Source organism: the organism of the source record quoted next, unplaced genomic scaffold, assembly GCF_019419815.1.
Source record: "Pyrus x bretschneideri cultivar Hongxiangsu unplaced genomic scaffold, Pyrus_bretschneideri_v1 Contig7, whole genome shotgun sequence".
NCBI classification, from domain to species: Eukaryota; Viridiplantae; Streptophyta; class Magnoliopsida; order Rosales; family Rosaceae; genus Pyrus; species Pyrus x bretschneideri.
The window spans coordinates 922,542-993,657 of NW_025999809.1; the positions used below are offsets into that span (position 1 = coordinate 922,542).

The window sequence follows — 71,116 nt, forward strand, 5'->3', positions numbered from 1 at the left end:
TTGGAGAACAAATTGACCATCACCACCTACCAGTACACTCTAACCTCTTACACCACTATCACCACTATCACCACTGTTGCCACCACACCACACCACACAATCGCGCCACAATCTCTAGCAACTTCTGGGCGAGACTCTTAGCGTTCCATTGAGGGAAGTCATCACAATCGTTTTCGTGGAGATGCTCAAAGTGCCTTCAAGATCATATCTAACAGTTCATTTGAGGGAGAATCAAGTGTAGTCACAGAAGACAATACCATTAGTTTGTCACATCGTCGACACACCAATCCATGTAGAGATAGGACCAGGATATGCTTTCACTACCCAGGGTTAGAAGACTTACTCTTATTAAGTCGAGTCTAGCCGGAATGCCTAACCATATAATGGCTTGTTTTAAATGTCCTACTAAAATTACTCAAACTATTGATAGGAAGAGTAGAAAATTTCTCTAGAATAAAATATCTAACTTCTCTCCGATAGCTTGGGAAGAGGTTTGTACCCCGTTAACAGAAGGTGGCCTTGGGATCAAAAAGGTTGATAAATTTAATCTTGCCTTTTTAGCAAAGCTTGTTTGGAGAATTATTAATGATAATGAAAGTTGGTAGGTTAGGATTGTTAAAGCAAAATATTTAAGACATGAATCAATTTGGAATGCAAAGTGTAGGCAAAAGCATTTAGCAGCTTGGAAAGGTATTTTATCAGCTAGACATATTGTAAAACTGGGAATGAGATGGATTGTGGGAAATGGTCAAAACATAGAGTTTTGGTCTCATAACTGGGTTTTTCCTTTCCCTTTATCCAATATCATTGCCATTCAAGACCAGCATCTTATTGACTGGAACCTTAAAGTTAGTAATGTTATGACAGATAAAAATTGGAATGCTGGCATTCTTAATCAATTTTTACCAATAGACGTTGTTCAGAAAATTTTAGCTATTCCCATCCCAATTTATGAGGTCGCAGATAAACTTGTTTGGGGTCCCAATCCCAATGGTGAGTTCTCGGTTAAATCGTCTCATAGAATTCAAGTGAATGATAATCAGAACCAGTTGTTCAAAGGGCTTCTAAACAAAATCTAGAAGCTAAACATCCCTCATAAAGTTAAGTTCTTTGATTGGCTGCTGGTGAGAAATAAGCTAACAACTAATGTGAAGCTTCATAAATTCAATAATACCATTTCTGCGTTATATCCTTTGTGTAATAATGGTGAGGAGGACATTGGTCACAAATTTAAAGATTGTTCTTATGCTTAGGAGATGTGGAAGATTGACAGCAGTTTACCTGCGATTTCCTTCATTCCATTAGTTAATGATTGGCTTAATAGCCTGGATTTCATTAACAAAGAAGACTTATCTGCTCTTAGTAAAGTTCTGTTTGTTTGGTGGCAAATGTGGAATGACAAAAATGATTTTGTTTTTAGGCAGATAATGCCTAATCCTATTTGTAGTTTTAAGACATTTTCTTCTATAGCTAAGAATTTCCGTCTTGTCAACTCTAATGGAAGGATGGACAATCAAAGTAAAAGAAATAATATTATCAGGTGGCATCCCCCAGATGTGGAGTATCATAAAATAAACTTTAATGGCTCTGTTATAGGTACCTCTGCTGTTGCAGGCTTCATCATTAAAGACCATAATGGGCATCCACTTGTGACTGGGGCAAGGAATTGGGGCAGAACACAGTCATTGTTGCTAAGGCTTTAGCTGCTAGGGATACTCTTCAATTGCCAAAGTCTAGAAGATCAAGATTGAAGGGGACTCTAAGATTGTCATTGAGGCTATCTTAGGGAAGTGTAGCATTACATGGCATATTAGAGCTATCATTGAAGACATCAAATAGCTGGCTTCTTCTTTCGAATCTATTTCTTGGAACTATATTTATAAGAAAGCTAATTTTGTTGCAGATGCCATTACTTCTTATGGGCATGGCTTAGAGAATCTTCATGTTTGGGTGGGTTGTACTCCCTCAGTTGCTTCTGATGCCTTGTTGTTTGACTTTAGGGGCCTTGGGTGTTCCCGGGGTTTTTCAGTCTCTTAATACTATTTTGCTTTCCTCAAAAAAAAAAATTATCTTTCTTATTAATATAAATAAAGACACAAAACATGAAAAATAACACTCACAAATTTATCAAGTAGTTGAATTGACTCATGACCTGTTGAGACATCATTTGCACTTAATTAAGAATAAATAGGATTAGCGCACCTAAACTTGCTCTCTCTGTCTCTTGGACCGGAAATTGCAGGTCTGTGTCCTCTACCTCTCCCCTCTCCCCTCTCCCTCCCTCTCTCTCTCTCTCTCTCTCTCTCTCTCTCTCTCAGCGTCACTAGTGTGTCTGTCTCAGTTCAGAGGTCACTGGCACCACCGAATTTAAGGTCTTTCCTAGAGAGAGGAACGCTAACATGGAAGATCAACGAGGTAGATATACTACTTCTTAATTAATTCAGAACCATATTCACATAGAGAGAGGATCAGAACGATGCGTCGAGAGATCTCCGTCCTGCTTCAGCCTCGATCCCTCATCGTCTGCTTCGTCCTCGCCATTTTCCTAATTTTCGTTTTCTCGTCCACCCATAAGAAGGTGAGTTTTTTATTTTTTTTATTTTTTTCCTGTCATTTTTATTGGGTTTTAACTATAGTTTATGGATCTGAATGAGATTTTGTGTTTTTTTTTTCCTGCTCAAACAATTGTTTGGCAATGTGGGTTTAATGGGTTTTGTTCAAATTTTGGTGCTTTATAACCTATTAATTAGTATTTTGGCGTTTGGAAATCAGAATTTGGGACTAATTATTCACAAATACTCTATTTAATGAATGCTTAATTGGGTGCTAATAATTTGAAATCTGCTAAATGGTGAAATGGGTTAAGACTTAAGCGTGGTTTGATGGGTGGAGCCTATATGTTGGTCAGCCTCTGTGAATTTTGTTATTGTGCTATTCACGGAGCTTGTCTATGTAGCTCATGTCTAGAATTCTAGTAATTTCGATTGTCATCGTAATACATTTCAATTTCGGCATTTGGTTTCTTGAGACTTAGTAGTTGTGGGCTCAATTCTCCAGCCCCATGTGTGATCTATGATTCTCGGATGGTATGTGCTTGAAATTGATACCGGAATGCATGCGTGGGTGGGTAGTGCGTAGGTGGGGCATTCTGAATCTTTCGATTCTGGTTTGGTGCTTGTACATCTGCCTTTATACCACTGAGGGATCCCTCACATAAGCTTGTTTGAGGAACACCTTGTTGGGATGACTAAACATGTCTGCATGTTAGGCATGACCATTTCGTGTATCAGATCCGATGAAGTCACGGAAGTCCATGGTTTTATCATTACATTTCTGCTTACGTGAGTTTAGTTTTAGTGGTTTATATTTTAAGTAATGATGCCTTCACTTTCAGTAAGAGCAAAGAATCGCTCGCGCCTAATATTACAAACAAATTGATTTAACTCTCTAATTTGATGTCTAGGAGGAAGCGCAAATAGAAGAGGTGCCTGAAATTACCCACAGAGTATTCCTTGATATTGATATTGACGGACAGCACTTAGGTATAGCTTCATGTCTATACTATTAACTATCTTCATCCTATTTTATATTGCTTTCCTATGCACTGATAACTTCTATTCACCTTTATATTTGTAGGTAGAATCGTGATTGGATTATATGGTGAGGTTGTTCCAAAAACTGTTGGTATGTGATCATCTCACTTGTTAATACATTTTAATTAGAATCTTACAATATGATCTGTAATTACTTACTAGATTAAACATCATGACATTGGAATTCAAGTTTGGTTCATTTCAATGCATGCTAATAACCAAACTATTTACACTTGTTTGAATCTTTGGAATGATCTTTTTTTAATGCCCGATTACTTGAACCTTGCTGACAAACAGGTAAACATGAAAAGACATAGTTTTACATGTACAAGTACACTCAACTCAGCCAGTAATTTTAGCAATCTTACTGATATTGACTGCTATTTTGTGGACTGCCAACTTGCTTTCTTCTTTTACACTAAAGCATGGTTATCTCTAACACCTGAATCTTTTTTTCTGCAGAAAATTTTAGGGCGTTGTGCACAGGTAGTTAGAGCTACTGAATTTTTTATCACTGCATAGGCTTCTCTTGCTATTTTTATGCTGATTCAAACTTTCTTTGAATTTAGGGGAAAAGGGAAAAGGTGTCAAGGGGAAACTACTCCACTATAAGGGAATACCATTTCATCGTATAGTATCTGGGTTCATGATTCAAGGTGGAGATATTGTTTCTCGTGATGGGAAGGGATATGAATCTATATATGGCAGCACATTTCCTGATGAGAATTTCAGAGTGAAACATTCACACGCAGGTCTTTAATTTCATAAGTTTATGGTGTCGGTTTTCTTTTCTTCACAATTTATGGATTTCTAAAGCTCCTAATTCTCTGAATTGTTACTAAGTCATTTTTATTTGTTTTCCCCTGAAACTGCATTTTATGTGCAGGTGTCGTTTCTATGGTAAATTCAGGACCTGATTCCAATGGCTCACAGTTCTTTATCACCACAATTAAAGCTAGTTGGTAAGTTATTTTTGGGGGTGGATTTCTTAATATTACAACATAATAAGAAATATGGCTCAGCACAAAGGTTCAGAGTTTATACAGCCAATACAAATGCATAGGTTACCTTACCATACAGAACTTCCAAAAACTGTATACATTTGTTCTTTGGGATAGGTCCTGCCGTCCAAGATTGTCTAGTGAGATTCTCCTTAATTTCTAACCACTATTTGAGTACTACTGACTGGCTTCTCCTATGGTGATGCAATCAGAGTATTCTGGCTTGACATTCCATGTCAAGAATTTTCTGAATGTCACATAAAGATTGATAAAACCAAAGCAATTAATATCAATAATTGAGAGAAATCTTCGGCAGACCACCAAAACAAGTGTATTTGTGTTAGTTCAGGGCCGCGAGTCCTTAAACACGCTTGTTACTAATAGGAGGTCTTGAAAACTTTCATGCATCTATATGATGCTGAGTTTTGGAATCTTTGCATTTAAGAATTACACTGAAGTTTCTGAGAATGATCAACATGCATCATTCTAGAGATATGAAATAGTTTAGAGTTGTATAACTTGCTATATAACGCAAGGCTAGTTATACAATGACGATGTCTGGTATGTGAACAGGTTGGACGGGGAGCATGTTGTCTTTGGCAAGGTTATTCAGGGAATGGACACTGGTGTACACAATCGAAGGAGGGGCTGGAACCTACAGTGGAAAACCGAGAAAGAAGGTTGTAATTGCTGAATCAGGAGAGATACCCAAGAGCCAGTGGGATGAGGAAAGTTGACACACTTCTTACAACAGATTTTTAACTTGAGTTCAGTAGATTGCTTTTTTAGATGACCGATACGAGTTTCTTCCCTTCTACGTAGTTCCATCAGTCTCGGGCTTTTCTCCTGGATATATTAGAGTCTCTCTCTCCTTTTGTAATTGGCAAGAGTTGTTAATACAAACATGTTCTGTTGTAGAGGAAGTGAGGAACCGATTAGAAATCCCCAATTTTTTTTTTATCTCGTCTGCCCCCATTTTTCTCATGCATGTATATTTGACTTTCATTCTGAAGTTGCTTTTGAAAGCATTAAAGCAGCTTCAAAGGACTAGCATTTAGTGCTCTTTTTCGTTGTTGTCAAACGAGTTTATTTACGGGAACCAATTTCCGCAGACTCATTTTCTCTCTATGCCCATCTCTTATTTATGGTTGTTGGACTCAAGAGGCAGAGATAATCAGGGTTGTGCAGAAATCATTTCCGTTTGTTGTTGCCACACATGATCTGAGATTTATGAGAATATGAGACCACGTAGGGCTCATTGTATGCGAGAGAGTTCGGATAAGGGTTGAGAAATTATTGGGGTGTTGGTAAGGTAAGATAGTTTCTTGGCGCTATAAATCGATACTAGAGATCAATCGCAAAATAGTTTGCTTCCCCCATTATATCATTTAACTAGAAGAAAATTGGGGCATTGATTCCTAACCTGGAAAAGAGTGGTGTCTCATTTAGTACTAATCTCACGAACTTTGATAAGCAGCTTCTTGCAAATTGTCTAGGTATGTGAAGAGTTGAATTTCATGACAAATACCTAGGATTGCCGGTATTAATTAGGCAATCGAAGAAAGAAACTTTCCGGTATGTGAAGGACCGATTATGGAAGAAACTACAAAGCTGGAAGGGCGATTTATTAAGTTGTGCGGGCAGGGAATTGCTTGTGAAGACTGTGGCACAAGCCTTACCCATGTATTCTATGCAGTGTTTCCTCTTCCCCAAATCCTTTTGCAAAGAGTTGAATACCATGATTGCAAAGTTCTGGTGAAGTGGCGATCCGGGTAAGCGGAAGATTCATTGGCTTAACTGGCGCCATTTGTGTAAACCGAAACATGAGGGAGGATTGGGGTTAAGAGATTTTTATGCTTTCAACTTGGCTTTGTTGGCGAAGCAAGCGTGGCATTTTATCCACCAATTTGACTCTTTGGTGTGTCGAGTCTTCAAAGCTCGTTATTTTCCTACTACCGAGTTCCTTAGTGCTCGAGTTACAGTGAACAGTTTGTATGTTTGGAGGAGCATTGCAGTGACTAAACCTGTTGTTGAAAGGGTGAAGGTGGCAAGTAGGGGATGGGAAAACCATTAGAATTTGGCAAGATAATTGGCTACCAAGGGAGTCCTTTTTTCGAGTATTGAGCCCACCCCGGCGGGAGTTGGATGTGGAGAGTATGGTTGATAAGCTGCTTGTGGCAGGTTCGTAGTATTGGAATGTGGGGCTGTTATATGATTTGTTCTCTCAAGAGGAAGTCGAACACATGTTGAGTATTCCTTTAAGTATGCGAATGGTAGCGGATCAAAGAATTTGGCATTTTGAACGTGATGGGAAGTTCTCGTGAGGAGTGCCTATCATGTGGCGAGGTCTATTGGTTCCAATGCAGCTGTTGGAGCTAGCAGGTCTGCTTCAGTCAATGATGATGGACGAACGAAGCTGTTGCGAAGGGTATGGAATGTGTGCGTCCCAGGGAAGGTTAAAATATGTGTCTGGCGTGTATGCTTAGATGCATTGCCCACGAAAAGTAATCTTTCCGAGCAGAGAGTGGAGGTGGACAATTGTTGTAGCCTTTGCGGGTGTAGTGGTGAATCAATAGAACATGCTTTGAGGGATAGTAATATGGCTAAAGCAGTTTGGTTTGGCGGTTTGAGGATTAGGGTAGAGAGTGATAATCAACAGTTCGTGTTTTGGTTATCAAATATTGTCGAGCATTCTCCTGCTTCGGTGTTCGAATTATCATTGATGGTCATTTGGATGCTATGGAAGAATAGGAACGATGGGCTTTGGAATGGGAAGCAGCTGATGCCTCAGGATTTGTTAATTAGAACGGAAGGTTGGCTACAGGAGTACCATAAGTGGCATAAGTCAGGAACGAAAAAATCCATGAAAGTTCAGCAAAAGTGGCGGAGACCTGGGGTTGATTGGGTCAAGTGTAATTTTGATGGGGCATGGATACATCAAGGCTCAAGGGGAGGTTTTGGAGCTGTGCTACGTGACCATATGGGTGATTTTGTTGCTGCAGTAGCGGGACCATTGGGGTGGACAGGATCGGCATTCCAAGCAGAACTTTGTGCTACTCGACAAGCATTACTGCTGGCCCAGTCATATTGCCCAGATGGTAAAAGGATAAGTTTTGAAGATGATTCCAGTCTGGTGATGGCTGCCATGAAGGGCAAGGAGGACGACTGTTCTCCATTGGGAAATATAATAAATGACTTGCGATTTATGCTCCAATCTTTTCCTAGTTCAAAGGTGAGTTTGGTGCAGTGAGGATGTAATTCGGCTGCTCATAGACTTGTACGTTGGGGTTGGGTAGTACCCATCAGATTGGGTGGTGTGAAAATCCCCCTAACTTGTTCAGGGATATCTTATTTGAAGAAAGTTTGTAGGGTTATGATTTTATGTATTGTCATTTGAGGATAGTTCTCTTGATTGTACGGGATGCTCTTTTCCTTTCGATCGGGTTGAAAGCCCCGCAAGGTTTTATTGAGACCCATTATGCACGCTATCCTCAGTTTGTACGCATTCTATTTCTTTGCAATAAATAACGTATTTTTCCCTCAAAAATTATTTTGAGTATTGGTCTTTAAACTTGTCAAAATATGAAGTGACGGTTCTTTAGGTAACTATGTCAGAATTTTCATCCCTTATTTGTCCTGTTAAACTTTTTATTTTGGATGAAAGTTTTAATGATGTTACCCAAAAATGATCCTTTCTATACATTGTGACAAATTTGAGGACCAATTAAGAATCAAAACTCTAATGGAACCAAAATTCAGGGACCGACAAAGATCTATGAAAATAACATAAGATTATGACAACATTGAATCTACGTAAAGGCCTATATGAGATTCTAACAACGTGGTGACATGTCTCATACCAGACCATTAGACAAAAAAGTGTGTGGAAAGTTAAAAAAATGTGTATGAATAGCCCTATCTTTTAAAAAATATGTAACTAAAAGCGCTCCTATTAGTCACTTGGTACTTGTATTCTTCTTCATTTGTAAATGAAAAGTTTTAGGTTCAATTCTCGTTAAAAGACGAATTTGAACCAAATTATGTTAGCCTATTGTGAGGCTAAACCTACCTCCTTTCCTTAAGTATAGATAATATCGTTTGTTAAAAATAAATAAAAAATTAAAAAAAAAAAAACGCTTTTATTATAATCACATAAAAGACCATTTACTAATTGCTATTTGATATTCCACTAGATCTTTATTTTATGTCCATTAAACGCATCTAGGAAATGCTTTTGGTATTTGAAAGTGGACAAATGTTTCTTCTCCTTCATCCAATTTTTCAGTTATAACGTGTTTTTATCTGTACAACTATAATAATTAAAATTATTTATTTTCTTAACCATCATTTAAAAATTATTTTGAAATAAAAAATTAATTAACTTTGTAATTGTCCAATCATGCATATGCATCAAACAAACCAACAATTCATCTTTAAAATATGAATTATGTTGTGAAACAAATAGTGGTTGTCCTTATACAATGTATGTTAGTAAACTATCATAAACATCATAATAATGTAGAGAAGCTTTTGGGTTACTATAGTGAACATTTGGGTAACCACTGATGTATTTGATGTCCATATAAAGATGGTCTAATGATAATGAAAATAGACACTTTGTTTTCTCCTCCCCATTCTTTCTCTTGTTTCTCTCTTTTTCTATACTTTATTTCCAATACGTTATCAACACGCCCTTGATTCAATTTCCTTTCATTGAATTTTTCGATTTAGCTCATATAGCATTGTTTAGAGTTTTCTTTTGTGCTCAACCATTAGACTTCACAATGCTCTTAATACCATGATGATATACACAACTTGAATGGTGTAATATGACGTTCATAAATTACCAAGTGCGCGATGTGGTTTTTCTACTCATATGATTTTTTTTTCTTTATATTCATAAATTTCACATGAACATAGATGCATATTTTTTTCTTTATATTCATAATTTTCACATGAACATAGATGCATATTTTTTTCTACTGGGGATGTCCAAGTTTTTTTATATGAACCCCACCACCGTGAGGTTTTCTTCACACAAATGGAGTCTCATATTACAATTCCATATTTGATAAATTGGGTTTGAATCAAATTGGTTTGCTATTCTCACGGTTTGTGCCATTCGTCCACTTAATAGAAGTATGAGCTTTGATTTCTCTTGGTATCATGTTTCCTGTCATTCATTTCAACTTCCACTGTTACAACTATGGCATAAATGATCCTTTTAATTGCTAATCAATTCAAATAAATAATTAATCTGGTTTTCTTCATTTAACTCCTAGGAGTATTTTTGCTCATTACCATTTAGTGTGGTGTATGCTTGAGCATATATCATACTAAATGATGATGAGCAAAAATACACTCTTTAACTTATGGTATGCAAGAATTAAATCATGATGTAATTCCTATATGTTTTTAGATATCAGTGGTCAATTAGAAGTTTATGCATTCAACGGATGGTTATAGTTCCAATTGCCAACCAATTAATCGTTGCATTCACAAATATGATTTCATTTACTACTTATTTATTATTTTATGTGTGTTATATGAAATCAAAGAGCTAATGAAGTGTTGATCCTCAATTTATGTGGATTATTTGTGATGTAGAGATTTACTGAAAGCAGGACATGTAGTTTCTCTAATCTAGGAATGAAATTGCACATTTTAGATTACAAATTATTCGATTGAATCATAACCTAGCGTTCATTGATTCAACATCTTGGAGGGCCTAAAGTTCCTCAAGTTGTCGTTGCATAACTACATTCAACGAATTTTTTTGGTGGTACTTATGATATTGAAATTAGGCATCGAGCATGACTCAGCCTTACCCCACAATATTTGGTGTATTTTTACCAAGGCTTGATTAAAAATAAAAATTAAAAAAAGGTTGAGCCAATTTTTACAATTCTCTCATGAATTTGAACTCAGGATACAACCCACTTTGAGGTATAAGACTTGCTATCCATACAATGGAAAATCCTTTTTTTTATCTCCCACCTTGAGTTTACAAGCAATTAATGGTCGAGTTATCTTCCAAATAGTTTATGTGACAAACCGTCCCTAATTTTACAATTTTATAAATTGTAAAAGAATAATTTTACGAAAATATTTTAAAGGCAATGAAGCTTTTATGAACTTACGAAATTCAAGGACATTTTGATAAATTCATTATCCTACGTAAAAACCCCTTTATTATTTTATTAATTTTTCGTTGTAGAATTTCTTTATGATGGGACCCACCCACGTGGGTCTCATATCACCCTTGTCCCCATGTCCATTCTCTCCTTCTGACTCTTTTTTTTTTTAATTTTGGGACCACTCTCTTGCTGCCATGTGTTTGCTCTCTAGCACTCTCAGGTCTCTCTCCTCTCCCGACTTCTCTTTCTTTTTCTCTCTGCAACTACCGGCGCTGAGGCCGTCCACCCACTCACCGTATTCTCTGGTGAGCCACACCACCATCACCACACTGTCACCACTCCGGCGAGACGGCCACCGTGACTGCTATGCTCGGAGACTTTCTCTAACTCTCCCAACGAGCTCACTCTCTCTCTCGAACTCCTCCCTTGCTGCAACACTGGGAGCACCACCTCCGGTCTTACTCGCCATTCCGGCGAGCCTCGTCACCAACGATCACCACCTAAAAACCTTCCTAGTCACGATTCCAAACCAGGCAGAGACCTTTTTTCCTCCTTCTCTCTCTGCACAGTGGCACCGCCACTGTTCAAGAATCTCTCTGGCGATTTCTCGCCATTTCCGGCGAGGGTAAGTTTCGAAAACTCTTTAAACCTTCTTCGATAACGTTCTAGAATACGCTTAGGGTAACTTTGAGACGTTTTGGTGACGTTTTGCTACAGAAATGGTGCGGGGGGGAAGTTCCCCAGTTTCCGGTGCGGAAACCGACCCTTTGAAGGCTTTTTCCGGCAAGATCAGGCCATGACAAGGGACCACAATGGTATAATTCAAATCCCTACCCTCTTAACTTCATTTTGGTAATTAAATGGTGAATTATGGTTGAGTTTTTGGAGCTCGAACGGAGCTCTGTTTTGCTGCCCAGAATTCGGCGAGCCGCCGGAGAAGAAAAATATATATATAACAAAAGACTTCAGCCTAAACTCGACCCAAACCATAAACCTAGACCTGGCATTTTCAACCCGACCCGTTAAAATTAGTATTCGAATGAGTGATTAACGGATCGGGTCAATCCGTTAATCACTCGTTAAATAACAGATCATTTTGGGTGAACCCGTTAACCATCCGTTATGGAGGAACACAGGCTTGGCGAAAGAAGTCGACCATGATTGCGGTGCCGCTGATGTTTTGGGTAATTTTATTTGTGACGTGAGGGAATTGGCAGAAGGAAATGGAAGGGTGTGAGTGGGAGATGCGGCGGATGTAGGCAGGGCCTAAGCTTTTTGTTTGCTTCAAAATCCTCAATTCTTTTCCTTTTTCGCTTCTGGGTTTTTGTTTTCTACATCAATTTTGCCTCAAATTTTTACATTTACCAAAAGGTAAATTGTAGTAATAGTCTCTTAACTTTAATTCAATTGAAGCAATGGTCCTTCAACTAAAAATTCATTACCATTAGTCCCTTAACTCATCAAAATATGCAGTTATGGTCCCTCAACTAAAAATCTATCACCATTGGTCCCTTAACTTTAATCCAACTTGATAAATAGTCCCTCAACTTTAACCCAATTGGAGCAATGGTCCCTCAACTCTAACCCAATTGTAGCAATAGTCTTTCCAACACAACTCATTTTGACCAAATTCTGACGAAGTTTTATGAAAAGGACCATAACTACACGTTTTGATGAGTTGAGGGACCTCAATTGTAGTAACAGTCCTTCCAACATAACTCATTTTGACGAAGTTGATAAAAAAGACAATAGCTACACATTTTGATGAGTTGAGGGACCAATGGTAATGAATTTTTAGTTGAGGGATCATTGCTACAATTTACTCATACCAGAAAAACAAACGTGCAACTCACCTGGGTTCTTAATTTTTTCCGTTGATGGTATCTTTTTTGTTCCCAAAAATTATGTGTTTTTGACTTATGAACTAAAGATGAAATTTGAAATATTTTATTTGATTGATGATTATAAATATAAAACTTGAATTTTTGTTTTGTTTTGTTTTAGCCCATTGAATGTGAAATGTGTTAATTTGTTGTTCTGATCATGTATGTATGTCAATACCATGGTGTTTTATGTTATGAGACAGTAGTTGGGCAGGCAGTCATCAACCATGACGGTGACACAGCAGATTTGGATCAATGATGGGAACCTAGTGGTTCATAGAAAGACCAATTTGACTGGAGTTCCAGATAACATCGTACTTAGGGGTGTCGAAGAAGCTGCCATAGGTGTAAAGAATGGTGATGGAGAACTTGTGGGGGCCGTAGCGGTGGATGAGCTTGCTGAGCTCCACCATGAAGATGATGTGACCCATTCCTACAGCTGCATACAACACTATTACGTCTCCCATGGCGGTTGCTACTGCTGATTTGTTTGCGTTTGGTGTTTATGTGTTGTGTTTTCTCTTGAAATTATTTGATTTGATTTGATTTGAAAGAAAAGAAAAGAAAGAAAAAAAATTGTTAACGAGTGAAACGGATGACCCGTTAGTTTAACGGATTGGGTTCGGGTGACCCATTAGATTAACGGATGGGTTAAACCCGACCCAAACCCAGTAAACTCGACCTGTTTACAGGTTTACATAAACCCAACCCTTTGGGCTTTTGTCCCAGGCCGGCTCGTTTCAAACTTGGGCTCAGAATATTCTTATTCTTTAGGTTGGCCTTTTCGGAAATTTTTTGGAAACCCTTCTAGGCTAATTTCGACGTTCCAAGTCCGCTTTGAACATCGATTTAGTGAAATTCCAAATTTTTAATGTGGTTGACAACCAGGACGTCTTGGTTGACTTTGTAGGGTTGACCATTGACTTTTTACAAAATTTATCGGGGACCCTCCTTAGCGTATTTCGACGCCCTGATTCCAAATTCGCACTTCACTTTCCCGAATTTAATTGTTTTAGTGGAGTTTTACTAATGGGTTCTAATATTATGCTTAGGTGCAATTATTATGGATGATTTCGACTATTCTAGTTTGAACGGGTTCAACTCGACGACATGATCTGTGTGTGTGTGTGTGTGTACTCCTTAGCATATTTCAACGCCTTAATTCCGATTTCGCACTCTGCTTTCCTGAATTTAATTGTTTTAGTGGAGTTTTACTAATGGGTCCTAATATTATGCTTAGGTGCAATTATTATCGGTGACTTCGACTATTCTAGTTCGAACGGGTTCGACTTGACGACATGATCTGTGAGTGGGTCATTTCCTTTATATATATATATTGTGTTTGTGTGTGTGTGTGTGTGTGTGTGATTGATAGTTTCCATTTATGCATTTGAAAAAGAATTTCTTACGTACACCTGGATGTGTGTGTGTGTGTGTGATTGATAGCTTCCATTTATGTATTTGAAAAAGAATTTCTTATTTACACATGGATTAGACTAAAGTTTATAAGAATTAACGAAATAACGGAATTTATGAAATATGCTACATTCTACGGGATGCACAAGTATGCTTATAATCTTTGATGCCATAATTATATCTACGGCTATGAATGTTAGTATGTTGATTAGAATTATCGAATTACTGTGGCATGCTTATATTTATGTAGTCTGCTCATCATTGCTACACCCCAGTGTTAATGCTCGCCCAGGGCAGGGCCAATCTTTCACGTGTATGTTCACCTCTGCACCGCACGCTTATCTTGGATCCAAATAGGTGCCAGTCCTGTCGTATAGGTTGCATTAGGAAACTCCGACTCGTACGTGATTGCGAATAGCGCCAGTCTTCACGTGATTGTAGCACTAGAGTGTATATTATGATTACACCCAGTCCTGTCGTACAGGTCGCAGTAGGTAACTTCGACTCGTATGCTAGCATAGATTGATGAGCATCAGTTTAGTTATATAGGTCACATTAGGCAACTTCTACCTGTGTGCTAGCATAGATTGATGAGCACCTGATTTTACTTATATTACTATTGAGATTTTGGATATCCTGCCCTTAGTTACAAGATATTGTCCCGTAATAAATTCTTGAGATTTTGTAGGCTACGGTAAGTATTTATATACTATACATAGTAATTATATTTTGGAAACTACACTTATTTTACGGCGAGGGTTACAATGTTTTCAAAAAGGTTTTTATAAAACTTTATTTTCAGGCTTACTCACCCTTATTTTTCGCCCATCCAGGTTTTAGTAGCTGAGCTTTCGTATCGATGAGGATTTTTGGCAAATCTCAGTATAGGTGGCTACCTATGACGGTATAATCTTTATTCTACCTTACTGTACTTTACTTATGCTCTGTCATCACGTGTGAAATGGGTTCATTCCCACTCACTAGCGTACTCGTATATTTAGGCACTTTTAGGTTTAAATTTATTCACATTTTCCACATCACTATACTTTGTGGCTTCGTCACATTCCAGGTGTCGGCTAGCACAGCTCGATTCGGAGTCATAGTAGACATTTCGGGTCAGGGTGTGTCAGCTTGGCTCTTCATTTTGTTATATCATGTTGATTTCAATTTTGTTTATTTCAATTTTCTTATGTTATTATGAATTCTTTAATTGACACACCCCGAACTGAAATATCCACCTGGACTTCGAATCGAGTTGTGAAAGCCAGCACCAGGAAGGTGACGAAGTCATAAATCAATTTTCTTATGTTATTATGAATTCATTAATTGACACACACCAACCCGAAAATGTCCACTTGGACTTGGAATTGAGTTGTGCTGGCCGACACCATGAAGGTGACGAAGCCATAAAGGGTGATGATGTGGAAAATGTGAGTAAATTTAAATCTAAAAGTGACTAAGTACAAGAGTGCGCATGTAAGCGAGATCAAACTCATTTCATACGTGATGTCAAAGCAGTAAAGTACAGTAAAATTAGAATAAGAATTATACCGTTAGAAATATTCCCCTAATCAGCATTTGCCAGAAATTCTAGTCGATATGAGCACTGCCACTAAAACCTGGAGGGGTGAAAAATAAGGATGAGTGGGCCTGAAAATAAAGTTTTGTAAAAGCCTTTTCGAAAACATATAACCCCTCGCTGTAAAACAAATATAGTTTCCAAATATATACACTACATATAGTATGAAAACACTTAGCGTAATCAATAATATTTCAAAAATACAGTAGATCGCAATATTTCACACATAAAACTTATAACATTCAGTAATTGCCATATCTCGCATAAACGAACATATAATATTGGGTGCTCATTGACATATGTTGACACACAAGTTCATGCAGAGGTATTCTAACATGAACAGGACTGGGTGTAATAATGATTTACGTTTTAGTACTACAATCACGTGAAGACTGGCGCTATGTGCGTCATATACAAGTCCTAATTGCCTATAGCAATCTAGGACAAGACTAGCACTTACCATGGACCCAAGGAGAGCGTCCAGTGCAATGTGAACATACATATGAAGACTGGCCTGGCCTGGGCAAGTACAAACACCAGTGTAGCATGCATGATGAGCAGTAATATAAATATGATCATGCTACGGAAATTTCGTAATTCACAATAATAAAATAATAATATTCGTGATCGTAAATATAATTAAAGCAACCCATAATAATAATATGCATACCTGTGCATCTCGGAGGACGTAGAATAATTTCATAAATTCCGTCAATGCACGAATTCTTATATACATTAAGCTAATTTAGGCGTAACGTAGAAAATTATTTATTAAATATATGTATGGAAACCAATTAAATATACAATATTTAAAAGCAAAGACCCACTCACAAATCACGTCTTCAGGTCGAACCCACCTCGCAGGCATCAGAGATCCTTGCGATGTGTTTCACTAAAAACAAAACCATTTACGTAAATATATAACGTTCTAACGTAAATTTGCGTATTCATACAAAGTTCAGCTAATAAATGAACTATTTTAAAACAATCGAATTTCAAAAAACGGACGACGAATTTGGATTCGGCACATCGAGAAACCTAAGGGGAGACCTCGGGCTCCTCCACACGGCGCCACACGAGCCACCATGCGCGCCCACGTGCCTTCTTCGCAAATTTCCATATTTTGCAGGTTTTTGGGCTAACTTCCAGAGCTTATTCTGAGCTCAGTTATTCACCAAACTTGTTGATTCAAAAGTCAATTTGAAGCTAGAAATGTAGGGAACAAAACCATACCAAAGTGGGGCCTAGTTATGGTCGTAGTGGCCGAAAAAATGATTTGAAAATGGCTTGGTGGTCACAGTTTTCCTCACTAGCTTTTGGAAAAAATTTCTCGAGGTTTTTTCTGCACTAATTCACCCCCAATCACATTTTTAAGGTTAAAAACATTATCAGGAGTTCAAAATCATAAAGATTTGAGGTTAATGTCCCGAGGCTCACCATGGTGGAGTTGTCGCGAGTTCACTGGAAAACATGGCACTGGTGATCATTACTAGGCTCAGGGAAGGACTTTAAGACATGGTGGTGATTTGAGTGGTTTAAGATCGATGCAGAAATGGCGGCTCCGTTGTGATAGTGCTTACATGTACAGAGGAGGGGGACAGGAGAGTGTAAGGTGAGGGAGCTTGTCCTAGCTTTTGTGATTCACAGAGAAAAAGAAAGTTTGAGAGGGAGAGAGTGCAGAGTTTGAATGAGAAAGGAAGTGTGGAGAGAGATTCCAAGAAAGTGAGGGGAAAGAGAAAAGAGGGAGAAAAGTGAGAGAGAGAACAAGAGAAGTTAGAGAGCTTGAGATAGAGTGAGGAAACCATGGAGGGGACACGAAAGAGAGGGAAATAGCGGGGTGTGGGCCCCACTGGCTCACAAAACAAGGTCACAAAAGGAAAGACAAAATATCTCCCCGCGCAACAGTAAAATTACCAAATTGCCCTCGATGTTCGATGTTTTGTAGAATCTTCGTTGTAACTCCAAATTCGGTTCTGCGAGCACCCACACATTCACATTGCCGAGTACTACAAGAATATGTATGTGTGTGTCATTGGGTCATGCCCAAATAATAATTAATTAGGCACGAGGGCTAATTAATAAAATACTAGCATAGACAGGTCGATATTACAGTTTGCAACCCACAATACCAATAACTCACTATTGTCTTGATAAACAAGTAATAAATTCTCAAGAGTGCAATTATCATTTTGCCCCTCATTGGGAAACGTGCATAAATCATCCAATTTACACCTGTTCACGCTCATGTGTTCATAAGAACACATACCACCTAGAAATATGTGCAAGGGAACGAGGAGTGATAAGGACTCGAATGTCCATGAAGGATTTCCACTATCAAGGGCATTTTCGTAATTTTCTAAGGTTAGAGAATAAAATATATTAAATTTGGGACGGGACGTCACATTAATTGAATTTATTTCTATATTGAATTATATTTTAATTTTGTTCAATTCATTGTTTTTCTTCAAAGTGGCTTCTACTTTCTTTTATGAATTGTATTGCATAATCATATAAGTAGTGTATGCTTGTCATGAACTAGAAGTTCAGTAACTAAGTAATGGCATGATTATCATGGCCGTTCATGATCCATAATGATGTGTTGGATTCTAATGAATTTGTATGGACGTTTTTAGGCCTTAACACAGTGCATTATGCATGTCTTTGCAAGGATTGCTCACACGGAAATTGGTCCTCAAACCATCTATAATTTGATCTTGGATCCTTATTTTCTTCTCGAGAATTTACAAGCATATTTATTATCTTAATCAACATCTAATTGTGGACCACTTGACCAATAACCTAGATGTATGTACAAGGTGTCATAATATTATTCACTTGCTACTACAAGCGTAATTCCCAAATTTGTGGGCTATTTCATGCATTTCGGATTACTTTTGAGCACGCAATTTCTCATGGCTTACCATAAGCTTTAAACATTCAATCATTGCTAATTTGTTCTTGGGAGATACATCTTGATCACATGCATTATCATGATCATTTCGGTCAACGTTTATTTTCCAAATGCGTGAACAAAGATGGTTCAATCCATAAAAATTGGGATTCAAGTTTATCTTTCTTTTGTTGTGCATATTTGCCTCATTTTTAGCAGCTTGTCAGTTTTGATGGGTCAATTCTTCACGCCATTAGGGAGAGAAGTGACAGTTTCAAGAACTCGTGAATCAACGTTGATACATCCGCTCTTATCTCATAAGTGATGTAGATATATACATACATACATATATATATATATATATATAGTTTATAAACTTTGAACTCTCTATAAGTGGAGATTAATAATTTCAAGCCCTGATTGAAAATAACTCTCCATTAAAGGGTATGATCCAAGTTTGTAAGTTCATCATAAGATGTTTGTCCTAGATGTGACAATGGAAGTCCTGAAGAGGCATTGTATATGTACCAAGCAATGAAATACTTATAAATTAAGCGTTGGACCATGAATTGACGATACTTGAGAGTTTTGATTATAGTAGCTACTCACATCATCAAGGACTATTCAGTTACATTTTCCCATTATATGTCGACAATTGTAAAATTGTTGTACAAATTGGAAAGAGGCAAATTCCATTTTAGAGCCATTGAAAAATGTGGAATAAGGGAACCTATAATTTGTACCCAAATGTTATTCTTGTGTGTTTTGAAATAAACTCACGAATATGGCATGGTGCTTCATAGTAGAGACATGAGTCATTTTTTGTCATCATATATGCAGCCACATTTCTATAAGTACAATGTTATTTTAAACTGAGACTTATAGCATGTGGAGACTGCATACGACTTGAGATTTTTAAGTTTTGATCTCTCTTTTGAAGCAATTTTATAAAGAATAGAGAATGCCATGAAATTCTTTCCAAAGATTTCAAATGAAGAAGATAAAGCTCAAAATATGTATTTAGTACCTAGATAAATTTGGTATAAATTGCCTCAACGAGTACTCTTGTTAGTTCGAATTAAATTATATTGTTGCAACATATTCTTAAAAGAGTTAAGAGTTTTAGTATGATTCTTGAAGAGTCTATAAGGTTATATGGTTTATATTTACCATGGAGTTTATACTGCTCCTAGTTTATTTTGAATACTAATTTTATTTTACATTTATTTGTTCTTTGCAGGAACACAAACAACTATTGTTAACTCTTGGTAAACCTCCGCACTTCCCCAAGTCAAGTTTTATTCAAGTTTAATTTCTTGGAGACCAAAGTCACATTACTTCATACTTGACGGTGACACCAGTCAAATCAAGACTTAGTATCATTAGGGGGAGAGACTTATTTAGTGAATTTATCGATCAAGGGGGGTCTTGGACAATATGCTATTATGGACATATAAGCGCGCTGTGCTCTTTTTCCTTCGATCAAGTTTTTATCTCACTGGGTTTTTCTTGGCAATGTTTTAGCAAGGCAACATTATGCGCGTCCAATGCCTTCTTAGTATTTTTAAATTGTGCTCAATTTTTCTCCTTTGCTTTGGTTTTGTCCCATTGATTTTCCCAGCAATGTTTTTATTGAGACGACTATCATTTATACAAGGACATCCCAAAGGTAGTGTTGTGATAAATAGTGGTTGTCCTTCTACAATGTATATTAGGAAACTATCATTACAATCATAATAATGCAGAGAAGCTTTTGGCTTACTATAGAGAACCCTTGTACAACAACTCATGTATTTGAGTTCCTATATAAAGCTGGTATAATGATATTGGAAATAGACACTTTGTTTTTTTCTCCCCAATCTTTCTTTTATTTCTCTCTTTTCTCTACTTTATTTCTAACAAATTACAGAATTTTCTGATCATAACAATTATGCGATTAAAATACGTCAATTACAAATAAATGAACACAGACTTCACAAAACTAATATGCTTTAATGATTTAATCATTGCCAAAAAAAGAAAAAAAATTAGAAAAAACACTGTATATAAAGCTTCCACAAGTCCACTGTCGACAAACCGACCAAAATTTGCACTGGCATGTTTCCTCATTGCTCTGTTTCTCATATGCACGTCACCATCTAGCCATATCTACTACTCCACGCACTCTCTGCTTAACAGTCAACGACCAAACCAAATGCTTCTCCGCCTTCTCTAAACCCCCAACCACTGCCCACCGCCGCCATCTCCACCTCCTTCAGCTGCAACTGAGCTCCAATGGACAGCTCCGAAGAACCCAACAAGCCCATCTTCTACGACTCATCCTCTCCCTCCACCCCCCTCCTCTCCAAACCCCCAATCGAAGACCCACCACCGCCACCGTCCCCTCCGCAATCTTACACCGACCCACCGGAATCCGATACCGACCCGACCCAGTATCTCCAGATCTCCTACAACCACGGCCCCCGCCATTTCAAAGACCTCCCCTTTCTAATCCTTCACCTCCTCTTTATCCTGGCCACCTTCGCCATTGGAATCTTCGCCGTCGTCCACCGCAACCAAAATTACACCGCCCTCTCCTCCTTCTCCTACGACTCCGACTCCGCCTCCTGCGTCAAAAACGAAACTTTGACCCGTCTCCCCAACTGGGTCGTACCCACTTTCTCCTCTTCCACCTCTCTGCTCAAAGATTTGATATGGACCCTCGTAATTACGTTGATTCTAAGCCTGCCCATTTGCTTCAGTCTGCTGATTCTCCTCAAACACTACGCCAAGCAAGTCGTCTACGTCTTCCTCCCCTTCTTCATCCTCTTCCCAATCTTCTTCAACGTCTACTGGTTCGTCGCCTGCACTCTCAGCTCCACCGTGCAGCGACGCTCTCCCTTTAGTTTACAGAATTTTGATTCTGATTTTCGTGTTTTTGGTAATTGGGGTCGTTGTGTGGATTCTTGTTGTGAATTGGCATCGGATTGAGCTCACTGTGAGCATAATCGGGGTGGCATCCCATGCGCTTTCCCGGAACTTGGGCTTGTTCGGGGTTCTGCCGTGTTTGACACTAGGATTGGTGGTTTACTATGCGCCCATTGTTGTGTTCTTGGTCTATGCCAGGTTCAATGGGAAGATTGCGCCGCGGGAATCGAATGGAGTGTATAGTTGTGTGTGGAAGCAGGATGGTTGGGTGCCTGCTTATTACGCATTGGCGATTTTGACAATGTTGTGGTCGTTTACGACGATGGTGGAAGCTCAGGTGTATGTGATTAGTGGGACTGTTGCTCAGTGGTATTTCACTAAGGAGGATTCAACTCCGAAGCGGATTATCAGGAGCTCTTTAAGGTGAATTGTTTGTTGCTACATTTGTTTTTCGATGTTTGGAGTAATTTACTTAAGTTCGTACTTCATATATTGCTGCAACTTGCAATTGAAATGTACTCTGTTCCAAACTAAATGAAACTGAATTAGTGAGAGTTGTAAAGTTGGTGATTAACTATGTTTTGTTTGAATAACGAGGAAGACTGAAAACAAAATCAATTTATGTCGAGAATTTGTAATTTATTGCAAGTCAGGCATATCAGTGTACTTTCAACCAAATTTGCTTTCTAGGTTCCACCGACCAAACTCCAGAACAACTATATCTTCTCTAATGTAAATATATGCATGAAAACTGTCGATATTTAGCATTTCTTCATGGTGTTAGATGGACAGACGGTAGCACTTCGGTATAGGTTCTTCTCCACCTGGTAATGTCAGGTCCCTGGGACCTTTATTTTCTTAGCAACAAGCTAATGTTCCTGGATGTATGTCCACATGATATCTTGAAGGATGAAGATGCAATATTTTTGCTTTATCTGGCATGCACTGAGCACTAATGTTATTCCGCAGCTTTGTTTTCTTAATGCAATTATGCCTACTTTTCAGTGACGTTCTGTATTCTTTCTTATGCCTAGTCGTCAACCCTTGTGCTTTTGAGAATTGTAATCTGGTCATAGTTTTTATTTTATCTGTTCCTGGTGAAACGGTTGACATATTAAACAAACAGAAATATAGGCATTACTATTTAGTGAGCACAATAACTTCTCCTTTCTCATGTTTCTGTTTATACTTGCAGAAATGCCTTTGGCCCCAACTTTGGCACAGTATGCCTATCTGGATTACTTTTATCTGTTGTTCGAGTTGTTCGTGCCATGGTTGATGGTGCAAGACAAGACGGTTCACCTGGGATGGTGTATTTTGTAATGCGCTGTTGTGTTAATGCCTTATTGTCAGCGATTGATTTTCTCAACAAGTTCACAATCAACTTTGCGGCAATAACTGGTGAAGCTTACTGCTCATCTGCAAAAATGACGTATGAGCTTCTAAAGCGCAATCTTCTCTCGGCGGTTTTTGTGGAAACCATCTCCACTCGTCTATTGGCTGGAATTGTTTTTGTACTCTCAGCAATATATGCAATTGTGGTATGTTGTCTTTTCGAATCTCAATCATTCAGTTTTCCATTAATTATTGTTTAAGATCGTCGTGCATCATGTTTGGTGTTAGGAACTCATCCATGTATTGAACATGTGACACTACATAGATCTATCACCTAACGCAGTTAATGATAGTGATAATAAATGTTGTATAATTATTGCCTTTTGGTCTTCTTCCGCACTTTCTGGTGTGGCCTAACTGAGAGAAGAGAGTTGGGGGGAGGACGGAAATGGAGGAAGGGTTGTTCTAGATGTCATGCACTGTCGATTGGGAACTGTACATAGAGTGTTTGCACTGTATAGGTTTGATGAGTCATTAGGAGATGCATGATAAATGTGCTTTCCTGTTCCCAGATTGCTGGACTTTTTTTCGGTTGCATCATCTTTCTTGTTTTGGAACTCCACTTCTTCCTTTTTATTCTGCCTTGGTATTTTCTGATTATATATGTGCATTGACAGGTCTGCGCTATCTTACAAGCTGCGACCAGTCTTGGGGTTGATTCGTACTTTGTGGCAGTTCTGGCGTGGGTGCTGCTGATCTTGGTACTGGGTTTCTTTGTTCATGTGCTGGACAATGTAATTGACACCGTGTACGTGTGCTACGCCATAGATAGGGACAGAGGAGAGGTTTGTAAACAGGAAGTTCACGAGGTTTACACTCACTTACCCATTAGTCGAAACCATAGACCATCTTCTATGATCTCCAGAACTCTGGGTGTATAAATTAATCTTTGATTTACAATGTTGTGGTGTTGATTTGTTCTTTGTGTCAAGTTGGAATTGCTTGCCGGTAGATTGTGCATATCGAGTGTTTCTTTGTAACGATTTCTGAGGTTTCATCAATAAAGAGAATTCTTCAAGGAGAAAGGCTTGGCTTCTCAAGATTTAGGAGTTCCTCCTTAGTTCACTCTTTTAGTGGTTGATTCACATAATTTCGTGTTTATGATATGAATGTCACCTCAACAAAAAATCAATTAAATCCGTAAAGAACAAAAAATCAATTAAAACTAAAGTAATTTAGTCAATCAATTGTAGCAAATAGATAGGTATTTTGTAATTCATTTTTCGAATCCGACTATCTATTTTTATACAGTTCAAAGACCAAATGATCTCGTATTTAATAAACCTTTTTTTTTTTTTTTTTTTTTGCAAAACTGATTTACATAGTGATTATAATATGTAAGGTTTTGATCATAAGTATGAAATTTCGTAAATCGGCTGCATGTTGAATTAAGGAGAAACACCTACTCGTTCTTGAGGTGCCAGGTTAATTCCTTAAGACAATGTACTCTCTTTACAAATTTGGAATTATAACGAATTTACATTCAAAATTCAAGATCCAAATTTGGATAAAAGTATTACTTGTGTACAAGATTTGTATCGGTTAATCTGATGACTGAAAAGTGTTGCAAACTTGGGCATAATTTTTTTTTTTTTTTTTAAGTACATTGTGGCAGCTTAATTTGATAACGAATTCGTCATTTACAAAATTCAAACTTAAACCTTTCACTTTCAAGTGTTGAAGAATATCCACCAAACCGACACTAAAGTTAAAATCTTCGTTCCGTAACTTAAAGTAAATTAGTAGAAAATATAGGAGGAGCAAAAATAAAGGGGAAAATAGCAAAAAATATACAAATACGGTTGGGGTACTTTGAGAATTACACATTTTACACACACACGGCGGAGAGTCGGAGACCCTCTTTTGAAGTTTTGAGTTGTGAAGCATAAAAAGTTGAACAATCTCTGCAACCATGGTTCTCGAGGTTAGCCCTCTTCTAATCCTCCTCCTTCGCATGTTTCAATTTTTCAGGTTTTGCATACGGTTTTTCTGATGATTATGCTTAAATGTGATGAATAATCAGGCGACTATGATCTGTGTCGACAATTCCGAGTGGATGCGAAACGGCGATTACTGTCCCTCCCGATTGCAAGCTCAAGCCGACGCCATTAATCTCATCTGTGGTGCCAAAACCCAGGTTTTCTTTCGACTTTTAATCAAGCTTTTCCCTTTACGAAATTGTAAACCACTTCAATTTTTCAACAGTGGAGTTTGTAAATTGGGCAGGCTAATCCGGAGAATACAGTTGGGGTATTGACAATGGCGGGCAAAGGGGTTCGGGTATTGGCTACTCCAACCTCTGATCTTGGAAGGATTTTAGCTTGCATGCATGGTGAAGTTCTCATTTCATTACTAATTTGCTTGTGTGATTATTTTTTAATTGAATTCGAAAACTTTACATGTTTAGCTTACTTGTAGAGTTAAATAGCTGATGAAACTGTATCAATGAAGCGGTTGGAATGGTTTTGTTGAATATGAATGATCATAGTTTAGGCGGACATTATTATCCAAAGCTGTAACTTTAGTTTTGAAGGGAAACTCGAATGAGCTTTAGTACTATATATTATCCTGCATGAATGTGAGACTGGATCTTACTATACAATGCGAGGAAGTAATTAGAGATGGTGAGGCCGTTTTAAGTGTGATTCGTGTTCTTTTGCGTGCTGGATTTTATTAAAATTTTAGTTCAATGGGTACCTTTATTATCTCTTATTTGTGGAAATCGTTCCATCATGATGTTCGTCAAATTATCCCTTTTTTCTTTTGGTTAATTTCTTTGCAGTTCTCTAATTCCTTTTATATAGGTCTTGAGATGGGAGGTGAGATGAACATAGCATCTGCAATCCAGATAGCTCAGCTGGCTCTTAAGCATCGTCAAAACAAAAATCAGCAACAACGGATTATCGTTTTTGCTGGAAGGTATATAGTGCAATCTTCTTGCTTGCACTTTCCTTTTTGCTCTTTTTTGTTGTTGAAATCTAACTCTTAACCGTGTTCAGTCCTGTCAAATTTGAAAAGAAGGTGTTGGAATCGATAGGAAAGAAACTGAAAAAGAACAGTGTTGCTCTTGACATTGTTGATTTCGGGGAAGAGGATGATGGGAAGCCAGAGAAGCTGGAGGCCCTTCTGTCTGCAGTTAATAATAATGACAGCAGTCATATAGTACATGTCCCCGCTGGTCCAAATGCTCTCTCAGATGTTCTCATAAGGTGTTTTATTTTTTGTTTTCTCCCATGTCTGTTTAGATATCATCTTGCATTGCCAATTATAAAATTATTTGTTCATGGAATTAATTGGAATATAGGTTTAGATTCATGCTATTGTGTATAAGAGCAATGCATGTTGTACGAAGAAAGAATGGAGAAGTGAGAATAGTAGGTATTAAAATGATACAGGGAGAATTTGTGCAAGAATATGTATTTGAGCTCAAGTATTTCTTACAACTTACTTTTCAGAAAATTAATAGGCATAAGTTTCTACTTTTCTTTCTGTCTCCATATGTGTTCTATGTGTCACTTGGCCGGAATTGCTTGTTGAACAACATAGTGAACACAAGAAACTTTTCTTTCTATCTTCACACATATTCTGCGTGTCACTTGGCTGGAATTGCTTGTTGAATAACATAGTGAACACGTCACAGTACATTGTATAATTAATAATTCTAACTATGTCTCCCGTGATATGAGCTTTTCCTTATTTAATGGCAGTACACCTGTATTTACTGGTGACGGAGAAGGTGGAAGTGGTTTTGCAGTGGCTGCAGCAGCAGCAACTACTGCTGCTATTGGTGGCTCTGGGTATGACTTTGGCGTTGATCCCAACATTGATCCTGAGCTTGCTCTCGCCCTTCGAGTTTCTATGGAAGAGGAAAGGGCTAGGCAAGAAGCCGCGGCCAAAAGAGCTGCTGAAGAAGCTGGTGGAAAAGGAGGGGAACCATCATCCAAATCAGAAGATGTGACCATGACAGATCAAGCTAACGTTTCTTCCAAGGAGGATAAGAAACATACTGATGATATGGTTGATTTCAGTTCCTCTCTTGATTGTCTGTGTTTGCATGCTTGCATAACCTTGTCTAGTTCTTAAAGTCTATAAAGTCTATATTGTTGGGTTTTGTTTTGTCATTTGTTATTTTCAAAGAATTTTTGTTATTTAAATTGGCCTTGGCTAATGGTATGTGTGATAGGTTGAGGAGAATGACTTGTTGAAGGAGGCTCTTGCAATGTCAATGAACATCTCTGGAACTGGTCATTCAGCAGGTGATACTGAGATGTCAGAAGCGACTAGTGCGGATCAGGAGTTGGCTTTAGGTGAGTTATTTTATTTCTTATATTTCATATTATTTAGTTGAGTGAGGTAACTTGAGCATGAGCTTCTTTTGCTTGATTACTTGTGGAAATTTATTTACGACTTGCTTCTATTTTTTGTTCGTTTAACATGCTTCTATTTTTGTTCGTTTAACATGCTTCTATTTTTTGTTCCATGCCACTAACTTAACATAAGGTTTATATCCTCTTGCAAACTTAAATTTGTACAGGTATATTCTTGTACAACTCTTGGAGGTCACATTCATTTTTAATAGATTCGAGTGTATTTCTACGACTGTCTGACCTTAAAAACTTATGCATTACCTTCAGATAAATTTGACATTCACAGGTTTATACTTGGTAGTTCTTTCTGTTTACATGTTAAGTGGTCTACTTGCTTCATCTATTGGCCGTGGGTACAAGTACTATGGTTTGCTTAATTCCCAAGCTATGAAATATGGGTTCGTGTAATTCATACTCATAGCAATTGACGCTTAGCTTCCCTGAGAACATGAATCATTTTCTAGTTTGGTGTAGTTGGGCATCAAAATGTACACCTATCATGCGTCCTTTTTTGGTTCTTCATTTTACCTTTTTTGTGGTTAATATTACATTTGATTTGAAAATTCTGAGCATTGACGGAGCGTTCTGGGAGAATTTGTTAGTTTCAGCATGCTTATTATATCTTGGCTGCATGCAGCTCTTCAAATGTCAATGCAGGAAAGTGCAGGAGAGCCATCATCCCAGACCGATGTGAGCAAGGTGTTGGAGGATCAATCTTTTGTATCATCTATCCTTGAATCTGTATGTGTAATTGAACCTAACTCTTTTACTATGTGTATAGCTATTTTTGCTGTTGCTGTTTCTCTGATATGTTATTTTCCTTACAGCTTCCAGGAGTTGACCCCAACGATCCTTCAGTGAAAGATCTTCTTGCATCTCTGAAGAATCCGTCTGAGGTATGCTCACAAACCTTACGCATAGATCGTCTTGCATGAGTGTTTATGATGCTGAATTTTCTTGGTCACAAAATTCGTCTTTTGATTTGGTGTGAATATCGATTATCGGAAGTTTCTAGAATGTACATTTTTTGTTTCTTCCAAAAAGAAAAATTTCTAGAATTTACTTTCAATTACTAAATAGTTTTTCCCTTCTTTGTAATTGCTGTCCCGACAGAAGGACAAAGAAGAACCATCGAACGAGGACAAATGAAAATTGTGACTAGAACGACTTCTGTATCTTGAAAGTAAGCATTCAGATCCTGAAGGAAGTTTAAATTATGGGAGGACGCTACAAGAACATATGCCGATTGGGGTTTTAACGATTATTTGGTAATCAAATTATGCTGCATTTCTACTCATATTGCGCAGAATTTAGGCAATGGGATGAACTCTTTCAAACGTCTTGGCACCAGTTTACGGTAGTTCTATTGGAAAAAAGAAGGTAAAAAACAGATAGATTTTGAAATCCCTTAAGTTTACTGTGTTTTAATAGTCTCTGCAATAAGCCGGTGGTGGTTCACAATCGGTCAGTTGTTTTTCGATCAAATTTGTTCCCTCGTATAACAGCTCATGGAAATTAAGGGCTCGTTTGGTATTGGATTTGGATCCAATGTTTTTAACTCAAAAATAAGTTTTGAGTCACAATTTAAAATCTTTGTTTGGTATTTGATTTGAAAGCAATTCTCAAAATCCCAACTCAAAAATATTTGGAAACAAAACCTATTTGTTGAGTACACAAAATGTGTGTATTTGGACCTTTTTTTTTTTTTTTCGGAAATTCAGCCACCCCGTCTCCCTATCTTTCTCACAAAGGCCTGCACTGGTGTGCAGTCTGCTTGATTTCTTGACAAAGCTCCACCCCCGACTCCTCCTCAAGTTTCCAATTACTGCACGTCTCCAAAAACCAAGTCTACTGTGTCCTGTTGACAGAGTACGCAACCACTACAAGAACTACACTTGCTAGAACCCTTGCCGGAGCTCCTGCTGCTGCTTATACTGGCTCTTCGGCCTCATTCCACTCTCATCCTCCCCTCTGCCGACATCTTCTACGTCGTGGTTCACCCTGATTCCAACTACTCATTCGAGAACATTGCATTCAAAGGATTCAACTTGACAGCATCGTCTCCGCCTCCGTCATCTCTCTATAGATCCCGGTCACTATTCGAGCCCAAAACCCCAACAAGAAGATTGGGATTTACTATGGGAAAAAGACCCCTATCAAGCTCTTTAATTTAACTTTTTTCTGTTTTGGTTTAGTTTAGAGAAGCATACCAAACACGGTTTTGGATTTGGATTTAACATTTTTAAATCAAAACATGTGTTTTTAGAAAAAATAAAAATTTTGAGTTTCGTTTTCAAATTAGATTATCAAACAGACCCTAACCTTTTCTTATTGGCTGCTAATAGTTGACTACTAGTTAGATTTAGATGCCGTTTTATTAAGAGCCACCAATCTAAAACTGTTGCATCTCATTCATCTTATTCGTGTGGACATGAATTTTGGGTTCTTTAGGTCTATGCAATATCTTTCAGAGGCCTTCCTAGAAATTTCGTATGCATTGAGGATAGCATAGTAGCATTTGGCAGCCGCAGTAAGTTCTTGTCTAGCTTTTTAAATGGAGGGTCTCTAAAAACTCTAGAAGTTAATCCGGCCACCATGCTTGACTTTTTGGGTAACCGTGTACTATTTGTTAGCTGTTTAGCTAGTTTTGTCTGAAAATTGCACCGGAAGTCTACATAATAAAACCGGTTACAAACTTTTAATCAAATGCACTATATATGATAATAAGTTGTACAAAAACTTCGGTTTGATGCCTCTTTATTTTGGGTGTCTTGCTAGTTCTACTCATTATTAAACATTTATAATTGGTTAAGATTCTAAAAGACGCTAGGCGCTAGTTGGGCGTTGAGCTGCGGATTTAAGTAAATCTATTTATATCGTATAAATGAGTGTCTATTTATATTTTTCTTTAATACATAACTGTATTGGACACATAAATTGCAAAATAAAATGACATATATATTAAAGTATTATGACATATATATATATATATTAAAGTATTTGAACATATTAAAAATATGGAAAAAAAAGCATATAATAAGTGTTCATCCAAGTATTCAACAAGCCTTTTACAATTTATTGAGCAAAAATAAAATGCAAAATGATAGTTATCGATTTTCTATTTAGGTGAGAGTCACAATCTAGGCGGGTGTCTAAACGGGTCTAGGCGGGTGCCTACGCGGGTCTAGAAAAACGTCAAGGCACCCTTTTTTAATTTTCAAATGCCTAAGAATTAATCGGGATAGTAACTAGTTGACAAGCGCCTAAGCGTGGCCTAGTCGGGGATTTTTAGAACTGTTGCTTGACAAATGCTACTCTTGTTATGTAAGGCCAACGTGACCCACTATTAAGTACTGCCATTAGAAAGAAGCTAAAATTTGTTGGGTGGCATCGAATCCAGGTCATATCGTTCATATCAAAACCCTGCATCCACCATATAGATTGTGAGGCCTATAAACTCATATTCTAGCAAATAGATGAACCACTCATAAATTGTGAATCTGATCGAGCTTTCTAGGGTTTAGGGTAAAGAAAATTATGTAACCTTCGAACGTGTGATCTCTTTTACCTTTGTAAAGACAAGTACCACCAGATTAATATATCTTTCAACATAAAAGCAAGTATCACTACACTAGGAGCCGGTCCATAACATGAACCGCTATAATGTACTTCCATTAGAAATAAGCCATAGATTTGTTGGGTGGTCACAATATAAACTTATTGTAGAACAGAGATTAGGCACCCACACCCACAAGTTATGGGATTGATGGAGCTTTTTGTCCAAAGGGGTAGTCTCACTCACATGAAAGGGCATGTTTCCCCATACAGACATCCATGCATGCACTCACAATTGTATGCAAATTTCATGGATTCTAGTGCTTGTATTTTCTACCATTTTTCTCAATCGGATGAGCCATGTTTATCCCCAATATTAGGTGACCAGTATTTTATGGGATGAATGTTGGGTTGTTGCTCCTATCTCCTACCATTTTTCACAGACAAACCTGTGGAAAAACTCAAAACCCTAAAATAATTGTGAATATAATAACAAGTACAATTATACAGACAAGTTGCCAAGTTTTGTGTTTTCTTAATAAAACAATTGCAATTTTTTTTCCATGGTACGTATCATTGAGTTGAGTTGTCTAAAAAATTAAAAGTTTAGATCTTGCATATAGAAATATAATGAATTGGATTCTTTCTTTTCACGCAAAGATTCGTTGAAGAACTCAAAGATATGTATAGTGTGATGGGGGATTGGGATGTGCGTGTGCGATCCAAGAAAGGACCAGCATATCATCTGTATTCGTTCAAGTTTAGTGAAGTTTGTAGAGTGTGACCACATTGACCAACTTGTGTAGAGGTCAATATGGTATTCCATATTGATTGAGTCGCTTGTCCGTTCAATTTCGATCTACAAGAAGTCTGTAGCACAAGTGATTGAGAGTATATATATCTCTGTATTTGAATTTTATACTAAATACTCCTCAATCGGCGACCTCCCGAATGTTTGCTTGTGAAAAGGTTATTAAATGACGGTTTAAATAGCAATATGAATTTATTACATAAGGTTATTGGTGTATATGAACATAAAAGTTACAACAAACCGGATCTGGATCCTCTCCTGAGCTAATGGAGAGGATCCTCCTCATCAATCATTGTGGGCCGTTGGATTTTTATCCAACGGCTACAAACAAGGGGGTCTCTTTAAAGTTATAATGATTGTAGCCGTTGGATAAAAATCCAACGGCCCACGATGATTGATGAGGAGGATACTCTCCATTAACTCATGAGAGGATCCTATCCCTACAAACCACTCTTTGAATTTAGTACACTGTCGGAAAGGAGAAACTATCTTGCGTGACCTCCAGACGCTGGTTAGTATTCCCATCACATTACTTCTTAACAATGACCTACTAACAAGTTAGCAACTTTTTTTTTTTTTTTTTTTAATTGAAACAAGTTAGCAACTATGAATGGACATGGATACTTGCTGGTCAATAACAAGAAGAAGAGACAAATTGGATAAATAGGTCAATTACGATTTAGGATAAGATTACGTGTCTTCAAATAGACAGATATTAAAATAGGGAAGAAAAAAAAAGGAAAACTAATGAAAAAGCTTGAAACTTTGAGTTTTAATCAAAATGACAAAAAGTTGTTGTAAGTGAATAGTAGAAGGAGTGACTTTTTAGAGTAAAAATATCATTTTTCGTTAAGGTGAACAGTACCGGGAGTGTTTCGTTAAAACTTCCAAAAAAATATGGAAAGTCATTAAGCCCCATATAATTTACTTACCTTAGCATGTACGGTACTAGCACTCTTTTTTTTTTTTTTTTTTTTTTGAAAGCAACGATAGTAGATTCCATAGATTGAAAAAAAAAGGTTTGATCAAGAGCCGGCAGTAAAGTCGCCAAAGTCAATTACAATCAGATGAAAGTAAACCAAGTATGAAATTGGGGGGCTCCTCGAACCAGGAGCAATTCACCGAAATCATATGTAGAGCTTGATGGGCCAGGCGATGAGTAACATCATTTCATTGGCGACGGGTATGGGAAACAGTAGCATCAGTAATCGTGTGAAGACAAGCCTTGACGTCTTGTACAATAAGTCCAACTGCTGACATATTGGTAGAGTTGTCAAAAGTCGCATTCACGATCTGGAACGAATCAGCCTAAAAAAGAACATCGATAAGACCTTTTTCCATCGCCAAGAACACGCCTTCACGAAAAGCCAAAGCTTCCATATGCAGGGATCGGAAACAAAATCGAACCTTATGGAACGGGCAGCCACAAAATGCCCCAGCTCATCCCGAATTATAATTCCTACTCCCCCTAGCTTCTTTCCTTATCCCAAGCCCCATCAACGTTGATCTTTATATAACCGGACCTGGGCTTAGACCACCGAATAATCAAAGGGGTCAAAGATTAAGGAGAAGGATACGGCCATGTAGAAGCAATAAAATCCTGCCAATAACTTAAAGAATGAACCACCACAAGGTCCAGCCTCTCTGACTTACTGTTCCAAATGAGAGAATTTATGGCATTCCATAAAGATCACCAAATCATGATAACAAGATCAAAGTTCTCATGAGATGGAGAATTAGCCAGAAAAAGATCCCAATCTCCAATTGAAATAACACCTGGTCTAGTAGGCGGAGGACCCAACGAAGTAGAGATCCAGGTGCAAATAAAGAAAGGGTAGTCTCACTTCAGGTGAAGAGAAGATTCCTTGCAACTAAGGCAAAACACCCAGGTTGAAGAGGATCCAATGTGACGATGAAAAAGATTTGCACGAGGTGGAATGATATCCTTGCAAATACGCCAAGCCGCCACCTTAACTTTAGAAGGGACACGAGCATTCCATATTCTTTTCCACAACACACTAAGGCTGCATCCAGGATGAGATGACGAAGCATGGTCACCAATTCTTAAAACCCAACGTGAGGCAAGGTGATATGCACTTTTAACCATGAAAAGACCCTTGGAGTCGTAATGCCAAAGTAACTTATCCCCAGGCATGCGAAATCTAAAAGGAAGGGAAAGAATTGCATTGGCTTCCAAGTCAGAAAATAAGGAGCAAATCAGAGATGCCTTTATTGATGATTGTTGATCAGCTGGCTAACCTGCGACAAAGGGCAATCTGGGGGGCAAGGGAAGAAAATCATCAATTTGGAAAGCAGAAGGTCCCAGTGATCATTCCAAAAATCAACATTATCACTGGCTCCAATTTGCCAACGAGAGCCCAACTCGATGATGGGATGAGCCGAGTACAAACTTTGCAAACAAAATGACACATTCCTTCTCACATATGCCTCCAAAAACGAAGAGTTTTCGTATTTGGCCTTTAATACACGGGCAACCAAAGAGGAATGGTCGTGAATGAGCCTCTAACTTTGCTTTGCCAAAAGACTAAGGTTGAAAGCATAGAGGCTCCTAAAACCCAAGCCAGCCTCACTTTTTAGAGCACAAAGCCGATCCCAACAAATCTAATGAATCTTTCAAGAGTCATCCACACCATTCCACCAAAATTTGGCCATATATTGTTGAGATCATCACAAAACATTAGGTAGAATGAAGCAATTCATGGTGTAAAGAGAAATGGCTTGGGCAACAACTTTGATCAACAGTTCACAACCCACCACACTTAAGAGTTTCCCTTTCCAACTCTGGAGACGTTTCTACAAGCGTTCCTTGATGTGGCCGAAGCAAGCACCTAGGTTCTTTCCTGCCAGAGTTAGGAGGCCCAAGTACTTGACATGCCTATCAACACGGTAAACTTGCCAAACAATCATGTTCTCCCCGAGTAATGTTCTGGCTAAAGCAAACGACACTCGTAGAGAAATTGACCCATTGACCCAAGGCCCCCTCATAGTAGTTTAGAATTGATTTAATCTTAGTGCAATCCTTCTTAGTGGCATGGCCAAATAAAAGGAAGTCGTCTATGAAAATGAGGTGATGGATTAGTGACACGCCATGGCAACTGGAGATCCCCTGAATTGCGCAATCATTGTGCCTTGGTCAATAAGGGCCGAAAATCCTTTAGCACAAAGAAGAAACAAATAGAGAGATAAAGGGTCTCCCTGTCGGAGCCCACGAGAAGGGTGAATGTAACCGCAAGGAAAACCATTCACAATGATAGAATAGGTGACTGTGGAAACACATTGCATAAAAAGATTCACCCAACAACCGGAGAAACCCAGTTTCGTAAGCACCATACGCAAGTAGCCCCACTTAATGCAATCGTACGCTTTGTTCATCTCGAGTTTAATTGCCATTTGCTCCTTCTTCCCCCTTTTTCGTTAGAACAGAGATTGGGCAACCTCTGTAGCAAAGGTATTGTTTGAAATTAGGCGATCAGAAATAAAATATTTTGGTTTAGGGAGATGATACTTAGCATAGTGGCTTTCATGCGATTCACCAACATCTTTGAGGCAATTTTGTAAAGAACATTGCATAACTTATGGGACAGAGTTGGGACATCTTAGAAGGTCGAAACTGTTTGGGAATCAAAGTGATATGAGTAAAATTGATCTTGCAAAGGATTCGACCAGATTCCAAAAAGAAGATGATAGCATTGGAAACATCGTTGCCGACAATCGCCCAATATTTCTAGAGGAATAGAGGGGGCATGCCATCCGACCCCAGAGAAGTGGACAGTTGCATCTGAAAGAGGGTGTCCTTCACCTCCTCAATGGTGAAGGGAGTGTTGAGCTCTCTATTCATCTCGTCCGAGATTTTACGATCAATAGCATCCGTGATGACCTGAGAGTTCCCAGTGAACACTATACTAATCTTCTCTAGCTGACTCTGTACTAATCTATACAAATTAGTATTTTACTTAATCGCCACTAAGTAACATTGTACTAATCTTCTCTGTATCGTTACAATCCTCTGATAAACCCAAAAATAAAATAAAAAATTTGTGATTGGTTAAAATACAAAGTTGCATACAATCCTTTGGGTGCAAATAACCACATTGTGAAAAAAAAAAATAATAATAAAATAAAATAAAATAAAAACTCAAAACTGGATGTGGAAGGGGAGACAAGAGCCCGGAGGTCACGAACGCAACGACAAACTAAATCTACTGATTAGGGGGGGCAATTTGGTCATTGAAAATAGAATGTGCCGTACAACTACAGTCACAGATCTAAGGTAAGCAAGGACAAAGTTGTAATATCAGGCAACATTAACGATTAAAGGGCGTCCCAGCAATCCCAATTGTTATATAAATAGGAAAGCAAAGCACCACTTTGAGGACTCAGCCTTCAGAAATCTCACCGGATTCAAAACCCTCCCTTCAAATTTCAGCAACCATGGCAATGGCTTTCAAGATGGTAACTTTCTCAATTCCTTTATGCCATTCAATCCATACGTGCGCTTACGAGTAATTTTTTTGTTTTTATTTTCATATTTATGTATATGTTTATGTTTAGTTGAATTGATTCGTGCGCTTGCGAGTAATACTTATTTATTTGACGATGATAGGCTACAACTGGGATGTGGGTGACTGATGAATGCAAGAAGTCATTCATGGAGATGAAATGGAAGAAAGTTCACAGATACATAGTTTTCAAGATTGATGAGGGATCGAGGCTGGTGACCGTTGACAAAGTTGGTGGGCCAGCGGAAAACTACGATGATCTGGCTGCCTCCTTGCCCAAAGACGATTGCAGATATGCAGTCTTTGATTTTGATTTTGTCACTGTTGATAACTGCAGGAAGAGCAAACTCTTCTTCATTGCTTGGTCAGTAATTAATCACTTCCCTTGTTCTAATTTCTTTGATTTTCCATGTCTGATTAAAAATTAAGATTAAGTAGTTGGTAATTAATCATGCTAATCATGAGAATTCTATATTAATTGGGGGAGCCATGTTTGGTAAGTAGGAATATTTGTGACCAGTTAGGAATACCCAATTTGGTGAACCTTCAACCATCATGGTCAATTGGTACATGCTTTTCTTTTTCAATGGTTTTTCCCACGCCTTATTTTGGATTCTTATCAAATATCATCTGCTCACTTGTCACATCAAAAGAACAATTTTTGCACGTAACTAATTGGTACAGCGACATTCAATCTTTACCGGATGTCCGGAGTTCAAATATCTCGGCCGACAGTTGTTGAAAAAAAATAAAAATAAAAATAAAACTCTTACCATGTTTTTTTTAAGGGTGGTGATTGTCACGCCGGTTTTCTTATCTGCACTCCTCCTTTTGTTTACGTCTTTTGATTGTCATTTGATTCATACAATCTAAAAGGTGAAAAGAACAAAGGAAAGTCCGTGTGACCAAAACGAGTGTGGAAATCACTTCTCGGAGAATCACTTCCCCATTTCATACGTATATATAGGAGCATCTTGTGTGGTAAGTATAAGGGGAATTTGAAGGTGATGTGAAATTGGGTTGATGCAGGTCACCAAGTGAATCAAGGATTAGGGCAAAAATACTATATGCAACCTCCAAAGCTGGGCTGAGGAGAGTTTTAGATGGCATCAGCTATGAACTTCAGGCGACCGATCCGACCGAGATGGGGATGGATGTGATCAAGGACAGGGCTAAATAAGTGTGATTAGAGCAGCTTAATCATGTTCTGGAATCTTACTTTAAATTAATAACTCCAGCCACATGGGTTTTTTTCTTGTTTCTTGTTGGTGGAATCTTCATTGTTCCCCTTCTCTTAATTAGATTTTTGGCACTAATGTAAGTTATTCATCTAATTTGTAATAATGATTGTGTGCTAATTAACGAGGAATCGCTCTCTTCATGTAATATCTTAAACCCTAACTTTCAAATGAATGCTGGAAGGTGCCTCCCTTAGTGCTTGGATATATATTTGACTTTGGCAAAAATGACCTTTCACTTTGTTAGAGAAGGTGGTGTGGTTGGTAGGTCAAACTTTCCGTTCACTTTTTTCTTTGCTTTTTCATACAAATTTTTGCAATTTAATACAATTAAAAGATATGTCTTAGCTTCGATCCTCGTCAGAAGCGAATTTAAATCATATTATTATTAGTTTATTGTAAGGTTTAACTCACCTTCTACTCTTTTAGTATGGATAATATCGTTATCATCATCATAAGCGAATTTAAATCATATTATTATTCGTTTATTGTGAGATTTAACGCATTTTTTACTCTTTTAGCATAGATGATATCGTTTGTTAAAAATAAAAAATAATAATAAAAAAGGTAGGGGATTAAAGAAGAAAACTGTTGGAAATCGTGTGGCGATTTTCATTGTAAATCACTTGGATGGGTTGCCCACAAAATTGACTAATGATTCGGCTCGCACTTTGATTAATTTTGATAGGTAAGTCTAAACTTATCCGATATAATTTATTATTGAGGTACACGATTAAAGTAGTACTTTCACATCAATATGATAACGAAAGAGGAATTTTACCCTATGAGTAAAATCTTTTTCATTGAAGGAGTGGACCTAAGACAACCATGGTGGATCTAAGATAACAAATAAATACTAAAGAAGCTCTCTTAAAATTAGAAGTATTGATAGATTCTTTGTTAGTTTAACATTAATTTTCATTCCAACATTATAAAACGTTGTACCAAAAACATGAGATAGTAAAAAGTACATAAAAAATTTTACTTTTAAGAGAATTCCTTGGCAGCTCTCAATATAGTATCGTGATAGTATCGCGAAAAATACACCTAACTATAAATTTTACAAATTTTCAATAAAATATCCATTTCACTGAAGAGATTAAGCGGACCACAAAAAGGGCAATAATGTCTCCTGCTCTGTTCCTTGCCTATGACTGTTTACCTTTCTAGTTGGTTTCGAAAATAAATACATTTTTCTCTCACACTCTTGTTTAATCAACTTTCTTGCTTTCATTTGATTTATTTTTATTTTTTGAACAAACAATATTATTTACACTGAAAAAAAGAAGGTGAGCTTAGCCTCACAATGAGTTAATTATAATATTGTTCAAATTCGTATTTGGTAAGAATCAAATTCGCCTTTGATTTATTTAATTTAATAACCCTAAATGAAATTTTTTTAAATGTGGATGAAATCATATCCCATTAATTTTGGTCATTGTTGGGCCTTTAGATATTTTTGAACTCTTGTTAAAAGTGGGCTTTGTATAGTTGGGCTATTAATCTGCTCGGTTACCCACTAATAAACTCAAGTCATGAGTTTAAATTCCCTGTCTTCCAATATTGTAATTTTGTAGGAGAAAAAAGATTGTCGTTGCGTAATTTCAAGTAGTTCAAAGAATGCTTGTTGGGGCGGATGGCGTTTTACAGTATTGGCGGAAAACAATCATATCTAGGCATTCTGGTGTAAGTTATATCTCTACCGATCGCCCTTTTCCTCAACACTAACAATTAAGCACAATAAATCTCCTACCTTGAACCCGAAAGTTTCAAGAAAAATATCAAATTGATTTTGACATAAGGTAGAGAGTGAAAATTCTCCCATGCGTATGCGGGTTGTGCGCATGACCCAGATGTAATGCACGGGAGCAACCCGGGTGACCATTCAAGTACGAAGTTTTATCTCAAAAGAATTGTACGCTGCTATTGGGCGGCGTCTTTGAGCTCTTGGATATAAATTTGATCAGGTCCCGTCGACGCATTTAGGTGCGAGCGACGTGGGACGATTGTATATGATCCACATTTCCTAACAAGGACGAAGCAAACAGAAGTAGGGCATTCATGATTTCATGTCATGTTTTGGCCATCTTGTTGTTAACTTTTATCTTCTCATACTTGTGTTAGTTGTTGGTTGTTACCACCCTCCCCTCCTCTTTTGTTATCATGTTAATAATTTCTGTGCGCGTTCATCCATTGGTTTACTGCATTTTTACATTATATCTTCGGGCTGTTGCAACCACCAGAATCACACCACAATTATTTGAGCGGCATGCCTTGTATGTGCCAACTGCTATGCTAACAGATCAATCATCACCTTCGACGTGAAATTAGGATGCTAGTATTCATTTGCTTTCTTTCTTTCTGTACGGTTTTCTAGTTGAAATTATGGGTTTGGTATGAGGATAATTATGCATTGGGGCCTAGTTCTTGCATAAAGAAATTTGCATTAAGCCTTATAAAACAAGAAACTGTCACATCGTTAATTTCATTATCGAGAGTTTTCTTTTATTATAAGCGATATTACTACTATAAACTATACTAAGAGAAGGAGAAAATGTCATTAGCTCATGAATCAGCGAGTTGAAAATAAAGATACTTCCCACTAGAACAATAACACGTGCGCTTGGTTATCCAAAGTTAGTATAATAAATTTAGTTTACGTATTATTTTAAATTTTTTGTCGTGCCCTGAGAACCTAGTCGATAGGTGGGAACTTGCTAACAAGTCGGAAATGCAATGACAAATCCTGATTTCATGTTGAAAATTTATCAAACTAACATGATTTTAGGTTTTAAAAAGAAACCAAGGTAAAAAGATAGATGCACAATTGAATAAAGGGTGGTGCTATCTACACATCTATTTTACCCCTCAAACACTCCGCTCAGGTTGATGCTATCCACATATCCATTTTTACCTCTCACACACCTCACTCGATTTTCGGTTGTTAGATCAAATAAAATGAAGAATATCATAGACAAAAATTAACAGAAGTATATGAAAAGTAAAAAAAAATATATATATATATATGTGAATAACACTATTCATCAATAAATTGCAAAATTCCAGAGCAAGGTTTGGAGGAATGAGCATAGCCCAATGAACAATAACAAACGAAGACTACTTTACGAGATATTACAAAAAAGCCCCAAACTAAAACACCAAATCAAAGTCCAAATTGTCAATACAAACCCAAAACTCAAATTGCAAACCCAGAAGCGTCGAGGCCCTTAGAGATAGCTCAAGTGATACGGGTGGATGGAGACATAGATGTCATTACGAATTTAAATTTAAGACATTTTGCAATCATCATACCGTGTCGCATCTCCACAATACAGATACAGACATACAGTAACGGCCATATCGCGAGATCAAGAGTTTCATTCCCTTCCATCGTATCCAAGAAAAAGGCCATAATGGTTGTCAAAACTCCGTCATCAACACAGAAATTTCACCGGCACTGTTCGTCAGCTGCCAAAAAATAAAAAAACCCAAAAAAAAAAGTGAATTTAAACAGACAACCCAAGATTGAACTTCCCTAAATGTCACTTGTCCTTGTGTCTTCCATGTTCCATAGATTCTAGTGTTTGAAGCCGAAACCTAGCAAAACGACCAACTTCCTCAAATGAAACGGTACAGCACAAAACTTATAAATTTGGGCCCCTTAGTGTTCAGCCCAATTACAAGAACTGGCGCTAATTACGGCTTTGATTGAGTTTATAAGGCGTTGAGTCAAAACCAGAAACTCGGATTCCCCTCATACAGTGTCAGTCCAACCGCAGACAAAAACTTTCCAGCTAATGACAAAAAACTGTCAGATGATGTCCTCATCAGCAGTAAGACACTGAGCTTGCGGACCCACTGGTATGGGGACAAGACTGAAATGATAGAGTGTTGATCAGGCGCCCGCCACGCGATGCTTTGCATGCGGCGTGTCTAGTCGCCGGACGGTGGCCCAGTCAATGATGATCTCGATATAAACATTTGGAAGAAGGATAAGGAATAAGAAACTGAGCTTCCTGAGTAAATCACACCGATTGTTAAAATTTGATTTAACGGTTACAATTATTATAAATTTTAGAGAAGTTTTCTGTTTGTAACTGTTGGATCAAATTTCAAACTCTCAGATCCTTTGCTCAAGAGGCTCAATCTCTTAAGCCCAGAAAGGGATCCAGTTCCGAAGGATAAGGTAACAATGTTAGTAAAAAAGCGATACAGCAGATGGTACAACCCCATGAACACAGATCCTCTCTAGATATGTGCAACCAAAGCCCGGGGATCAATGGATTCGGATCATTGAAATTTGATCCAACGGTTACAAACAGAAGGTTCCTCTAAAAGTTAGTGGTAATTTCATCTTTTATTTGATAGTAATTGTATAATAAGGCAAGAAAGACAATTTATATTTGAAATTTAAGTTGGGTGTAGAATGAGGTTATATGGGTTCAATAAAATTCATCTTGATTAATTAAGAGGTACTTGTCGATTTCTCTTCGAACTTGATAGGAGTTGCTAATTCCGTTGAACTTTAATTTTAGCTCCTTACCCCCTTGAATTTTAATGGGTAAAGTACAAAAAACTACCTTAATTATTAGGATCACGACAGTTTCATATCTCATCTTTTAAAATTGACAATGTCATACCGCATCTTACGAATTTGTGACAATATCATACCTCTGTCAATTTTCTGTTAGTTTTCTGTTAAATGCTGACGTGATAAGAGACTGAGACCACTTTCTATAAAAAATTAATAAAATACTTATTAAAACTAAAAAAAAATATTTAATATTTTTAAATATTAAAATAATAAATAAAAGTAAAATTAAAATTTTAAAAAAAAAAAAAAAAAAACCTTAGTAGTCCCTTCCCTCCCCCTCTCTCTCTTCCCCATCTTCATCTTCTTCTGCTTAATCTTTAACACAAAAAAATAAAAAATTTGAAAACTCACCCCACCCGCCCCAGGAGAAGGAGGAAGAACCGAAGAAGAAGAAGAAGAGAGGAAGAAGAGGAGGAAAAAAACAAAATATTGAAAACCCAACCCCACCTACTCCCCCCCCCCCTAAGGAGAAGGAGGAAGAACCGAAGAAGAAGAAGAGGGAAGAAGAGGAGGAGGGAAAAAAAAGAAAAAAAAAAATTGAAAACCCACCCTCACCCGCCACCCCCTCCCCCACCCACCGCAGGCCCAGGAGAAGGAGGAAGAACCGAAGAAGAAGAAGGAGGAAGAAGGAGGAGGTAAGAAGAGGAGAGGAAAAAAAAACCCCAGAAGAAGGAAGAAGAAGAAGAAGAAGAAGAAGAAGGAGAAGGAGAAGAAGAAGGATAGGGGAAAGGGGATGCCGCACCCTAGGAAATTTTTTTGTTTTGTTTTTTTATTCTTAATTTTTTTAATATTTAATTTAATTATTTTTAATCCAGCTGGATTAGTGAGTGGTCCCTGTCTCTTGCCACGTCAGCACTTAACAGAAAAACCAACGGAAAATTTGACGGAGGTATGATATTGTCACAAATTCGTAAGATGCGGTATGACATTGTCAATTTTAAAAGATGAGGTATGAAACTGTTGTGACCCCAATAGTTGAGGTAGTTTTTTGTACTTTACCCAATTTTAATAGTTAACCAATTTCTCCTATGACGTTAGATTTTGAAATTTTCTATCCAATTTTATATCCATTTTAGTCACATGGTAAATATTTGAGGGCAATAAAGTAACTTAATCTCTAATGTGGACATCAAATTGTTTTTTTTTTTTTTTTTTTTCTCTTCTGCTAGTTCACTCTGTATACTTACTGTTTGAACTAGCCATGAGAGTCCAATTAACAGTTGCAAAGTATTGGCTCTATGTGCAATTTAACAAAACAAAATTACATGTTCACCTTTATACGGTTGCCATGTATTGTCCACATGACCAAGATGGATGAAAAATTGGCTAAAAAATTCAAAACTAACGCTAGAGGAAAATTAGTTATTTATAAAAATTTAAGGATGCTCAGTTAAATTTAAAGTTTAGAGAGAATTGACAACTTTATAAAAGTTGAGAGAAAATCGGCAAATATATCTTTAATTAAAAGAAAGAAAACTAGAATAAAATGAAAAGGAAAAGGAAGATCATTTAGTTGTCGGTGATTATTTGGAATTAATTGACTGATGTGTCATTAACTTAAATTATGTTTTGCTGTATTTGATGTTCCTAAAAAGTTCTAAACCAAAGTCTTACAACTTTCTTTGGAAGAAAAAAAATGTTTTACGACTCTCATTTCAACATGCAAGTTAGGAGACGGGAAATTCTAAGAGGATCACATACATGTGTATGGCTAGGTTGATAGCTTTATAAAGGAAAATGATTTCAAATAACCTTATTAACAAACAAAATTAGGTAACTAAATGATTTCAACTATGTCTATGCATTCTTGCGTTTCGATTTCTACTGATTATCCTTCCTAGCATTTAACTATTTAACTCACTAACACTATTGTTCTATGAAAAAAAAAAATAGCTAAGTAAATGACCTTGACTACATTAATCGACTTTCTAAACCTGGGCATTATTTGTGAAATATGGTAATAAATTTGCCACTGGATATCTCCTGTCAATTGTAACTACATTCCGAAATGAGTAGGAATCTTTTTTAATTTTTTTTTTTATCATAATCATGTCTCGGATATCCTCTGTAAGTTCTCATGCTTGTTAATTAAAAACATTCTATAAGTTTTTGTTGATCCTAAAAATTATAATTTCTACATGGCCCGTAAACCAAGGAATTATTAAGCTAATTACGTACTTGTTGTGAATGCGAGCATGCTAACTCACGACTAAGGTTGATCAGGCAAGTAAAGTAGTTGTGGTGGTGGTGTCGAACGCGTTACTGACTTCTGCACTTAGCGACTACTGCCAAGGAAGGAATGCCTCTCGGCCTAGGGTTCTAGAACTCAAAGATAAGGTTACTTAATTCAATGCGAAGTTCAAGATCTACACCACGTTCCGATAGCTTCAACTATATTTGTGAGAATATTAGTGAGCTGAATTGGTATCAGACTGTAAGGGCAAATATACTCAAAGGAGATGAGTGTTTTTATGGTAAACGTCATTCGCTGACTTGAATGCCAAACCTGAAATGTACTTACGAGCTGATCATAGAAAACCTCACTTCACTAAGAAACTAATGAAGTGACATCTTTCGAAGAAAGAATAAAAAACTTTTTGTCGGCTAAGATTTAGATAGATAACCACCTTAACTAGAAGTAGTGCTATTCAACCGAACTAAGGGTACTTCTAGGCCGATTAGTTTCACGACTACAATGATGTTTAGCCAGACAAATGTGTTGCTGGTTTGCTAACTCAATGATGTTCAACCAAACTGATTTGTGCTAATAAAGGGGTTGGGATAATTAGTATTTTTTGTCACATGGTTGTGAGAAGGTTTCACATAGAGCGAAGCTTCCGTAGAATGAGGTTTCTCGTAGAGATTTTTTTAGTTTTTTGTTGAGTTGAAAGGGCTTTCTATGTTGCAAAACAATTTCTATTTATAGGGGTGAATTTTGTGATGGCCAAGTCTAGTCGAGTTGTAAGATTCTAATAATATTCCAATTCCTTGGCATGTTCTTTGAATATATTCAAAATTATTCTCGCTCGAAACTCTATCATCTTTTCTTGTGTCTTTGACTAGGACTCAGAACCTAAATTGATTATGCAATTGATTCAACCTTTATCCGGAAACCAATCCTGATTATTAATATTTCTCTCATCCAACCGCTTAGAGTATATGGACCAACTGCAGTACAAAATTGGGTTCAAATAGTTTCAAAAGTCTTAAACCATTTAGTTAGTGGTGCAAATAAAGACCAACACTTTGACGGGAAAAAAAAAAAAAAAAAATTAGAGACCAACACAGAAGAATTTTTTAATTTTATCATCCTTGAAAGTAAATTTACTTAATTTTTCATGGCACCATGTGGGAAAATAACTAAGAATAATAGAAGACGCACAAGAATATGGGACACCTAATAGTTGGTATGAAATAACATTTGCATGACAATTTAAAACTAAAATTCCCTTAACAAATTTCAATAGTCTTTACTTTTCTTTATACTCCTACTGTATTTAAATAATCTAAAACATAAGGAAAAATAATAATTAGATTCCATATGGAATATTCTACATGAGTAGGTACAGTAGGTATCTCTCCCAATTACCATGTATGGATCATACAAAATAGATGAGTCCCTACTCAATCATTTGCCCCATACCATTAAAAATAATTAAATATAAGTTTTGAGAATGACTACAATACATATATGTACAAACGATAATATCTACGCTAAGAGTGGAGGAATGAGTTAAGCCTAACAATGGATTTGTCATACTAATTTGGTTCAACTTCGTCTTGACAAGAATCAAACTTAAGACATCTCTCTTATAAGTAAAAAAGAATACTACAAGACCGTAGTACGAAAGTGGTAATACATGTATTGTATAAATATTATCAATTACATATAATTAATGTCTTAATTGTATAATTATTATCTATCGGTGATTATATTAAAGGAAAACTAATGAAAATAGCTTAAAAACTTTAAGTTTTAACAATAGGAAAAAATAAAAGGTAAAGTGAATAGTACTATGATTGACTTTTTAGTGTAAAAATATGGTTTTTTTTGTTAAAGTGAACAGTACTGCGGGCTTTTCGTTAAAACTCTCTTATATTAAATGTATGTAAGTCTATTGTATTTATAAAAATATTAATTAAATTAAATTTTATCAAAAAAAATGTTTATTTAAGTGAGACGTTTTAAATTCGATTCTCGTAAAAATGAATTTGAATCACATCATTACTAACCTATTATAAATCTAAGTCTATTTTTCTTTCTCTTAATGTAAATACATCTGTGTGACTATGTCTCCCATCAATCCACTTTATAGCTATCAAAACTATTTGACCCCAAGTAGTCGATTTTACCCTAAAAATGTGATAGGACTCGTGCAGACCATACGCATATCATGATCATGATCACCACCTATGCAATGATCATTATTCAACATCATAACCACATGAAAAGTAAAAAGAAATGAAAGTATAGATCCCCACAACTCAGAGTTAAATTCGCTCGAATTGAGGAGTAAAGATGGGAATAGGAACCCCAAAAATTGACGGATTTATTATCTTTATCTTTATCTTCTTTGTATCCTCAGATTAAGCTGACAAAACGGCACCGCTTTATGCAACCTAAGTTAAATTAAGGACCCTACGCCGTCGTTTTCGTAGCAAAGATTTCAAAATGCAATGTCGATTCTCTTGTTCGAGGCCCCGCGCAGTAAATGGGCTGAGTCGGCTGACTCGTCTACGACAAAATTATCCACTCACACTCCCGCCATTAAAATAACTAACAAAATTACTACAACGGGAAAATGATTAATTAATTAGAATTCCAGATTAATTATTCAAAACAAAGAAAAGAATAATAATCTCACTTATAACTCTGCCCTCTTGTCTGTCGGTCACACACAGTTCTTCCACTTCACTCTCACTCTCTCTCTGCCCCCCTTCCAATGGCCTCCAATCCTCTCCTCCCCCTCCTCTTGCTTCTCACATTGTTCAAATTCTCAGCCCAAATCGCGCCGCAGGCCGCCGATCAAACCCTCAAGACCTTCATTTTCCGCGTCGACCGCCACTCCAAGCCCTCGATTTTCCCCACCCACTACCACTGGTACGCCTCCGAATTCGCCGACCCGCCCCAGATCCTCCACGTCTATGACACCGTTTTCCACGGCTTCTCCGCCTCTCTCACTCCTGACCAGGTCTCCGCCATCTCCGACCACCCTTCGGTGCTTGCTGTGATCCAGGACCTGCCGCCGGAGTCTCCACACCACTCGATCCCCACAATTTTTGGGGCTCAGGAACCAGAGGGGGCTGTGGTCGGAATCGGACTATGGCTCGACGTCATTGTCGGAGTATTTGACACCGGCGTCTGGCCGGAGCGTCGGAGTTTCACGGATAAGAATCTTGGGGCGATTCCGAGGCGGTGGAAGGGGGTTTGCGAGACAGGAACTAAATTCGCGAAGAGTAACTGCAACAGGAAGCTGATCGGAGCTCGATTCTTCATCAAGGGCCACGAGGCGGCGGCCAATGCCGGAGGTCCGATATCACCGATAAACGACACGGTGGAGTACAGGTCGCCGAGAGATGCGGATGGTCATGGCACCCACACCGCCTCCACGGCGATCGGCAGGTACGCGTTCGAGGCGAGCATGTCGGGTTACGCCGCCGGAATAGCGAAAGGAGTCGCTCCAAAAGCTCGGTTGGCGGTTTATAAGGTATGCTGGAAGGATTCTGGTTGCTTCGACTCCGATATATTGGCTGCCTTTGACGCCGCCGTTAATGACGGCGTTGATGTCATTTCTATTTCAATCGGAGGCGGCGACGGTGTTTCTGCTCCGTATTATCTCGATCCGATTGCGATTGGATCGTACGGAGCGGTTTCGCACGGAGTGTTCGTGTCTTCATCGGCCGGCAACGACGGTCCAAACGGCATGTCGGTGACTAATCTTGCGCCTTGGCTTACTACGGTGGGCGCGGGAACCATCGATCGGAATTTCCCGGCGGTTGTGATTTTAGGCAACGGCCGGAGACTAAGCGGTGTGTCGTTGTACTCCGGATTACCTCTCAAAGGCAAGATGTACCCTGTCGTTTATCCTGGGAAATCAAGCATGCTCTCTGCTTCGCTGTGCATGGAGAACACCCTGGACCCGCGCCAGGTCAGGGGCAAAATTGTAATATGCGACCGCGGGAGCAGTCCTCGAGCGGCCAAAGGCTTAGTCGTGAAGAAAGCCGGCGGTGTTGGAATGATCCTCGCTAACGGAATTTCTAACGGCGAGGGTCTCGTCGGCGACGCACATATCCTGGCCACTTGCGCCGTCGGGGCGGACGAGGGTGACGCAATAAAGGCCTACGTGGCCTCCACCAAGAACCCCATGGCGACGCTCGATTTCCAAGGGACTGTGATTGGAATCAAACCGGCTCCGGTTGTGGCTTCGTTCTCGGGTCGTGGGCCAAACGGGCTGAACCCGGAGATTCTGAAGCCAGACCTGATCGCCCCGGGAGTCAACATCTTGGCCGCTTGGACAGACTCCGTGGGACCCACCGGTCTGGACACTGACAAGAGGAAAACGGAGTTTAACATTTTGTCCGGGACTTCGATGGCCGCTCCGCACGTGAGCGGAGCTGCGGCTTTGCTGAAGTCGGCTCACCGGGATTGGAGCCCAGCCGCCATAAGATCCGCCATGATGACGACGGCGAGCGTGACTGATAATAGAAATCAGACCATGACTGATGAGGCAACCGGAAAGCCCTCCACGCCTTATGATTTGGGGGCGGGTCATTTGAATTTGGGCCGGGCTATGGATCCTGGGCTTATTTATGACATCACCAATGATGATTACGTTCGGTTTCTTTGTGGAGTTGGGTATGGGCCAAGAGTGATTCAGGTCATCACTCGGGTCCAACCCAAATGTCCGGTGAAGAAGCCTGCGCCGGAGAATCTCAATTACCCGTCCATTGGCGCGGTGTTTTCCAGGGCGGGTAAGTCGAGTAAGATGTTTATTCGGACCGTGACGAATGTGGGGCAACCCAATGCGGTGTACAGGTCTAGGATTGAGGCCCCAAAAGGGGTGACAGTGTCAGTGAAGCCGTCGAGGCTGGTGTTTAGTGGGGCGGTAAAGAAGCGGAGCTTTGTAGTGACGGTCGCGGTGGATAGGAGGAATGTGGTGTTTGGTGAGTCAGGTGCGGCGTTCGGGTCGCTTTACTGGAGCGACGGGAAGCACGTGGTTCGGAGCCCCATTGTAGTGACACAAATGGATCCCTTGTAAAAATGATGGGGGATTTTGATGGTTTGTAACTTGTAGTGATAGGTGGTACAACTACAAGTTGTTGGTACGTGTAGGGGAGAGGGGGTTTTTACTTTGTGTTGTGTTTTACTAAAGCAAACTACTACTATAGCGGTATAGGCTATAGCCCAATGAGATAGCTTCTTCTGCGGGTTGGTGTAACGTGAAATTTTCTTTTTTTATTGTTTGTTTATTTTTCCTTTTAAATTATATAAAATCTCAAGTTTCTAATTTTTTTTGTTTTTTTAATACAAGCCATATTTTTATGGCTTATTTTTAGCTATGTCTTGAAACTTCATTTAATCTCACTTTAGATTCGGTAATTCAAAAGTTACCATTTTATTCTTTGAAACTTCAAATTTGCTCCACTTCGTCCCTGAGGCTCGACTTTGATCTCATTTTGCTTCTTGAAATTTAAAGTCGTCTCTATAAATTTCAAAATTCGCTTCAAATTACCTTAAATTTGTTAAATTCTAAAGTGGGTTTGATTTGAGTGCATCAGACTAATCAATTTATTTTTTAGTTTTTTCATCTCTCTAATTTTTTTTAAACTTAATATTTTTTGATCGTTGAATGTTAACGCATAATGGAGATTTATAATCAAATTTATTGCAAATATGACATAGTCTTGTTATGTGTTGTGTCTCACATATGTTTCAGGATGTGACCTATGAATTTTGAAGAAAAAAGAGAGTCACAAGTTAAAAGTGGAATAAATTTTGAGTTTCAAAAAGTAAAATGATGACCTTTGAATTTCAGGAGATAAAATGAGATTACAATAAAGTTCTAAGAGCGTAGAGAAAAATAAGCTCTTTTTATTTTAAACTACACTAAAAAAGAAGGATTAAGAGTTTGAACCCGAGATTTTGTGGATTGAAATAGAAGACCTAGCTGGTGCAATCTACCACTGGCAAATATTGAGTTTGTTTGAACGTCATGCAAACGGTCAAACATTTCGAATGGAAAGAGACGTTTTATCCACTAGACTGGAAGGTGATTCTTGTTGTGCCTTGGCCCGTTCGTCAGTGCGGAACCGAGATTCAGATTACAACCTCACCATAAAATCACACACAGTTGAACAAAATAAAGTACAAGAAATAAAGACACAGAGAAATTTACGAGGTTCGGCAAAAAAACTGCCTACGTCCCCGGAGAGATATTGCTCTTCACTATGAGAATAACAGTACAAGTATACATGAGTTAAATCGATATAACTCAATCCCATATCCCTTGTACACCCACTCACAGAATTTTCCCAAGAGCCTCACTCTACCCCAAGAGTTCTTTCACTAGAATACTTTTCACTCTAGCTCTCTTGATTTTCTCTCAACCCATATTCAACCTTTTCCATGGGAGAGCCGAATGCTCTCCCCTTGGATGCTCTCACAAAAGGAATGCTCAAAAACAAATGGTGCCCTTCCTTCTTTTTTCTCATCACTCGGTTGCACCCTTCATTCCCTTTAAAAACAACCAAATACAAATAAAATAATAAGGCTACTTGCTAGCCTTTTCCTTTTCTCCTCAAAACAAGGAAAGCAACAATGATTTTGTCCACCTTATTATTTTATTAGCCGAAAGTGGATGTGAGTTGGCCACTTGGCCACATATTCCAACAATCTCCACCTTGGCCAAGTTCCAAAATCCATTGGCCTTACGTACCAGCATGCACACTCTGAATCAACCTCGTTGGTCCTGTTCCGATTCAGTCACTGCCAATGCATGTGCAGCTGCTGCAAGCTAAAAATCACCATTTAGCTTCAGACAGGATCTCAACACATCCTCGTCTCCTCCTGCAGGTTTTCCTCCTCTTCATTGTCTGCAACCTGGAAACTCGTCAGCGCGCCTATTTCCAGCAACAACCCATCGAGCCAGACAAAATTCCCACACTTCCTCCTACCTCAGGACCTTCTCATCACCTGTGAATCCCATAGCTCCACCTGCTGCAAAACCCCTGCAACACTTGAGACTAAACATCACCAGGAGAAGTGTTACTTCGAGTACCTAGAGGGCATACTCAAAGTCTTCCACCACAAACTTGCTAACCCGGCCTTGCACCCGTAGCACTGTGGACCCTTGCCTCCGGAACCGGATCCGAACCTGCTGTCTCTCTCAGATCCTCTTTCCAATTTTCTTCCACGATTTCAACCTTGAATAGCTTAAGCAGTCTTGTGCCCACCATCATCCATGGTCTCTTGTGTGTATCATTCCACACCAAAGAAGCTTGCACCTGCTCCAAACTTACTGTTTCTTTCCTTGCAGTAAAGTTTCACAAGGTTCTCGTACAAATCTGAAAGTGAGGTAAGAAGAAAGAGGCCTTTGTCTTCTTCCTCAACATCAACTTTCGCAGTTGATCCAAGCATCCCTAAACACGGCTTCCATTTCTTCAGGCTTCCATTACTCTCCTTTACCAAGAGCAAAACCGCCTCTCCCTTTAAACTGCTCAACTGAAAATTCTATGGTGAACAACAAATCTGGACCTCCAACGAACCAAAGCCCCCAACGATGCTCTGATACCAATTGTTGTGCCTTGGCCCGTTCGTCAGTGCGGAACCGAGATTCAGATTACAACCTCACCATAAAATCACACACAGTTGAACAAAATAAAGTACAAGAAATAAAGACACAGAGAAATTTACGAGGTTCGGCAAAAAAACTGCCTACGTCCCCGGAGAGATATTGCTCTTCACTATGAGAATAACAGTACAAGTATACATGAGTTAAATCGATATAACTCAATCCCATATCCCTTGTACACCCACTCACAGAATTTTCCCAAGAGCCTCACTCTACCCCAAGAGTTCTTTCACTATAATACTTTTCACTCTAGCTCTCTTGATTTTCTCTCAACCCATATTCAACCTTTTCCATGGGAGAGCCGAATGCTCTCCCCTTGGATGCTCTCACAAAAGGAATGCTCAAAAACAAATGGTGCCCTTCCTTTTTTTTTCTCATCACTCGGCTGCACCCTTCATTCCCTTTAAAAACAACCAAATACAAATAAAATAATAAGGCTACTTGCTAGCCTTTTCCTTTTCTCCTCAAAACAAGGAAAGCAACAATGATTTTGTCCACCTTATTATTTTATTAGCCGAAAGTGGATGTGAGTTGGCCACTTGGCCACATATTCCAACAATTCTAATATTCTTTCCAGTGTAAGTTTAGCAATATTTTATCATTTAATTTGAATAATGAATCAATTTGGACATGGAATCTTTATATTTTGTACGTAGATATAAAAACAAGAGCAAGAGGGCAAAATATTTTCATTTTTTTGATGACGAGTAAGATATGTTTAGATATGCCAAGATAATCCCCCTCCGACCTTAGTATAAATGGTTCATATGCATCTCATGTTTCCTAAAGGAATTAACTTAGCTCCTTAACGTTAAGGAGGAATTCTCCTCACGATACTTAATGACCGATTTACGATATTTTGTGTTCTTGGTTAAAACCGTTTGTATTAGTATTCATTATGTAAAGATCATCTATGTAAAAATAAAATAAAATATAAGATTGTTTAGTCATAGAAACTATATAAAAACATATGAACATATCGGTAAAAGAGTCTACATTACTTGAGCTGAACCCTATAAGGGTGTACTTATCCATCGGGAAAGGATTCAAGGGAATCAAAGTACTGGCTCGATACCAACTTTAAGACCTCTGTTCAACTTTCACTCAGATGTTGGAAGTATCTAGGCTTGCCTCCTTAAGAATCAAAAGGAGTTCCTCCATACTTTGTGACTGATTCACGAAATTTCGTATTTATATTTAAAATCGTTCGTATAATTAAAAAAAATATAAAAATCATCTCTGAAACAAAAAAAAAAAAAAAAAGAACAATAAAAAAAAGACCTTTTAGTCAATCAACAATAGCACGAGGGGAACCTCTCACCATTTTCAAATCTTGATGTTGTCCCATTGAACCACTCAAATCTTTGTTTCTTTTAAATAACTTAAATCAAATAATCACGGGTCTCTTTTCCTTATCATTATGTAAACTAAGTCAAAGAGCCATCAACGGCCTTTTTTGTGCACTATACAATTAGAAATCTTATTCTACATATAATCTTCTGGTTTAGAAGCATTCACTTTCCGCTTTGTTGAAAAATATTTTCTGTTCATGTACGAAAAAGAAAAGGAAAATGAAAATAAAAAGGGAGGGCATGTGGAACACGAACAGATATTTTCAAATCATGTAAGAGATATTCCGCTTTGTAAAACAAGAAGAGTAGAAGACCTTTGATTTCACAATTTTTCTTAAGCTATAGGCTTTAGAGAGGGCATGTGGACTACAATTGTCAATGAGATGGTAGAGCATCCTATACTTCAATGATTAATCTTCAACTTTAGCCTAATTTCTGGGACCTATATATGTAACAAGAAGACGACACGAAGGACCACAACAGATCGTATATCAATCCTGTTAGGCTATGATAATCGAGCATGATCAAGGAGGGGGTCCTCTGATAGGACCCTAGCTCAACAAGGAACAAAAGTGTAGACCATGCACAAAAGATTTGTACCCCATAATTCACCCATATAACTTACTTCATCCTTGTCGGCCATTGATTCGAACCATGCATCAATAATCGGTGGGAAGCTGATAATTGGCATAAGACGCGGAACATTTATGGTACGTTTGGGTGAAAAGTAGTATTTTTAATCCAATAATGCAACACTACAACATTTTTGAGATTGTACGGCTTGAGTTTTAGGGCATGCTTAGTATGCATGCCGTAAAAAATATTATTTTCGGGGTGCTATAAATACACGTGTGAGTGATGAAGAATTAGGAAGAAAGCCGTAAATTAACAAGCTAATACGACATTTGGCAAACATCGTATAAGGTATGCATTACGGCACTCATTGGATGCCTTAAAAACAGTTTTACGGCGTGGTCCTTGTGATTACTCACGACTTCACGTGTACGTCATAATGAGCTTTCATTATATACATTACGGTTTTTTGTTGCTTTGAGGTTTTCGGTGCGCCGTAAAATAATGCATGTTGTGTGAAGAGAAATTTACGCATGACATTGTGTTATTGGATCAGAACACCGGATGATGATAAACCCGTTCCATAAAAGTTATTCTTGTTGGGGTGTGAGCCTTTTAGGTCGGGATATATGGTGTTAGAGTGGGCAAACGGTAGTTTACTTATGAGAGAAGTTTTGTAAATTGGGGTGAATTAGAGCACATCAAAGCCAATTCCTGATTCATTGTCCGAGTTACACTCCAAAAAAGTCACAAGGCATTTAAGTTGCAGTTGTATAGTATGAATGACCAAGGTCTAGGGTTTTTGCTTTGTGTTCATGTTTTGGGCTCAACCTATGGGTTGAGTTTTTTGCTCTGGGTCCATAGTTTAGTTTACTTTAATTATAATACGGTCTCTGTTTATATTGTGTATTGTATGTTTCGTTGGTAATGAATTTCGCCTTGTCAAAAGAAAAATAAAAGAATTGTACAAAGCAGCATTGAATCCACTTTTGTTTGTTGCCATGACTAAATAATCTTTTGCCACGATTAAAAATATTAAAGCATTCAATTTACTCTTTACTTTTTCTTTTTATGGGCACAAAATATTGCTTCGATTCGTGCTTTCCGTGCCATTCTCTCCTTTGATGACATCCAAAGTCATCTTTGAAGTCAGTTCAAAGCAATTTTTAGTTGAATCCTTCTGAGCACAGAAAATGAAATAATCAAAACAAAAACAGATAAAATAGTTTTCAGTAAATGGAAAAGTGAGAATACACACACACACACACACACACACATTTAAATTAAATATTTTGATGGTTAAATTCATCAAATAATAATAAATAAACTATAAATGGATAAAAGAAGAAGATGTTTAGAAACTTATTAGGTCAATTGTGAAAGGGTTTTTTTTATTTTTTATTTTTAGCACAAATGATCTTTGGAATTGACCTAGACCATCAAGAAGGTATTTGAAATTGAAAATCAATCAATGTAGTTTTTGAAAATAGATGTCGCAAATTAATATGCTCCTTTCATCACAATTTAGTAAAAAAAATTTGTTATATGCTGATGTAGCACATAAATCGGTCCCACAAGTTGTTTTTTTTCTCCTCACAAATGATCCTTAAAATTGACTCACACCACCAAGATGAGCCCCACAAGTTTGTTTTTTAATTTTTTATAATAATGTAGTCTTAGTCCTGTAAATAAGAGTCTCAAATCAATATGATTCTTTTGTCACAATTTTATAAAAAATTTTGCTATGTGTTGGTGTGGCATATAAATGGATCCCACAAATCTAATTAAATTAAAAATGAATTAGAAATATGTTTAATAATTTAATATTAGTTAAAAAAATTGTCAACCCAAAAACATAGTCTCGCAATCACCTCCGATCCCAACTCACATTCCTCTACCTCCACCTATGGTAGCCATCACCGTCTCTTCTCTGAAGAAAAAAAAAATTCTCAAGACGCCCATCTTTACACCCTTCATCGGATTGGACCCCCCTTTGAAGACGACTTATGTGCAATCACCGTCCCCATATTTGTGATTAACAACCTCACAACCTTAATCTTGGAGAGCTTGTTGAACGCTATCCCAGTGATCTTGGTGATGCGGAGAACGGAGAGCTCTGCCTTGAGATAGTATCACTGTGCAAAACTGTATTTTGACAACTTTTTTAATTAATTACTTAGTTATTAAACCCACATCAGTACATAATAGAATTTTTGACATAATTGTGACGGAATGACCACATTGATTTGCGATACCTATTTCATGGACTAATTGATCGATTTTCAATTTCAAGAATCATCTTGATGGTATGAGTCAACTTTAGGGATCAATTGTGATAAAATGCCTTAAATCCTACAAGAACCATTTATATGTCACATTAGCATATAACAGAGTTTCTACAAAATTAAAAGAACCATATTAATTTGTGACACATATTTTCAAGGATTACAATAAACAATTTTTAATTTTAAAAACTATCTTAAAGGTGTGTGTCATTTTCAAGAACTAATTTCTGATAAAAACCCTTCGGTGAAAATATTGTCTCTAATTTATGTTTCTATTCCGGCCCAAAACTAAGAACTATCTCATGATTGGGTTGTCATGTGAAGTGGGTGGGTCAGCCCATATTAGCATAGTCTGTTAAGAAGCTCACTTCAAAATTTTAAAAGAAGATGTTTGGAAACTAATGGCTTGTTTATGAGAGCTATTATTGATGGTCGAAAAAATCATTTGAAAAATACAAGAAAAAAATATATTTGAGACAAGTGTAAAATAATTTTTTTTAGAGTTACTTACGCTACTCTTGTTTATTTAAGCGATATTAATACTTAGAGTTGCACTCAAGAGCTTAATAGCACTTCCATCGAAAGTAAAAGAGGCCAGCATCCAGTGGAAAAAACAGGCTGGGACTCAGCCAATCCACTCCAGCCCGTGGAATAGACTGGCACCCAGCCCAAGCTAGTCTCCAGTCCAGCCTAAAATCGACTGACCAAGGGACCGGGCCATTTGTTTTTTTTTTAGCCTGGCGCGTGGCCTTCACTCTCATGTGGGCACGAGTATTAGACAAGAAATCAGAGGCGGGGCCCGTTGGCAGGCGCACTCAAACGTCACCCGGGCTTAGCGACGTGGCCCACTTTATGCCGTTGGATTTCCAATTGTAAAAAAAATTTGAATTTCACTGTTAAACTGGATCGTCTGATCACAAATCAATGGTCCGCGTTTTTTCCCCTAAAAATAAAATAAAAAAGGCTCAACGTCAGAATTATGACCTTTGGCCACGTGGTAGCTCGTTGGTTTCAAATCCAACGGTTCAGATTAATTAACAACATTAAAATTTATTAAAAATTATGATTTTTTTTTTAAAATACAGAAAAAATTTAATTTTTTTTTCTATAAATACCAAACCCTCATCTTCCACCTTACACCACATTTCAATATTTTCTACACTTTCAACACTTTCTACATTTCAATATTTTGTACACTTTGAGAAAAAAAAATGACTTCGTGGAAGCTCATTGAAGATGTTACGTTGTGTGATTGTTGGGTTCACACTACTCATGACCCGATTACGGGTAATGATATAGATAGGCGAGAAATGTGGAGTAAAATTACGAAAGCGTTTTGCGATGTACATGGAAAAGACGCCATAACTAGTCAAGGTCTTCAAGGTCGTTGGGAAAAACTCAACGCATCCTTTACTTGTTGGAAAAACACCATCTCTCATGCTTCTGGTAATCTGCGTAGTGTGACAAGTTTAGCGGATTAGGTGATAATATTTTTAATTATTTATATGCATTCCACCCGCATCAATATTTTAATTTATTTAATTTCTTATGTAATTTTTATGTAATTTCTTATGTAATTTATATGCATTCCACGCACATCAATATTTTAATTTATTTATTTATGTTACACCCGTATTTTTTGATACTATCTTATCCCACATTTTTATAGACACTACAAACACAAGCGTTCTACAATGCAAAGAACCAGAACAAATCATTCAACAAATGGGAATGTTGACAAATTATCAAAGATTGCCCCAAATACAAAATTGTGGTAACCGGTCCATAAGTTGTCATGCACGGCATGGGTCTACACAGTTCGCCAGAAGCAGACATGACCGAACAAGAATCCGACACATTTGAAGACACGGAAGAGATGCCTGAAGAAGTGCCGGAGACCCAACCGACTCGTTAGTCCCTCGGGCCTCAAGGTAAAAAGGCATCAAAGAAAAAAGGTAGCTCTTCCAAAAATGACTACACTAAATATATGGAGGAACTTGCTCGCCAAGGTGAACTGAACATGACGTGGGAAAAGGTTAGAGATGAGGAAAAAGCTGCTGCTATGGCAGCAATAATAGCAGCTACTGAGGCCTGTGATGCGACGGTTGAGAGACAAAGAGAAATAGTTAATCGAGAGAACGAAATGATTAGAGAAGCACGTCATCGAGAAAATGAGATGCTTAGAGAAGAAGGGATGGCTTAAGCAAATCGTGACACTATGAACAAGCCTCTAGTAAGACTGTCTCTGAATTCAAAATATTTTTGGATATCGGAAAAAAGGAGAGGTCGTGCGAAGGAGGCGTGCAAGAGATGCCGAAACAAGTCAAGGGGGGTTCTAGCTACAGAAATCCTAGCAACGAAGATCCTAGCACTATATATCCTAACTCCGCAGACTTTGTATAATTTCGTATTTATTTGTAATACTTTATTTAATTTGTTATGTAATTTGTTATTTATTTTTAGAACTTTATGCAATTTCAAATTTATTTTTTGTACTTTATTTAAACACATCAAATAAGATTACATAAACTCACCAAATAAACTTAAAAAAAAAAGGGTAAAGTACAAAAGACTACCTCAACTATTGGGGTCACGACAGTTTCATACCTCATCTTTTAAAATTGACAATGTCATACCGCATCTTACGAATTTGTGACAATGTCATACCTCCGTCAATTTTTCTGTTAGTTTTTCTGTTAAATGCTGACGTGGCAAGAGACGGGGACCAGTTTCTATTAAAAAATTAATGAAATATTATTAAAAACTAAAAAAATATTTAATATTTTTTAAATATTAAAATAATAAATAAAAGTAAAATTAAAAAAAAAAAGGGTAAAGTACAAAAAACTACTTCAACTATTGGGGTCACGACAATTTCATACCTCATCTTTTAAAATTGACAATGTCATACCGCATCTTACGAATTTGTGACAATGTCATACTTCCGTCAATTTTTATGTTAGTTTTTCTATTAAGTGCTCACGTGGCTTGATTCAGGACATACTCTGTATTAAAAAATTATTAAAAACTAAAAAACAATTATTTAATATTTTTTAAATATTAAAATAATAATAAAAAGCAGAGGAAAAAAAAAAACCATCAGTTCGTCCCTCCCCTCCCCCTCCCCCCTCCTCTCTCTTCTCCCCATCTTCATTTTCTTCCCCCCACCTGCAAACCCAAAAAAATAAAAAAATTTTGAAAACCCAACAACCCCCTGCGGAAGAACAAGAAGGAGAAGGAGGAGGAGGAGGAGGAGGAGGAGGAGGAAGAAGAAGAAGAGGAAAAAAGGAGGAAGGAAAAAAAAAAAAATTTCCCCCTGTCGGCGCGGAAGAAGAAGGGAGAAGGAGAAGGAGGAAGAAGAAGAGGAAGAAAAGGAGGAGGAAGAAGAAGAGGAAGAAAAAATAAAAAAAAAAATTTGAAAACCCATCAACACCCCCCTGTGGAAGAAGAAGAAGGAGAAGGAGAAGGAGAAGGAGGAAGAAGAAGAAGAAGAAGAAGAGGAAAAAAAGGAGGAAGGAAATTTTTTTTTTTTTTTTTTTTAAACCATCAACTCCCATGCGGAAGAAGAAGAAGAAGAAGAAGAGAACAAGAAGGAAAAAAAAATTTTTTTTTTTGAAAAGCCATCAAACCCCAAATCCACCACTTTCATCCATTCTCTACATCCTCTTCCGCACCCATCCTCCACCTTCTCTGCTCACCCATATTCTTGCCAACAGGATTTGGGTTTTTTTTTTTTTTTTTTTTTTTTTTTTTTTTTCTGGGTTGAAGGAGGGAGAAGAGGGTGGGTGTGGGGGAAGACAAATTGGATTTTTTTTTTTTGTTGGGATTTGCAGGTGGGGGAAGAAGATGAAGATGGGGAGAGGAGAGGGGAGGGAGGAGGGGGGAGGGGAAGGACGAAATGAGGGTTTTTTTTTCTGCTTTTTATTATTATTTTAATATTTAAAAAATATTAAATAATTGTTTTTTAGTTTTTAATAATTTTTAATAGAAATTAGGTTCCAAATCAAGCCACGTTAGCACTTAACAGAAAAATTGACGGAGGTATGACATTGTCACAAATTCGTAAAATGCGGAATAACATTGTCAATTTTAAAAGATGAGGTATGAAACTGTCGTGACCCCAATAGTTGAGGTAGTTTTTTGTACTTTACCCTTTTTTTTTTTAATTTTACTTTTATTTATTATTTTAATATTTAAAAAATATTAAACATTTTTTTTAGTTTTTAATAATATTTTAATAATTTTTTAATAGAAACTGGTCCCCGTCTCTTGCCACGTCAGCATTTAACAGAAAAACTAACAGAAAAATTGACGGAGGTATGACATTGTCACAAATTCGTAAGATGCGGTATGACATTGTCAATTTTAAAAGATGAGGTATGAAACTGTTGTGACCCCAATAGTTGAGATAGTTTTTTGTACTTTACCAAAAAAAAAACACCAAATAAAATTACATAACCTCACCATATAAACTTAAAAAAAAAAAAACACACTAAATAAGATTACTTAAAAAAAAAAATACACTTTATTCTTCAACCACAAGCCTCATTTTAATTATCTTCACCTTCGTGCAATCCCTACTGGTGCTCAATTAAGTCATTCTGGTGGGTTACGTGCCAGTATAGCTCTTGCAATGAAGTGTACCGCTAAACAATCAATTCATTGTAACGTCCATCCCGTTCCAACGGCTCGTGTTGCAGGGGATCTTCGGTTCGGTCATGAGCACAGTAGATTTGTGTTCTTAAGTTGTTCATCGGATCGGTTCGTATTCATCGATGGCATTATAATCATACTCATTTTCAACAATCATGTTGTGGAGAATAATACACGTCATCATGATGGATCAAAGAGCCTCGACATCAAACCTTCTAGCTGCGGCCCTGACAATCACCCAACGAGCTTGCAGGATACCAAAACAACACTCGACATCCTTCCTACACCTTTCTTGACATTTTGCGAAGTGTTTTTCTTTTTCACTCTGTGGATGTGGCACTGTTTTGACAAACGTTGACCACCTTGGGTTAATGCCATCTGTAAGGTAGTATGGTCCCTCATATTTATTACCATTAACCCAATATGTGCATCTTGGCCCTTTTCCTTGCAGCAGTTCGTCGAACACTAGAGATTGGGCAAGGACATTTAGGTCATTTTGAGCTCCTGGAACACCAAAAAAAGCATGCCAAATCCATGTATCAAATGAAGCCACCGCTTCCAAAATGATGTTTTTGGCTCATTTTTTGTCGCCATAAGCTCCTTGCCACGCACTTGGACAATTTTTCCAAGTCCAGTGCATGCAGTCGATGTTTCCAATCATGCCAGGGAAGCCTTGCATCTCACCCTTCCTCAAAAGCCTTCGCATGTCCCTTGGCGTAGGTTTCCGAAGGTACTTATTGGTGTAGAGGGCTTTAATTGCAGAGCAAAACCGCATCAGGGACTCCAGAACAGTTGTTTTTTCCATCCTCGCGATCTCATCCACTTGATCTGCAGATGCTCCATATGTAAGCATTCGCAAGGCAGCCGTAATTTTTTGCTCGGGAAGAAGGCCTTGAACATAAAAAGCATCATCTTTTTGCATAAAGTATGGATCATGGTTGCAAACAGCATTCATGATTTTGTCGAACAAACTTCGTTGCATTCTAAAACGACATCTAAAAACCTGATCAGGGAATACGCTGTTGGGAATAAAATAATCTTCCAAGAGATTTTTACCTTGTCTTTCCCTTCTTCTATAGATGTTTGCGGTACGTCTGGATTTGGCTATCTGACCCACAACTTCCATAACATGGCGGAAATGTGAGGCCCTCCGCCTTCTATGACACGGTGGGAATGTGATCAACCTCATCCTCCATTGCAAAAGCCTCATCTCCACCTCCACCTTCCTCAAGATTGACCAATTTTTCCTGTTGCTCTTGCAACTGTTTATACACTCTCCTTGAAGAAGACATTGTAAGAACTCAAGATTTGAAAACGATGAAGAAGGATTCTGAGCTAAAAAAAAAGGATTGAGGTTTTGGATGTAGGTATGTAGGGTTTATATGGACAAAAAAAAGAAAGGATGAGGCTCTGGACAATGTCACGTGTCACTATGTGATTAGTTGCAAATCTTATCGAAATCTTGGCTAAATTATTGTAAATAGGAAGTGACACGTGGCGCGTTGAGATTGGTTGAAAATCTTATCAGAAATTTATCGACAAAATAATACATTCAGATAATGACACGTGCCGTGACAAAATTGGTTGAAAATCTTATCGAAATCTTGGCTAAATTATTGTAAACAGGAAGTGACATGTGGCGCGTCGGGATTGATTGAAAATCTTATCAGAAATCTATCCACAAAATAGTATGTTCGGATAATGACATGTGGCGTGACAAGATTGGTTGAAAATCTGATTGAAATCTTAGCTAAATTATTATAAACAGGAAGTGACATGTGGCGTGGCGGGATTGATTGAAAATCTTAGCGGAAATCTGTTCACAAAATAGTACATTTGGATAATGATACGTGGCATGACGAGATTGGTTAAAAATCCTATCCAAAATTAAAACTATTTTTTATTTATTATTTTATAAAACAATTATTAATATTTTAAATGGGCTGGGTGTTAGCGCATTTTGTAAGGGTGGAGATCGTCTGTGCTAGTGCATTTTTAGAATGGGTGCCAATGCATTTTTTTAGGGGTGGAGATGCTTTAGCCTATTACTGTTCATTGGGGTCTATTACTATTCATTGAGTGGATAAATGGGCTAGGTGCTAGCACAAAGTCTTTAGGGGTAGAATTGCTCTAAGCTTTATACTTTTAGGGTGCGTTTGTTTGCCTTCTTTAGCTTTCATTGGATTGGATTGGATTAAAGATTTAGTGCAATCTGTGTTTATTTGCTCTCGGGACTAACATTAGTGGTACTAGTGAGGACTTGCCTCGACTAAAAACGGGGCTAACTAGTCTTAGCGTGTGCACTCCAAAACCATGGGACTAGCTACGACACCTCACTTTGCTGTCACCTCCTCTATCTACTTCTCTTGTTCTCTCATGGCTGCTCGCGTCCCAGAATCACATCCTCTCCCTCTCTCCTCGCGTCCTCTCTTCTATCTATCTTCTATCCTTTGACTTGACCTGGTGATTTCCAAGCTCGAGGAGATGAGATTATTGACTAGTCGATCTTGGTTCGTGACCTAGACTTAAGTCGGGATCGGAATCAGAGCGTCACCGTCACGAATACAGAAGACTCAGCTGCGATTTTGATTTTGATTTCAATTGAATTTTGTGATTGTGTTGCATTTTGTGATTTGGAAGCTTTATTGATTGAAATGGAGGGAGAAAGTTGTGGAATTTGGACGAAAAAAAGGGAGAGGAAGAGAGATTCGTAGTCCAGAGTTGTGGAATTTGGACGGAAAAAAGGCTGAGGGAAGAGAGAGGTTTCTTAGTCCAGAGAGAGTGTTATAGAACAAGAAAAAGAAAAAGAAAAAAAAAGCAGAATTGATTATTATTATTTTCATTATCCTGCTTTTTAGTCCGACACTGCATCAAATGCTTCACAAAGATAGTCCAACTTAGTCTTCAACTTAGTACTTGAAGCTAGTCCAGTCCGAGATAATCTTGTGCAACAAATGCACCCTTAAGGCTAGTTCGGGGTTGTGATGCTATGAAAAAAAAATATTGTTTTCAGAAGTAATGGTAGAGCTGCTTCTATTTCTACTGTTTTGGACCCATAATTTTAACAAAAAAACACTTTTATTTTTTTCATTCACCGAACACAATTTTAGCCCTAACTTTAAAAAAAAAAAATTATTTTTAAAATAATTTTAGCAATGTCAAACCAACATTTTCAAACTCGATGAACAAATATAAGAAAAGGAAGAGAAAAGGCGGAGCAACCTGCGACCCACCCGAGAATCCACCTAACTTCGCTCAATTGGCTTCCCTCTACCCCTATTTCCAGCCCTTTGTCCAACTCAACATGAGAAAAACCAATAGGTAAAAACATAAATTTTGAAATGAAGTATGTGAGTATTTCTAAATTTAATAATGTCTTTACTGACTTTAACGTCACATAGGGATAGAGTCTCTCGTATTTGTTACTCTCCCAACACAAGCCAAAAACATAAATTTTAGGATAAGACTGGAATGTCACACAAGATTGTTTAGTTTTAAAAAATTTTGTTTCCCATTACACATTCATAATATAAAGTATTTGAGAAGAAACTGCCCATTAACATTAAGGAGTTTTAACGAAAAGCTCACGATATTATTCATTTTAACGAGAAACCATATTATTACATTAAAAAATTAATAATTGTATTATTAATTTTATCATTTATTTTACTATAGCCAAACTCTTGTCGTATCTAAATTAATTGATGAAGAGTTTCCTATTTATTCCAATATAAACTTCGTTCTTAATACGCAAAGTCCCAAGTTGAACGTGGCAAACATACAGTTACTTTAGTCTTTATCACAGCATCAACCACCCACGGTGATTACGCGGCAAGTCCAGCTGTCGCCACGTGTCCCGGCATCTCCCTCGTCGTCCTTACCGACACGCCCTCCATTACTTAGAACCCAAGGTTGCTCCTTCCCTAAAACCCCCACATCTGGCAGTTATATATTCCCCAACCCGAAATCCACCAACATTCAAAATCTCAGAACCGACTTCTTACCAACCTAAGACCATGTCCGCTTCAAAACCCACTTCTTACCCATCGGTCGACGTGAACGACCTCGCCGAGAACCTCTTCCCGGAAGACAACGCTGTTTCAACAGAAATCCCTGTTACCCATTCCTCCGAGGACCTCCTGGTCAAAATACCAGGCGCTATCGTCCACCTTATAGAGAAGGACTCGAGCATCGAAATTGCCCGCGGCGAACTTACCGTCGTTGGTCTCCGGCAGAACGGGAATGTAGTCGCTGTACTCGCGCGCGTGGGAGACCAGATTCAGTGGCCTCTGGCGAAAGACGAACCCTCCGTGAAGCTCGATCAGTCCCACTACTTCTTCACTCTTCGGGTCCCCGCAAATGGGTCGCCAAAAAGAGGTGAAATTGACGACTCGACCGGGAAGATAGGCGAATTCGAGTTGCTGAATTACGGGTTGACTTTCGGGTCAGCGGGGCAGGAGGGTTTGCTGAGGGACTTTGATCAGATTCTGGGGAATTACAGTTGTTTTTCGGAGGGGAAGGTTGAGGGGGTGGGGAATTGGGAGGTTTTGGACGCCAAGGGGGAGGAGGTTGGCGATAGGGCCGCGGCGTACTGGACTACTCTGGCTCCGAATGTGGAGGATTACAGCGGGAAATGTGCGCGGTTGATTGCGGCGGGTTCGGGGCAGATGATAAGGGGAATTCTGTGGTGTGGGGATGTGACGGTGGATAGGTTGAAGTGGGGGAACGAGTTCTTGAAGATGAGGATAGGACCCACTTCGCCATCGGAGATTAGTCCGGAGGCCTTCAGGAGGATCCAAAGGTGTGTTTTTTAATTAAACAGAATTGTCTTTTAAAGTTTTTGCGTCTGCCCGTTTGATTTTGGTAACAATTATGATACTTGTTCCAACTGATTGACCTCAATTGGAGAGCTCAATGAGACCGAAAGGCGTGGTCCAGGCAGCTGCTGCCTGCTGGGTTGGGTCTCCCCATCTCTCCTAAAATTAGAGTAGATGATTTTCAGCTTCTTAGTTTCGGGGTGAGTTTCGGTGATCGAGTGTTAGTTCTCAGTGTTGTCAAACTTTGATACTAGAACCACCCTGTTTTTAGTATGCAGCGGTACAAGGCCAACATCCATTAATGTATTTGCAAATTTCAGGGTTAAGAAGTTGACCAAGAGGTCGGAGAAAGTGGCCACCGGGATCCTTTCAGGGGTTGTCAAAGTATCTGGATTTTTCACGAGTTCGATAGTTAACTCTAAAGTGGGGCAGAAATTTTTTAGCCTTTTGCCTGGAGAAATCATCCTTGCTTCCTTGGATGGATTCAGTAAGTCCTTTGCTTGAGCTCTACATGTTTTGTTTTTGGATTTTGATATTTGAGATATGGAGCTGCTGAGCAAGAAATTATGCAAGTTGCAATCTTAGCAAATAGGACTAGTTGCAATCTTAGCAAATAGGACTAGTCACATTTCTCTTGTGCTCAAGTTTGCTGTTTGTGTTTGAAAACACAGACAAGGTCTGTGATGCTGTGGAAGTTGCGGGAAGGAACGTCATGTCTACCACATCGGTCGTCACCACTGGGCTTGTTTCACATAGGTAATTCTTAATGTGACCATGAACTTTTACTTATTTGATCGAATCCTTCTCAGTTTCAGTGTGTGTGTGTGTGTGTGTGTATTGTCAACTAAGGGAATCAAATGGCTGACCTACATGTGATGCGTTCTTCATTGCAGGTACGGAGAACCGGCAGGGAAGGTCACGAATGAAGGGCTTGATGCCGCAGGGCACGCTATAGGGGCAGCTTGGGCCGTGTTCAAGGTGAGCAAGGCTCTGAACCCGAAGAGCGTGATCAAGCCAACAAAGCTTGTTAGAGCTGCTGCTGAATCCAAATCCTCGTCCAAGTTGAAGTCCTCAAAATAAGAAGTGATATGCCTCTCTTGATGGCTGCTGTTTGGGTTTCTCCAAATTTATGTTCCTTTTTTGTCAAAGTCTGAAAATGGAGTGTGTGTATCTAAAATACGAATGAAAATAGTAATTCTGAGCCTTTGCATGCATCCAAGCAGGTCTTCTGAGAGATTCCACAGTCAACATGGGAGGATCGAAAAATATGCATATTGGTGGTCTCATCTTTTAAATTAGATTAAACATATTGTAATCATCTGCGCAGAATTTGGCATGCACAATGGACCAGAGCAGTCTCAGTATGCTTCTCTTTTAATGGTTCATGATCGAATTTCCTTGCTCGTAAATTTAGCGTAGATTAGAGTAGATTAGAATAGAACACAACACATGAAATGATCATATCTGCATCTGCAGCGGATTTGATTCTCTTTGTTAGTGCTCACATTGCTTAAAACAGGATTTTGATGTATAACCATCAAACATTCAAATCTACCTTGCGCATCCCTTTTTTTTTTCTTTTCTTTTTTTATGACGAGTTATCAAATTGAATAAATTAAATAAAAATAACAGGGATATGTTGGAGGCTAAGAAGGGTATGTATTGGCTCTGGCCACGGTGCGGTATCGTATGGTGCGGGAGTGGAACCCAAACCAAAACCCAAAAACATTTTGGTATTGATTCGGTTCAGTATCATGTAGCAAATTTTACAGGTTTTTCAGTTTTGTTTGTGTGGGCCCAATTTTTGGTATTGGGGTGAAGAAGGATCCTAGTAGTTATAAAAAATGGACCTGCTAGTATGATATAGGACATTACAATGAGTTGGACCCCAAATTCCATTTCATCCAAAAAAATGTTCTCGCTAATTAAAATGAGTTCGACCCTAAATTCCATTGCATCCATTCAAATATTGGCATTAGTACAACCAAATGTTCAGTTAAACATTCAATAAACGTTCACAACCAAGAATTTCATCCATCTATCCATTTCCTGCAAGATGCAACCATTCCATTTCATCCGTCCATTTCATGCCACATCAAACATTCAATTAAATGTTCACAACCAAGCATTATCAAACGAAATGTTTTATGAAATTAGTACAACCCAAATGAAAAGCGAAGTTCAAGTTCAAGTAACCATAATAAAGTCATACAAAGTTTAGTTCAAATCAAAATGCTTTCAAACCAAAAACATAAATTGTTCAACCTAAAAAGCAATGCAACATCAAAAATGTTCACAGGCCTTTTTAAACTTTATGGCTACTTCCAACATAATAAATGTTGAATTCCACATTGTGGGCAATCTAAACATATTAACTTCTTCGTTAAAAAAAAAAAAAAAAGAAAAAAAAAGCATATTAACTTCTTCATATGCAGAGCTTGCTTGAAATACTCTAATCTTTGTGGAGAACTCCTCAAAAACCTCCCACAATTACTTACGGATAAAAGGCCTTGGTTAGTCTCTTCATCCCTTGACTCACAATTAAGTTGGTTATGTGACTTGTACATCTCACATGTAAATACTCCCCACTCAAAATGACTTGTGAATTTCCCACCTATTCATCTTTGACCTAAGTGGATCCAACGCAACTATTTGCGAAGCATTGTCAACCGTGATTTTGAGTACTTTATTTATGTCCCATTCAAAAACAAGTTTCAATCAACTTAGCTACTGTGGTTTCGTATTGGTTAGGAATAACACAAAAATTAATGATCCTCTTGCGCATATTCCATTTGTCATCAATAAAGGGTGTGGTGAGGACCATATAATTCATGTTCAAGTGCTTGTCCAAGTGTCCGTGTAAGAGAAATTCGGTGAGCATTTAATTCCTTCTTCAAACTAGCCTTAGGTTAGTCATACATTCTTAAAAAAGTTCTAACAAGAGTCCTAGAAAGCACACAAAGCAATACAATTGCAACACTAGAAAACCTATCGAACCCCATCTTATCAACGGTATTAAAGGGCATCTCATCAATAACAATCATATCTACACATCCTTCCAAATAATCGAATTGGTTAAACACCCCTGCAACCAACTTTTTACCCGCTTTCTTATCCCCAAAAAGACTTTATTTTTATTTTTATTCATGTTTACGGGGTACTATCTAAATTGTCTTTCAAGATGTTTTCTTATGCCGTACGTCCCATTTACAATTGGATCGGCTGTATAATCACCCGAATTTCTTCTATCTTTGGGGCGATAGATGCATTTAGCTCTAAGTTTTACTTCTTCAACCATTAATGTTTTTCCCTTTTCATCTTTTACAAGATTTCCTCCTTCATCTTTGACGCTTACTAGGGTCTTAACCTCATACGATTTAAAGTGCTCTCCAACCCAACTACGTTTACTGTCTAGGAGATGATAATCACTTACCTCATCTTCTTCACCATCTCATTCACTTCCAAGTTCAGCCTCACTTTCAGCTCCTCCCGATTAAATTTCTTCCAAATCCATTGGCTCCTTCACGGGGTCCGAAACCTGCAATAAACAATCACACACAAATACAATGGACATGAAGTTAGCATATGCATAATATTTGAACCTAATTTAAAAATCCAACGACTGATAGGACGAATAAGCACTGGCTAGCAAGCATATATCAACACAGTTACATTCAGAGGAAATATTGTAATTTAGCACTACAAAGTGACAAACAAGTTTACTTATTGATATATTGATTGATTTATATGCAGGATATGTGTGTGTGAGAGGATTTGAAAGAAAAACAAAATAGCACCACGACCCTTAATGCTCCCACGGATCGACCTTCTGGTGGACTCGACCCCAGGCCATGACTACAAAGTTTTATGGACGCCTACTTTGGGTACAACCAGATAAAGATGTACGAGCCAGATACGGAAGCAACATTCTTTGCTATTGACCGAGGTATGTACTGTTCCAAGGTTATGCTCTTTGGTCGAAAAAATGCAGGGACAACATACCAAAGACTTGTCAACCGAATCTTCAAAGAGAATAAATACTTAAAGTCCATATTAAATTGTTACTCCTAATAGAAATTAAATAATTATATTGTCCACAAATACATAATTATAAAACTAATTTATTTGTCCATAACATCGAAAAAAAACTACCCTGCTGGTGGTGCTTCTCTATGTCAGGCTATGTCATACTTCCACTGTCGGTAACGTGTGACGACCCGTCCCTAATTTTTCATGTAATTTTCTCCCCGAGTGTGTAAATTGACGTTTATGTCCTGTTTGGTAAAAGTGGAACCTGACGTGGACGTAGTTATTCGGCTTTTAAATTATTTTCTCGTTATTGTAATTAAATAGTACTCGTTGTTACGAGTGCGTGAGAGCGAGTTAGACCTAAACAAAAATATTACGCTTAGTTAAAGTGCGTTAACAACGGCTAGATTTGTACACGTATGTGTTAATTATTCAGTGTTGGAAACTACTGTTTTCGATAATTTACGTTAGATTTCGCGTGATTTCAGTTGTACAAAACCTTATCTCTTTTTCTTTTTAAAAACCTGTCCGTGACTTACCATCCACACCAATCAAACGTTTTCCCACTCTTTCTCCCCCAATCAGACACCTTCACTTTTTCAAACAATCAGAAAATCCCTCCTTCCTCCTATCAGCCAATCAAAAAAGCATGTCTCTCTCTCTTTCATCTTCTTTTTCTCTCTCCTTCACCCGTAACTCTCTCTTCTCTGCAACAACAAGGACCAACATCAAGCCTCACAGATTGACCCTCAAACCACCACCATCGTGCTCCACTCATCCTCACGAACCCATTCGTACCAACCGATCTTAAAATAAACGAGTTTTGAACTTCCAACTCGGAGCAACTCTAAGCTCTGACTCCGGTTGAGTTTTTCTAGACGTTTTTTTGTTCGAGTTACAAGATTTTGTTACTTTTGAAGTGGAGCCTGTGGATGCAAATTTCTTCCTCCTTGATCTGGGACAAAATTGCACCTACAAAACAATTAACACCTTTGGTCAAGGCCAAGAGCCTCACGCGCCCACGATGAATTGGGGGGGGGGCTTTGGCCGAAGAACCTCCGATACCAAAGTTAGAATTTACAGAGAAAGTGTTTGAGAATTTTAGAAAATTTTAGCAAGAGAATTGGAAGTGGTCTTTGGGAGAGAATGGAGAGCTTTTATAGGTTGAAGTCCTCAAAATAAGAAGTGATATGCCTCTCTTGATGGCTGCTGTTTGGGTTTCTCCAAATTTATGTTCCTTTTTTATCAAAGTCTGAAAATGGAGTGTGTGTGTCTAAAATACGAATGAAAATAGTAATTCTGATCCTTTGCATGCATCCAAGCAGGTCTTCTGAGAGATTCCACAATCAACATGGGAGGATCGAAAAATATGCATATTGGTGGTCTCATCTTTTAAATTAGATTAAACATATTGTAATCATCTGCGCAGAATTTGGCATGCACAATGGACCAAAGCAGTCTCAGTATGCTTCTCTTTTAATGGTTCATGATCGAATTTCCTTGCTCGTAAATTTAGCGTAGATTAGAGTAGAGTAGAATAGAACATAACACATGAAATGATCATATCTGCATCTGCAGCGGATTTGATTCTCTTTGATAGTGCTCACATTGCTTAAAACAGGATTTTGATGTATAACCATCAAACATTCAAATCTACCTTGCGCATCCTT

General features: G+C 38.0%; 7 protein-coding genes across 9 annotated transcripts; all 7 read left to right on the forward strand.

Moving 5' to 3' along the window:
* The first annotated feature begins 2,154 nt into the window (after positions 1-2,154).
* Positions 2,155-5,657, forward strand: LOC125472591 (peptidyl-prolyl cis-trans isomerase CYP21-1-like). The gene is given in 8 exon segments (XM_048574236.1): positions 2,155-2,578; positions 3,464-3,542; positions 3,637-3,684; positions 4,056-4,079; positions 4,163-4,345; positions 4,480-4,555; positions 5,168-5,216; positions 5,218-5,657. Coding segments are annotated over 8 exon segments (675 nt in total). The 5' UTR covers positions 2,155-2,476; the 3' UTR covers positions 5,332-5,657.
* A 4,290-nt stretch (positions 5,658-9,947) lies between these two features.
* LOC125472530 lies at positions 9,948-13,159 on the forward strand. Its single transcript, XM_048574157.1, has 3 exons — positions 9,948-11,356; positions 11,449-11,546; positions 12,818-13,159. The coding sequence occupies exons 1-3, from the start codon at positions 10,926-10,928 to the stop codon at positions 12,871-12,873; spliced, it is 585 nt and encodes a 194-aa protein (XP_048430114.1). The 5' UTR covers positions 9,948-10,925; the 3' UTR covers positions 12,874-13,159.
* A 7,485-nt stretch (positions 13,160-20,644) lies between these two features.
* LOC103942086 (CTL-like protein DDB_G0288717) lies at positions 20,645-23,826 on the forward strand. The gene is given in 4 exon segments (XM_048573574.1): positions 20,645-21,361; positions 21,363-21,829; positions 22,602-22,947; positions 23,419-23,826. Coding segments are annotated over 4 exon segments (1,665 nt in total). The 5' UTR covers positions 20,645-20,773; the 3' UTR covers positions 23,683-23,826.
* A 738-nt stretch (positions 23,827-24,564) lies between these two features.
* Positions 24,565-28,465, forward strand: LOC125472612 (26S proteasome non-ATPase regulatory subunit 4 homolog). Of its 2 annotated transcripts, none has more exons than XM_048574274.1 (10): positions 24,565-24,725; positions 24,825-24,938; positions 25,028-25,133; positions 25,606-25,720; positions 25,801-26,010; positions 26,509-26,818; positions 26,985-27,108; positions 27,806-27,909; positions 27,996-28,064; positions 28,282-28,465. In XM_048574274.1, the coding sequence occupies exons 1-10, from the start codon at positions 24,714-24,716 to the stop codon at positions 28,315-28,317; spliced, it is 1,200 nt and encodes a 399-aa protein (XP_048430231.1). In that variant the 5' UTR covers positions 24,565-24,713; the 3' UTR covers positions 28,318-28,465. The 2 variants fall into 2 exon arrangements, with proteins under 2 accessions (XP_048430231.1, XP_048430232.1); XM_048574275.1 differs by having other exon boundaries at positions 28,285-28,465.
* A 7,382-nt stretch (positions 28,466-35,847) lies between these two features.
* Positions 35,848-37,423, forward strand: LOC103942087 (actin-depolymerizing factor 5). Its single transcript, XM_009352289.2, has 3 exons — positions 35,848-36,007; positions 36,159-36,418; positions 37,084-37,423. The coding sequence occupies exons 1-3, from the start codon at positions 35,987-35,989 to the stop codon at positions 37,232-37,234; spliced, it is 432 nt and encodes a 143-aa protein (XP_009350564.1). The 5' UTR covers positions 35,848-35,986; the 3' UTR covers positions 37,235-37,423.
* Positions 37,424-46,810: 9,387 nt separating this feature from the next.
* Positions 46,811-49,394, forward strand: LOC125472437 (subtilisin-like protease SBT1.6). Its single transcript, XM_048573898.1, is given in 3 exon segments — positions 46,811-47,129; positions 47,131-47,212; positions 47,215-49,394. Coding segments are annotated over 3 exon segments (2,313 nt in total). The 5' UTR covers positions 46,811-46,829; the 3' UTR covers positions 49,146-49,394.
* A 15,207-nt stretch (positions 49,395-64,601) lies between these two features.
* Positions 64,602-66,969, forward strand: LOC103965610 (protein EARLY-RESPONSIVE TO DEHYDRATION 7, chloroplastic). Of its 2 annotated transcripts, XM_048574052.1 has the most exons (5): positions 64,602-65,401; positions 65,738-65,904; positions 66,089-66,173; positions 66,311-66,544; positions 66,641-66,969. In XM_048574052.1, the coding sequence occupies exons 1-4, from the start codon at positions 64,617-64,619 to the stop codon at positions 66,495-66,497; spliced, it is 1,224 nt and encodes a 407-aa protein (XP_048430009.1). In that variant the 5' UTR covers positions 64,602-64,616; the 3' UTR covers positions 66,498-66,544; positions 66,641-66,969. The 2 variants fall into 2 exon arrangements, with proteins under 2 accessions (XP_048430009.1, XP_009376959.2); XM_009378684.3 differs by having other exon boundaries at positions 66,311-66,969.
* The last annotated feature ends 4,147 nt before the right edge of the window (positions 66,970-71,116 follow it).

Coding starts and splice junctions, on each gene's coding strand:
- LOC103965610 (XM_009378684.3), top strand. CDS start 64,617: ATGTCCGCTTCAAAACCCACTTCTTACCCATCGGTCGACGTGAACGAC. Junction 65,402..65,737: donor GCCTTCAGGAGGATCCAAAG/GTGTGTTTTTTA, acceptor TGCAAATTTCAG/GGTTAAGAAGTTGACCAAGA. Junction 65,905..66,088: donor TGCTTCCTTGGATGGATTCA/GTAAGTCCTTTG, acceptor TTGAAAACACAG/ACAAGGTCTGTGATGCTGTG.
- LOC125472612 (XM_048574274.1), top strand. Junction 24,939..25,027: donor TCTGTGGTGCCAAAACCCAG/GTTTTCTTTCGA, acceptor TAAATTGGGCAG/GCTAATCCGGAGAATACAGT. Junction 28,065..28,281: donor CTCTGAAGAATCCGTCTGAG/GTATGCTCACAA, acceptor CTGTCCCGACAG/AAGGACAAAGAAGAACCATC.
- LOC103942087 (XM_009352289.2), top strand. CDS start 35,987: ATGGCAATGGCTTTCAAGATG. Junction 36,008..36,158: donor TGGCAATGGCTTTCAAGATG/GTAACTTTCTCA, acceptor TGACGATGATAG/GCTACAACTGGGATGTGGGT. Junction 36,419..37,083: donor AAACTCTTCTTCATTGCTTG/GTCAGTAATTAA, acceptor GGGTTGATGCAG/GTCACCAAGTGAATCAAGGA.
- LOC125472530 (XM_048574157.1), top strand. CDS start 10,926: ATGTGTTTGCTCTCTAGCACTCTCAGGTCTCTCTCCTCTCCCGACTTC. Junction 11,357..11,448: donor TCTCGCCATTTCCGGCGAGG/GTAAGTTTCGAA, acceptor GTTTTGCTACAG/AAATGGTGCGGGGGGGAAGT. Junction 11,547..12,817: donor CATGACAAGGGACCACAATG/GTATAATTCAAA, acceptor GTTATGAGACAG/TAGTTGGGCAGGCAGTCATC.